Genomic DNA, 72,089 nt, shown 5'->3' with positions numbered 1-72,089 from the left:
CTTCAGCCGTTTTGAGCAGTTGTGATCAGCAAAGGAAATGAAGGAGACACAGCGCTCGTACGGGTGCTGCGGCCCCTTCAAAACAGCTGATTGGCAGGTGTGCCCGAGCGATAAATTTTTTTGAGACAGTTCAGCCCCTTTAATTTCAACTCAGCATTTTTATTTATTAGGCTTCGAGCATAAGTCAGCAAAAACTTTAGAGGTTTTTAGTTATTTTTTTTATTTTATACATATTCTTATTACATTTTCTAACTCCTCCCTCGTTTCACCCCCAGTTTCATTAATAAGTCCTAGTTCCCTGGCCACACTTTACAACATGCCACTGGTGTACACAGACAACTCGGGACCCCATGCCAGAAAATTATTTGGGCCCTTTGCTCTCCATTATCTTATCATAGATCACCTACCTTATATCGCTCAAACAATCCATCAGTAATTGTTGGCTATAAATTGTATTACCTCATGCATTTACTTTCAATCTAATAGACAGAAGAATGCTGCTTTAAGGTGACAGTGGGTCTTCTTAGCTACAGGTCCCCTGTGCAGCTGCACAGGTTGCACCATTTGTACCATTGTACCACGTTGTACTGTATCTGTAGTTACCTCCCCCACCGAGTTCCCTAGTGGGGGGGGGGGTAATGCTAGTCAACTATAAAAAAACAAAGCGATAGTAATGTAGTAAGAGTGAGGATATGGGGGGGTAGGATGACTTCTGCAAAAGTAGGAAGACGTCGGTAGCATTACTTGATGTGGAGTTGTGATGCAGTGTGTGTAATGACAATGAGGAATGATTTGTCATAAAATATATCTCCATAGTACATACTTTGTTAGTGGTAAGCGCATGGGAGGCAGTCTGCAATTGACTGCACTTTGCATAAAATACATTGTTTAACATTGTTTGTACATTTGCAAAATGATTCTGTAAATGAACAATTAGTGGAGAGAAAAACAAAAAAACATGTACTGATCAGTGATAAAGGAATTTTAGTAGAAAATAATGCAAATGGAAGAATTACAGAAAGAAACGGAGAGTGATACAAGGTATAGAAAACAGAACAAAAAAGTCATGTGAATGAATACTGTAAATGCATTAAATAGGAGAAAGGACACAAAAGTTTGTCACAATTGGAGAGTCAAAAAAGGTAGGTCACAAATAGGAAGTTATGGGAGATCCTAAAATCAATTCATAAACAATTTGATCAGCTGAAACAAAAGTTGAGCTTTTTAGTCCACAAGTTTGTATGATTGTCTTAAACTAAACACTGTATGCTGCCAAAACCATAAAAGACAACTACCCCAAACATAAAGCCAAAGCTACATATGAATGGTGTAAAGAAGTAGTCCCCAATTATTTGTACCTTGGGAGTTATGTTTAACTTAGATTGATGGTCGGGAAGCACATATAAAGGGTTATTTTCATCACAGAAATTAATGACATATCGCTAGACTATGCCAGCACTTTCTGATTGGTGCGGGCCTTACTTCTTTACTGCTGCCTCCACATTCACTTGAAATAAATTGTGTTGCAGCACCCTGCACAGCTGGTTACTGGGAGCATTGCTGTGCAAGGATAAACCGTAAATGTACTGCAGCACTTAACCAGCACTGCAGCCCCTTTATTCTCCGGATCAGTGGGAGTACCAGAGCTTGGACCGATACCTCCCAAAAAGTGATGGCATATCCTAGAGATATCACATCATGTTCTGTAATGGGAATTACCTTTACCTTTGAACCCCTGGGTAATGCGTGACGTAACTATACGCCACGGCCGTGAAGGAAGAGTTTGGAACAGGCTCACGGGCTGAACCTGGTCAATACTTAGCTATGTTACAGCCGACACGTCACTGTGATGGCTGGGATTGGAGATAACTCCATTCCCGGCCGTTTAACCACTTACCTGCCATGGTTAATAGAAACCCCTGCATCTAAGTTGTTAGAAAGAGGTGGCCCCCCCGTCACCCCGCAACATGATTGCGGGGTACTGATGCTTGTCATGGCAGCCTGAGGGCCAAATGAAGGTATCCAGGACGTTAATCTTTATGCTTTTATGAAGTGCTCCAGTAGTGACAGCAGCATCTAAGCCATAAGAAAGGCGATAGGCCCCTTTGTCATCCCATCCCCCCTCTTCCAATTGTTGCCCAATGAAGGCTGCCATCTTGGTCCTCCTATTAGGGCTTAATAGGAGCCAGTAAATATTACAATACACTGCACTACACTGCAATGCATAAATATAGAGCAAACAATCACTTGAAAAAGTCCTCTAGGAGGACTTAAAAAATTAACAATTAAAAAACTGTTAAATAAAGATTTTTTTAAATATACAAAAAATATTAAAAGTAAAAAAAACCCTATTCTAATTTTCTCTGTAAAGTAATGTAAAAAAAATAAAAGAATGCTAATAAGAAAAATTGCAGTTCTCAGTGCATTACATAATACACCAAATGGTTCCATTAAAAACTACAACCCGTCCCGCAAAAACAAGCCCGCAGACGGCTATGTCAACAGCAAAATAAAAAAGTAATGGGTTTTAAAATGCAGAGAAGAAAAAACAAAGAAAACACTAAAAATGCCTGCCGTGTCAAGGCGTTAACTAAAAATTGAAGTAGAAACATAGTAAATGTGAAGGAATATTTCGGTGTTATAATTATTTCAGTGTGACATTTGACACACCTGTATTTTACCATCCAAATTGGAGCTGTTCAGATGTAGGATATGATTTTAATATTTTCCATATAGATGTTGTATTGTAGTCAGTGCAAATGGTTATAACTCAGGGATCTTATTGCTAACCACACAGCCGGGGGTCACTGGCTTAATGACTACCTCTTAAATATGTGCCCGCACCAGGGATAATAAATGTCTGAAATACTTTTTGTTTCCTTTCCAGAGGTTCTCCCGATTCAGCAGAGGTTCTCCCGATTCAGCAGAGGTTCTCCCGATTCAGCAGCCTGGACTTCTCAATGTGCCTGCTCCAAGCCAATCATAGAACTCAAGAGATTGGACACAGACAGAGCACTGTCTACTAGCCTCCCATTGACTTTGCTCTTCTATTCATTCAATATTCATATGCTATGTATTAAAGCGAATCTGTCAGCTGAATATGGTGCCCTAGGTCCATCCTCCCATTGGCCAAAACGGCATAACAAATATTGTGTTGCTATAGTTGTAAGTCTGGTCTATTCATGAGGAGGGCACCCCGCTTCCCCCAGCTGTTCTCAAAGTGATTGGTGGGCTGGTGTATGTCCATACACATTTATACTTCACCGCTCAGACGCTCTCTGGACATGAGACTCAGCTGGGTCAGTGTGCACACGGGGAAACTGGACAAAATTTGCCTCTATGGAGTACACGCAGCAGATGGAAAACAGCTCTGTGTGTACACGCTCCTGCAGAAGTTATTCTGAGCCCAGTGGTTCTACCTCCAAACACATGGGCAGAGTGGAAAAAGGAACTATTTCATATAAAATTGGGATATTGCAGTATTGCTACACACTCTCTCCATTCAAGTTTATGAGAGTTATATAAGCAACAAGCTGGCAAAATGGTGACTAGGGTGGGTCGGAGTTTTGTGGACATGCCATACGTTTATGAAATGGGAAAACTAATTTTAGAAATCCTTGGCAGTGGTATTACACACTACAAGTGATATCAATTCTAATGCCACTAAAGCTGCACAAACAGTCATACATCTCATCTCCATTTTGCATCCCACTCATAATTTTTGCTCAGCCAATGACTTACAATTCTCATCTTCCCTTATTACATCATATTGTCCAATTGTAAAGTGCGGCAAATATACTATAGAAATAAAGATTATAATTATTATTATACTGTAACCACCTTGCAAGTACAATATTACATATTACATGAACCATGGAGTGGAATTTTAGACTCTGTAGGGGCCATGAAAGGATTCTTCTCAGAGCCCTATTCGTCGTATCGTAGTATTCCAGAGAAAGAAAACGAATATAGTGAACATCGGCATCAGTGAAATATGTTGTAAAACAAAAATATCCAAAATTGAGCATCAAAAGAAATAAAATGAAGCAAATGCTGAGCAGTTTCTTTTTAAGTAGAATGCATTATAACATTAATAATAAACATGTACCCTGAAAATGTTTTCCTATGCTACTGTAGTTATTTAATATGAACGCACTGAGGAATGCTCTATAAATATAACGTTATGTAACATCATGTTAATTACGGTGTAATGCAATCAATTAGAATTTCTCATAATATATATATTGTGCAGTTCTAAGTATTTTTTATTTTTTTTGCTGTCATAAAAACAAAGTGGATGCAGTAGAGAATTAGACAGGAACATTATTATCGGAAGTCTTACACCTGTTTAGATTGTGTGGGTATTGATTAGACTAGTGTTAATTACCTTATGCGTGGCCACTGCTATTAATTAAATATACATCTTTTTGCTTGGCCGTTGTCATTTTATAGTATATAACACATATCAATAAGGAGAAACTTTCAGCCATAATTTTCTCTGAAGTGCGACAGTTTTTCAATAGTTACACGTACACACATAAGAGATGTGAAGCGTTGGGATGTATGATTGTATTCAATTATTCATCCTTCCCCCATGCTCTGGTCTATAGCATGACATTGTACAGTTGGCACTATTGACATTATTAAGCTATATGATGGATATATGTTCACAAGTAGACTGCATATGGCACCAACTAAAACCAAGAACAAGAATGTGAAATCAGAAAATATGGCGAGAATGACTGGGCTAAAAGGTTGGACATTCAAAAAGCATCCCCCCCCCATGCAAATTAAATACATTTTTTAACTAGTTATGGTTTTATTTTTTTGGAGGTCTAGGGCAGGAGAGAGGTTACTACACGCTTCCCTCATGGTCTAGGGTACTGGAAGGGCCTTCCATGGTGGTGTAGGCTAGTGGAGAGGTTAATGTCAGTTTCTCTAGTGATCTAGGATAGTTGAGGGCAGGGGCGTAACTAGGAATGACTGGGCCCCACAGCAAACTTGTGACTGCCCCCCCAGGTGCCACACGCAACCCCCCTTATAGATAATGCCCCCGGTAGATTGTGCCATACAGCCCCCCTGTAAACAGTTCTAAACAGCACCCCCTGTAGACAGTGTCACACCCCGCTTGTATATAGTGTCACACATCCCCCCTCAGTAGATAGTGCCACACACAGCCCCCTGCAAATAGTGCCACAGCCCTCCCCCTTGTAAATAGTGCCATACAGCCCCCCTAGTAGATAGTGCCACACATCCCCCCTTAGTAGTGCCACACAGCCCCCCTTAGTAGTGCTACACAGCCCCCCATATATAGTGCCATGAAGCTCCCACTTGTGTATACTGCCACACAGCTTCCCCTTGTTTATAGTGCCACACAGCCCTAAGTATATATTTCTATCCTGTTCCCCCCTTGTATATAGTGACACCCTGCTCCCCCCTTTGTATAAAGTGCCATCCTACACCCCCCATGTATAAAATGTCACCCTGCTCCCCCTTATATATAGTGCCACCCTGCCGTTTCATGCGGCCCACTGCCATTAGGATGGAGGATTGAGTCTGCTGCCAGATCTTCAAAAAATCTCTAAACGTGGTGTCAGCTGCAGGTACCTCGGAAGTATCAGGCACCGGGAGAGGAATTTGTGGGTGCTGGCCGTAGACAATGCAGAACGGTGTATTCCTAGTAGACTCACTGGTGTGATTATTGTAGGAGAACTCCGTCCATGGGAGAAGCTGCACATAGTCATCATGCTGCTTGGAGATGTAGTTCTCCAAAATCTGGTTGATCCTCTCGACCTGACCATTAGACTGAGGATGGTAGGCAGAAGAAAAGTCCAACTTCACGCCAAGAAGTCCGCAGAGGGCTCTCCAGAACCTCGAGGTAAACTGAACCCCCCGATCAGACACAATATGCTGCGGAAAGCCGTGCAGGCGGAAGATGTGTTGGATAAATAACTTGGCCAACTGAGGAGCAGAAGGAAGACCGGTCAGAGGAACGAAGTAGGCCATCTTCGAAAATCGGTCCACCACCACCCAGACAGCACTGCATCCAGCAGAGAGAGGCAGGTTAGTGATAAAGTCTATCGCTATATGCTGCCAGGGGGCATTGGGCACAGGCAATGGCTGGAGCAGATCAGTAGGTCTGGAGTGGGTGGCCTTGTTGGCTACACATACAGCACAGGAAGAAGCGAAGTCCACAATATCCTTGGGCAGAGTGGGCCACCAGAAATGACGAGCAATCAAATCTCGGGTCTTAAGTAACCCTGCATGACCTGCCAGTCTAGAGGAGTGACCCCAGCGGAGGATTCTTCCATGATCAGCCAGGCGCACAAAAGTCCTCCCTGGAGGAATGTCCCCAATTTGCAGGGGATTGACCGATGCAAGATGGATCGATAATGTTCTGTGGACTCTCAATGGTGTCTTCTGTCTCGAAAGACCTAGACAAGGCATCGGCCCTCACATTCTTGTCGGCCGGACAATAATGAAGCTCAAATTGGAACCTTGCAAAGAACAGTGACCACCTGGCCTGACGAGGGTTCAGCTGTTGTGCTGTCTGGAGGTAGGTCAGATTCTTGTGGTCCGTAAAAATCAAGATCGGATGAGCTGCGCCCTCTAGTAGATGTCTCCACTCCTCCAGAGCCAATTTGATGGCCAGTAACTCCCGATCCCCAATCGAGTAGTTGCGTTCTGAGGAAGAGAAGAGCTTGGAAAAGTATCCACATACCCTTGACTTGCCCTTGGGACCTCTCTGGAACCAGGAGTGCACCAGAACCGACAGAGGATGCGTCCACCTCTAACGAGAACTGCAGAGAGACATCCGGATGAAGGAGGATAGAGGCTGATGTGAAGGCACTCTTCAGGCTATTGAATGCGGACTCTGCCTCGGATGCCACACCTTGGCGTTCATGCCCATCTTAGTAAGGTTAGAGATGGGGGAAGTCAGTGAGGAGAAGTTCGGAATAAATTCCCTGTAAAAATGAGCAAATCCCAAAAAGTGCTGTTTGGCCCTCAAGCCTTGAGGGCGTGGCCACTCCAGGACAGACTTTACCTTTTCAGGGTCCATCTCGAGACCACAATTCGAGACAATGTAGCCCAGGAAGGGTAGAGCATCCTTGTCAAATACGCACTTCTCCAACTTGGCGTACAGACGATTCTCCCTTAACCGTAGCAGAACCTGACGGACATGTCTCTGGTGCGTCAAAGGTTTTGGGGAGAAAATCAAGATGTCATCAATTTAGACTACAACACAAACATAGAGGAGGTCACGGAAAATGGCATTCACAAACTCCAGGAAGACCGCGGGGGCATTACACAGGCCGAAGGGCATTACTAGATACTCATAGTGGCCATCACGGGTGTTAAATGCAGTCTTCCATTCATCACCCTGGCGAATCTGCACTAGGTTGTAAGCCCCACGCAGGTTTAGTTTAGAAAAAAAATTTGCACCACGTATATGATCAAACAGTTTGGAGATCAGTGGCAACGGATATTTATTCTTCACCGTGATCTAGTTGAGACCACGGTAGTCGATGCAAGGACGAAGAGAGCCATCTTTCTTTTTGACCAAGAAGAACCCAGCTCCTGCCGGGGAGGAAGACTTTCGTATCAAGCCCCTTTCTAAGTTCTCTTTCACATAGGAGGACATGGACAGAGTCTCTGGCAAGGAGAGAGGATATACCCTACCACGGGGAAGGGATGCACCAGGGATCAGTTCAATAGGGCAGTCATACGCCCGATGTGGGGGCAATGTCTCCGCCTCCCTCTTGCTGAAGACGTCCGAAAAGGCAGCATAATGACCCGGCAATCCTGCCAATGTCCGAGGCAGAGAAGGCTGAGCCGAACAAATCCGCACCAGGCATCCACCTTGACACTCAGGGCCCCACTGGAGAACCTCTCCAGAATTCCAGTCCACCAGAACTGGGGCATGCAGTCGGAGCCAAGGCAGGCCCAGCAACACAGGGTTAACAGCTTTAGGCAGGACAAAGAATGACAGAAGTTCGGAGTGAAGGGCTCCCACTTGAAGCCTCAGCGGCTTTGTCACAGCTATAACAGGGTCTGGCAGAGGTAGTCCATTCACTGAAGCAACTGTCAACGGCCTCTCCAGAGGGGTGGTGGGCAATTGCAGAAGGTCCACCACATCTCTGCAAATTAAATTAGCAGCGGATCCAGGGTCAAGATACGCAGAGGCCTGATGTGTTTTCTCGCCGGACACTATGGTCACAGGTATGGACAATTTAGACGGAAGTCCATCTTTACCCAAGGTCTTCACTCCAAGCAACCCTAGGTTTTGGGATTTTTGGGGGCACAGGCGCACAAGATGACCATCGAGATGACCAATGAAGCCAGAGTCCAGATGTGCGTCTGCGTTGTCTCTCTTGAGTAGATAACTTACACTGGTCCGTAATTACCGACTTCTTAGGAGGATCGACATCGGGGACAGCAGGAGTTGCTGCAAAGTAGGAACCAGACTAGGAAGGGCTCTCTCCCGTTGAACCTCTTGGAGGCATTCACAGATCCATATATCAATCTGGGCAGACAGAAGGATGAGGTCATCCAGGGTAGACGGCAGATCCCGGGCGGCAAGTTCGTCTTTAATACTGGAAGATAATCCATGCCAGAATGCAGCCACCAGAACCTCATTGTTCCATAAGAGCTCTCCCGCCTTGGTGCGGAAGTGGATGGCGTACTCACTCATGGAGGTGTCTCCTTGGCGTAGGTTAATCAAAGAGGCCGCTGCAGATGAGACCCGTCCAGGCTCCTCAAACACCATGCGAAAAGTCCGGAGGAAGGCAGGGAAGTCACGGGTCTCTGGTCCTTGTCTCTCCCAGATAGGGTTCGCCCATGCAAGAGCCTTGCCGGTGAGGAGAGAAATTATGAAAGCGACCCTGGCACCATCAGACTAAAAAATCCTAGCATACAGGCTGAAATTGATGTGGCATTGATTAAGAAAACCACGATATGTACTTGCTTCTCCATCATAGCGGTCAGGAAGTGGCAAAGAAACACGTGGGTCAATACTGCCAAGAGGTGTAGACTGAGGATCCACATTGCCAGGAGGTGTAGTAGGAGGAACGGCAGCTTGTGCCTCCTGCCAGCGTGCAAGAATGTTCAACGCCTGGAGGAGTTGGTCCTGTCGAGACCGGAGGTCTAGCATATCCGCTGGCATCTCCTTTGACGTCGCCATAGTCTTGGATCGACCAGCGGGGTCCATGGCCTGAGTGTACTGTCACGAAGGGTCTGTTGACCAACTGCGCCATACCGCCTTGGCGGTAAGGCAGCCGGCCAACAGGGAGCAGGTGATTGTCTATAGTTCTATAGGTACCTGTGACAGCTTAGACAGCAGCAGGGCAGGCTCCGCTGGGATTTAGGTAGCAGGCGGACGTCAGACGAGGTGAAGCAGGTCAGACGTGGATGTAGCGCAGCACGACTTTGGCACAGCTCCGTGCTAGACCAGGAAGATATGGATTGCTAGGAACAGGAACTGGAAACAAGTATAGGTACAGGGACAGGGACTGGAACAGGAAACACACTAGGAGTCCATCACATAGACAAACTATGGGGAACACAACAATGATCAGGCATAGAACTAGGGGGCTGGACCCCTCTTATAGTCCAGGGTACTCACGGGTCAAAGTTCGTCCATGAGGTCCGGTGTGCGCGCTGCCCCTTCTACGGGATCCGGCAGAGGTGAGTGGACGCGAGCGCTGGTGTCTCCTGAGGAGGAGGCTGGGGCCAGCACTTGCCGACTCATGGCTGCGGCTGTCAGGGGGAGGTTGGAGCTGACAGCCCGCAGCCACGGACATTACAATTAGTACATGTATAGATCCCCAGAACCAAGCTCAGTACATATATACATCAGCAGAACAAAGCTCATTACATAAATACAGCCCCAGGACCAAGCGCAGTACATATATACAGCCCTAGAATAAAGCTCAGTACATATATATACAGCACCAGAACAAAGCTCAGTACATATATACCGCACCAGAACCAAGCTCAGTACATATATACAACACCAGAACAAATACAGCTCATTTTAGAGAAACCCCTGCCGTATAAGTTTGTACGGCGTACAACTACATCACCCGAACAATGGTAAGGATTTGCTGGGAGATCCTGTTTCACAAGAAAAATCATATCAAAATCATACCACCCATCATCTCGCTGCAGATCATACAGTGACTAGACTACTGATTAGAAGCAGAATAAATATTTACATTAAGTGACTCACCGGTGACGTCTCAGATTCTAATTCTTTCTCTCTTTTCTTCTCCATCCGGTCCAGACCTCTTTGATGACTTCTCCCGGCCACGACCCATTTCTGCAGTTTTCTGCTCAGATGTCTTCAGCTTCTCACTATTAAAACATTTCTGCACCTATAAACGAAGATAACAATCTAAAAATAAATATATAAATATAAATAAAAACCTCTAAATATAATAGCGCCATACACTGCACCTCTAACTATAGTAGCACCATACACTGTGTCCCCGATTATAATAGTACCATACACTGTAAACCACACACACCGTGCCCCCAGTAGATAGTGCCCCCATGGCCCCCTGTAAATAGTGACCCCCATAGAGCCTCTGTAGATAGTGCCCTACATAGAAGCCCCTGTAGATAGTGCCCCACATACAGCCCCCTGTAGATAGTGCCCACATATGGACTCCAGAGCTGCAAGGCAATAGTACTAACCACTGAGCCACCGTGCTGCCCTACATATAGCTTCCCCTATAGATAGTGGTCCACATATAGCCCACCTCTATAGATAGTGCCTCACATATAGCTCCCCCTGTATATAGTGCCCTACATATAGCCCACCCCTGTAGACACTGCCCTACATATAGCCCCCCTGTATATAGTGTCCCACAGGTAACCCACCCCTATATATTGTGTCCCACATATAGCCCACCCCTATAGATAGTTCTCCACATATAGCCCACCCCTGTAGCTAGTGCCCTACATATAGCTCCCTCTGTATATAGTGCTCCACATACCCACATATAGACCCCCCTGTAGATAGAGCCCCTCCTGTAGATAATGCCACTCACAGGTCTTATTAGAAAAAAAAACAACTTTACATACTCACATGATCTTGTTCCCACGCTGTCGAGTGCAGGTACCATAGAGAGCTATAATGATTGGGACATGGAGTATAATTTAATACAGAAGAATAGAAAAAAAAAGGTCAATGGGTCAGTGTGCATAACACATTTGTGTAGCATTAGGAAATCTAATTGGTATTATTATGTCATTTCTAGGGTTTTAATTATTATTTTTTATAAATAAAGACTAATCTCAGAGATCAATAATTTCCTTTCCCTATTAAAGGCCATTCAAATAACCTTGCTGAATGACCAAATACAAGACTGTATGAGTTCACTCTATACAGATGTAGCTGTCATTATCTTTACTTTTAACACAATAAATACAGCGTCAAGATCCTGTGTCTTGACTTATTCAATGACTTTTCAATGGCTTTCGTTGTGTGATATCACGCTGCATCTAGTTATCAGAGTCAAGATAAAGATGGCTGCATCCGTATATATATATTTGTACACATTTGAAGGGTTTGCTCCATGATTAAATATAAAATAAGTACAAACATGTTACGGCGCCCCCTGGTGTTATTTTGATTCACTCTCAGAAAATTTACCGAATGTATGCAGTGATGGTTAGAAGCCACTTTTAGTGTGTTGGCTCTTGTTGGCCGGCTTGCTCAATAGCAGGAACTAGTCTGCCATAAGTGCACAAGAGGATCCGGACAGTAGAACTGAGCTATTGAGTATGTGTGACCACCAACACATGAAACATTAGGTGGACATCAAAACAATACCTGGGGGGGGGGGGGGGGGGGGGGCGTAACAAGCATGTGCAATAAAAGCAATGTTTTGACACAGGGGCATTTTTAAAGAAATAAATTTAAAAAAAAGAAGCATTCCAATTGAGGAATTGTTGTTTTTTGCATAATCAAACAGGTAAATGTAATACTGATTTCTGGGACAACCACTTTAAAGAGGCTCTGTCACCAGATTTTCAAACCCCTATCTCGTATTGCAGCAGATCGGCGCTGCAATGTAGATTACAGTAACGTGTTTTTTTTTTTCAAAAACGAGCATTTTTGGCCAAGTTATGAGCATTTTTATATTTATGCAACTGAGCCTTTCTTAAGTACAACTGGGCGTCATACACTTCTATTCACAACGCCCAGCTAGTAAAACAAGTAAAAACGCCCAGATGTACACACACAATACACGCCCACTTGTACATAACTTTAAACACGCCCAGTTGTACTTAAGAAAGGCTCATTAGCATAAATATAAAAATGCTCATAACTTGGCCAAAAATTCTCGTTTTTGAAAAAAACTAAACGTTACTGTTATCTACATTGCAGCGCCGATCTGCTGCAATACGAGATAGGGATTTGAAAATCTGGTGACAGAGCCTCTTTAAAGCGTATCTGTATTCAGACTAGTCTGTCCTAGATAAGGACAGGATAGTGTGGAAAGACAGATCTGCTCTCATATTGGAAAAATTAGCGCAAAAACATAGTGTGCCGCTTGGCTAATAGGAACGATAAAATAATACACTGAATGCTTAGTTATGATTGCAGTGTATTGATGAGGAGAGAGGATGTCACTGCTGTAGCCAGCGATTCCCAGTGATGTGGTACTTGTTGGCACGTCATCACACTACTATTAAGGGCAGCATGTCTGTTTCTGCAAGCTCATCATCTCCTCGCTAATAATCAGCAGGTGGGACAGTAGCTAGTCAACTGCTGCACAGCTTATTCATCAATGCAGGTCAGATGACCACACTGATGAGAGTCACTGAGGCGTGTTTGGAGTTAGCAAACTGATTGGCCGGTCTGCCCTTAAGAATCCCTGGCTACATTATTATAATGCCGGTGATTAATATGCTACGTGCGTTTGCTTTGTGCTTCTCTGTGCAGATTGTGTGTTCCCAGTCTAGTCTTGTGTTTTTCAGACTTGACTTGTATTTCCTTGTATTATTTACTTCAGTGTTTGTTCTTGTTTAATTGACAGTTTTATTCTGTCTCAATTGTTCTCTGTTCTGCATGCCTTGTTTTACTGGGTTTTAGATCTGTTTAGTTTTGTTTTGATCAGCTCTGGTCCCTAATGTTTTCATGGTATTGTGTTAGGAACAGTGTTTGCAGATTAGGGACTATATTATTGACAGTTTTTCGGACAGTCAGGATTGGTAATTTCTTGTGTTAGGGTCAGTGTTGAGGGATAGATCCAGGGATAGATATAGGGCAAGCTAGAGTCAGGGTCAGCTTGTTACAGTGACCCATCATCTATTTGTTACCATCATTCAACTGTTATCATTACTCATAATCTGTTTGTTCCCATCATCTGTCTGACATCATCATTTTGTTACCATCCCTGTCTTCAATCCGTGAGTTCCTGTTTCTTGTATTTATGTTGAAAGCTAGCATCGTGATACGTGCTTCATATTTGACTTTTCTTCAAAAGTCAAGTTGTCTCAAAAATTGGTAATATTGTAAGTCCTGGCGATAACTGAGTACCCGGAGACACTGTTAGTCCCCGGGTAAGGGGATTGCTATAGGTGAAGCCTATTTCTGCTGTCTTGTGGCTTGTTGCAACTATGATGATAACTGTAGTGTCTGTGTGTTAATGGCTTCACATTTAAAGGAATGTAACAGTAAAAGGTAAGTTTTTGTTTTACCATTTTTAGTCATTTGAACTTGAATTGTAGGTGTCCCCTATTAGTGCAGACAACCATTTTAACATGGGAGCCTTTGCAATGGTCAGTTCATAGGTTTAGGTCCAGCTCAGCTCCTGAGACCCCAACAAACAGCTGTCTTTTCCAGGCGAATATAAAGAAGAGGCTGGACGCAGCCCGCAGGGCTTCAGGGGAAGCCGACATGACTGGACATAGGAGGGAAAGGGTTAACTAGATAGGAGAGGTAGGGGGAGGTAGATGAGAGGTAGGGAGGAGTTAGGGGACGTTACTAGGTTTCCCGCTGTTTTCGGCAGTGAGCCGGAAGCAGCGGGAGAAGGAGCAAGTGAAATTTAGAGCTCCTGCTGTTGCCCCGCTCTGTGCTGACCTGCCATGTCGGAGGTCGGCATTCTTGCACAGCTGCGTGCGGCAGCTGCATTCCACTGTCCCGGCTGGTTAGAGGAGACCGTGGCTGCACTGACTAGACTCCCGGGGGCCGACTCATCGCCACGTCAGGCCCGGCGCCCGAGGTCAGTTGCGCAGGGGGACAGGGTCCCCTCCACCGGCCCCCTCCCTAGTGATAGTCCTGTGGCGGCGGGGGGGGCGACTTGGTAACACCCGCTCCTGCTCGGATGAGGCAGAGAGCGGCGTTGGGGGCGACGGTGGCTCGGGCCAGGTCTCCCCGTCGCTCCCGGCGGTCCCGCCCTCCAGAACGCCTCAGCCCGGAGGTGGTCCCGCGGACACGGCGTCGCAGGGGGAGCCCTACAAAGGACGCTGCAGGCCAGGCAGCTGGGAGGGCCGCCTCTTCCCAGGCCCTGCGTCCTGGCAGGAATCCCCAGCCACGACGAGGTCCAGTGGTAACCAGGGAGTCGCAGGCCGGGCTCCCTGTCACCCCTCCCCCATCGGATGCAAGAATTGGGGAACAAGCTACGGCTGCCCCGCATGGTGATGTTCCGGCCAGGGGGCAGGCTTCATCGAGACCGTCGAGGAGGACGCCTAGAGCTGCAGCGGCGACGAGACAACAGGTCCGGTCGGAAGTCTGGGTCCCCGCGGTCGGGCGGCAGGTTGCCGGCCCATCTGTCAGCGCGTCGTTGTCCCCGTGTCGGAGATGTCGGTGGGATGGCCAGTCGTCTGCGAGAGAGGAACTGGAGGAAGGCGAACTGGACGATTTTCGGCGAGTTCAGGATGGTCCGGCTGACGGGATTACAGCGCCTGTGCAGCTCGGTGAGTGCATAACTCCGTCTTTGCCATATCCAGCGATTTTTATGTCAGGTGGCGGCGGGGGGGCGGCAAGCGTAGCATCGGCTGCCGGGAGCGGCGCGGTCAGGGGCGCGACGGCGCGGGTCTTGCAGATTTGGTGGGTTGTTTGCGGGAGCTGGTCGGGCGTCTTGATAAGGCGGCGGCGCCGGTAGTTACGGCCGTTTCCCCGGCGGTAGTTTGGGAAGGCCCCCGGGAGGTGGGATCGTTACAGTCGCGTCCCGGGTTGGTGGTGGCGGCTACGGAGGCGGTCGCGGTATCAGTACAGACCGAGGCCCAGAAGGATGGCGATAGGGTGCGGATTGATGATCGTGCTCGCGGGGAGGTGTATGTTTGCTTCGAAGGTCCGTTGGGGGCGCATTTAAAGCAGGAGGTGCGTGAGCGAATCTGGAAGGACGAATATGTTGAGATTTTTTCTCTCCTGCCGCTTGCTAAGTTCAACTTGGATAAAAGCAAGCGGGACGAGAGTAAGAAGGAGGAGGAGGAACGTCGGCGGTATAGGCTTATACCGCAGACGTTCGTCAATTGGTCGCAGGCGTTTGCCATTTTATCCAGCGTGATCGGAGAGAAGGCGCCGGAAAATTGTTCGGCGCTGTTTTGCTATTTTGATGCTATTGGGGAGGCTCATAGGGCATACGGGGGGCAGGCGTGGTTAAGATACGATGAGCAATTCCGTCAGCGAAAAGCGGTGCGGCCGGCGATTCGGGGGGACCAGAAGGATATTGCGCTCTGGTTGAGGGTTACGGCGCCGGTTAAGCAGCCCTTTCCCGGGAGCGCCGGCCAAGGAGGTCAGTACAGCCAGGCCGGTCAAGTTTCAGGGGCAAAAGTGGGATTCTGCTGGCAATTTAACGATGGCCAGTGTAAGTTTGGGGCCACGTGTAAGTTCAAGCATGTGTGTTCAGAATGTAATGGTGCATCCCACGTGGCTGCAAAATGTATGCGGAAGAAGCGATCAGGGAACCAGTCCTCCTTGGCTAGTCAAGGGGGTGTCGCCGGTGAGGGTGGAAAGGATGGCCCCGTATTTAAATGAGTATCCGGATAGGGCGGGGGCCAAGCTCCTTTACGAAGGGTTTTGTGTCGGTTTTATTATTCCTCCGCCTCCCTATGAGGTCCCGGTTACGCGGCGGAATCTTAAGTCGGCTTACTTGAACGCCGAGGTCGTGTCGGAAAAACTGTTTAAAGAGGTTTCGTTGGGTCGCATGGCGGGGCCTTTTGTTGATCCGCCCATAGAAGGTTTAGTGGTGTCCCCGTTGGGCATCGTTCCAAAGCGCGAGCCCCGGAAATTTTGTTTAATCCAGCATTTATCGTTTCCCAAGGGCGCGTCGGTAAATTATGGGATTGATCATGAGTTATGCTCCGTAGTGTATACATCATTCGACAAGGCGGTGGGGCTAGTTCGTGCTGCGGGTCCCGGCGCGCTGTTAGCAAAAACCGACATTGAGGCGGCGTTCCGGTTGTTGCCGGTCCATCCAGACAGCCAACGGTTGTTGGGTTGTTTTTGGAATGGGGCTTTTTACGTGGATAGGTGTCTTCCGATGGGGTGTTCCCTTTCTTGCGCGTATTTCGAGGCGTTTAGTAGCTTCGTGGAATGGGTGACAAAGGGAGTAGCCGGGGTCGACTCGTTGATACATTACTTGGATGATTTTTTGTGCGTCGACCCGGGGGGTTCGCCGGTTTGCGGTAACTTGCTTCATTCATTGCAGAAGGTGTCGAGGGATTTTGGAATCCCTTTGGCGCCTGAAAAAACGGAGGGCCCGGTATCGACCATTTGTTTTTTAGGGATCGAAATTGATTCGATGGCAATGGAGTGTCGTCTTCCGGCGGATAAGCTAGGGTCTTTGAGGCAGGATGTACGTCGGGTTTGGAGGTTAAAGAAAATTACGTTGCGTGATCTTCAGTCGTTGCTGGGGAAGTTGAATTTTGCTTGCCGGATTATGCCGATGGGGAGGGTCTTTAGTAGGCGGTTGGCTGCGGCGATGGCGGGGGTTCGTGCGCCACATCACTTTGTGCGGCTCAAGGAGGAGCATCGGGCTGATTGGCAAGTTTGGGATGAGTTTTTGGGCCGGTATAACGGCCGCTCGCTATGATGGCTCCAGCGCAGGATACGAGTGATTTACAGATTTTTACGGATGCGGCTGGTGCAGGTGGGTTTGGAGCCTATGGGGGTGGTCCTTGGTGTGCAGGAAACTGGCCGGCTAGCTGGGTGTCCAGTGGACTCACGCGGAATCTGGCCCTGCTCGAGCTGTTCCCTATCGTGGTTGCGGCGACCATTTGGGGGGACAGGCTCAGGGATAAAAAGGTTTGTTTTTACTGCGACAACATGGGGGTGGTGCTGGCCATTAATAACATTACTGCATCCTCTCCTCCGGTAGTTCAGTTGTTGCGACATTTAGTCTTGGTGTGCTTGTCTTTGAACGCGTGGGTGGTGGCGGTGCATGTGCCGGGGGTACAGAATTTTATTGCTGATGCTCTTTCTCGCTCGCAGTGGGACCGATTTTGGGAATTGGCACCGGGAGCGGACCGTCTCGGTTTGGCTTGTCCGGAACATCTCTGGGATCTGGTCTCGGTCCCGTAGGGCACTTGGTGGAAAGGTCGTTGGCGCACACAACGTGGAGTGCTTATTCTGCCTGTTGGATGCAGTGGGAGGAGTGTGTAAGAGTGTTGGGTAACGTCAGCACGGATCGAGACAGGTTGGTGGCACTTTTGTACTGGTTGGGGGACGCCTGGGAGGCGGGGTTTTCGTTGGCAAAGGTTTATTTCTGCGTTGGCTTTTGGTTTTAAGTTACAGGGCTTTCGGGATGTATCCAAAGAATTCTTAGTGGTACAGGCTTTAAAGGGTATGCGCCGAGGTAGGGTCGAAGCGGATTGTAGAAGGCCCGTGTCGTTTTCTCTTCTCATGTCTTTGGGCGTATCGCTAGTATCTGTCTGTCGTTCTTCATCCGAGGTGGAGCTGTTTCGGTTAGCATTTTCATTAGCGTTCTTTGGGGCTCTTAGAATTGGCAAGCTGGTGTCACCTAGTACCAAGCGGGCAGGGGGGTTGAGACGGGGGGAGGTGAGCCTATATGGGGACCGGCTTGAGGTATGGTTGCGGCGGTCAAAAACTGATCAACTGGGTAAAGGCAAGCGGATAGTTTTGTTTTCCCTCCCGGGGTCAGCGATGTGTCCGGTCGCTTGCATGCATGTTTTTAAACCACAGGCGGGGTCTCCCGAGTTGCCGTTGCTTTGTCACGAGGATGGGTCATTCTTATCCAGATTTCAGTTTGGCGCGGTGTTTAAAAAATGCCTGGCGGTGGTCGGCGTCGCGGCGGGTCCTTACTCATCTCATTCCTTTAGGATTGGCGCAGCAACTGAGGCGGGCGCTGGGGGTTGGATGACGATGGGGTACGGCGCATTGGCCGTTGGGAGTCCAACAGGTTTAAGTCCTACGTGCGCCCCCATTTGTTATGAGTCATGTTGCTGGTAACAACGTTTATGTGCTGGTATTTAATTTTCTTTTCCTTTTCAGATCAGCTTCCTTGTCTTGTATGGTTGTTGGGCCACTCTTACGTGCATTGGGGGGCTTTGAGGGCGGATGTCTGCCCTGATGGTCGCCAGTTGCGCATTCCGCGGCAGGACGCGGTTTTGCATTGGCTAGGATTTAGAGTTATGTTGTGGAGCAGGGTGTTAACGGAATTCCAGACATACTCTCGGCTGGATAGGGTTCCAGAAGTCTTGGTGTTGCACGTGGGTGGGAATGATTTGGGGGTCCGCCCTTTTCGGGAGTTGGTGCGGGATATTAAACACGATATGTTGTGTTTGTGGGTTTCCTATCCCAGTTTAGTGATAGTTTGGTCGGACATTGTTCCTAGGAAGCATTGGCGGCTGGCTAGGTCAGTGGAGAGGGTCAATAAGGCTTGTATTAAAGTTAATCGGGCAGTGTCCCGTTTTGTGGCCAAGAACGGGGGCGTTTGTGTGCGGCACAGGGATTTGGAGTCAGGAGTGGGGAACTACTGGAGGAGTGATGGGGTTCATTTGACCGAGGTTGGGATTGATCTGTGGAGTCTGGCTATAGCAGAAGGAATTGAAAGGGCGGTGGTGGAGTGGCGGAACTCACAGGCTTAAGGTGGTCTAGGCCTGTTTCGCTGTGGCGGGGGGAGTCCTTGAGGTCGGTCAGTATGAAATGGTGGGGGGGTCGCATCGGGGGTATGCGTCCCCCAAAAAAGGTACATGGTGGAAGGCTTCATAGGGTGTTATCCCTTTGAGGTGGACTTCTGGTGGTTGGGGCCATCTGCAGAGGTGAGCGGTGCTTCCGAGCTGGTTTACGGCTGGAGGTAATGTCTTGGTGGTGGTGCAGATGGCTTCAAGGTGGGGGAGGAGGTAAAATAAGGGATAAGTAAAGGCTCATTAACGCACGACTCTACTTAGGCAAGTCAAGAAGAGGCTGGACGCAGCCCGCAGGGCTTCAGGGGAAGCCGACATGACTGGACATAGGAGGGAAAGGGTTAACTAGATAGGAGAGGTAGGGGGAGGTAGATGAGAGGTAGGGAGGAGTTACTAGGTTTCCCGCTGTTTTCGGCAGTGAGCCGGAAGCAGCGGGAGAAGGAGCAAGTGAAATTTAGAGCTCCCACCCTCCCGCCCTTTGTTTGGTTATCCCTTGTGGTTCATGTGAGTTTGTCTATAATCATCGTTTACTGTATTTTCTTATCTAACATGTTGTTTTATTTTCTTTCGGAGTAGGTCCAGGTGTCATAGCAGCTGACGGGGGGAGTCCTTGAGGTCGGTCAGTACGAAATGGTGGGGGGGTCGCATCGGGGGTATGCGTCCCCCAAAAAAGGTACATGGTGGAAGGCTTCATAGGGTGTTATCTCTTTGAGGTGGACTTCTGGTGGTTGGGGCCATCTGCAGAGGTGAGCGGTGCTTCCGAGCTGGTTTACGGCTGGAGGTAATGTCTTGGTGGTGGTGCAGATGGCTAACTCGAGGTATAAAAGGAATATCTAAAAATGGCTTCAAGGATTTCCCCTGCTCGGATTATTGTTAACGTTAAATGTTATTTATGATTATGACCCATGTTGGGTCATGTGAATTATTAGGAGGAATTCTCTGGTTGGATTCCTAATTAGTTATCCGAATGTTTCGGATTTTAAATTGCATTTTACAAATTTGTGAAATGAATAAACGGCTGCTGTGGCCATTTCACATCCAACCTCGGTGTCGCGTGTCTTTTTCTCAAGGTGGGGGAGGAGGTAAAAGAAGGGATAAGTAAAGGCTCATTAACGCACGACTCTACTTAGGCAAGTCATGTCAGTTGATCCTTTCCCTGGCAACTACAGGGAAAATGTAGTATAACATACAGCCATTCAAATGAATGGACGGACTCGGTCTTCCAAGTGAGATACGCTACTTGTTAACGGCCCTCTGCACAGGCTCTTAGAGGGAGGACCCAAGTTAGGGACCCCTTCTATGATGGCCATATGCTTTTAAGAGAGGTATGGAATGGGGTTGTTGAGATGAGACAATTTATTTTAAAGCAAATGTTCTTTGTTTATGGAAAAATTCCCTTTGACTTTTAATAAAATGATCAATAGCATACACGACCACATAGTCATTAGTAAATTCTTTCATATACTTTTCAGTTCACATCTAGTAACTGAATCAAATGGTATTTAAAATGTGTTAAAATGTGATTTGAATGATTCATTAGTCAGCATTTCAGAGCTTCCCCGGCTACTGTTTCTTCCCTTTCAAACTCAATCAATAGCTCATCTGATATTAACTCCGCCGTTAAAACAATAAAGTCATTTAACTGGCAAAGAGGAAAGAAGAGAGACTCAAGCTGTGGAAGATGAATCAATAAAACGCAAATTCTTCAGAAAATCAATCTTGTCCATTTTTCCCTCTTTTATTATGTTTTAAGGTTTATTATAATGCTTTGCGCTATATCACTGTAGAATGAATTTTATTGTATATTTTATTTGGAAAGAATATCTTGATGGATCATTGCATTTTTGATGTCTCTCTTCATTCTTTAAAGGCAAAGAGTGTGGATATTTAATGCTCAAGAAAGCAAGAGTGTAAACTCCTTTCATTCCGGGCATTTGCACCTATAACCTTTGCACCACAGTGCATTTTGATCTTTTAATTTCTGCCAATGACCTTTTAAATCAATAATGGTAATCCAGTAGTGAGTGTGAGGATATGTTCACATGGCCTATTTTCAGACGGAATTTGGGCGTTTTACGCCTCGAATTACGCCTGAAAAACGGCTCTAATACGCCTACAAACATCTGCCCATTGCTTTCAATGGGTTTTACGATGTTCTGTTCCCACGAGGTGTAATTTTACGCGTCGCTGTCAAAGACGGCGCGTAAAAAGATGCTGGCGTCAAAGAAGTGCATGTCACTTCTTGGTATGTTTTTGGAGCCGTTTTTCATTGACTCCATTGAAAAACAGCTCCAATAACATCCGTAAAATACGCCGCGAAAAACGAGAGTTGTTAAAAAACGTCTGAAAATCAGGAGCTGTTTTCAGGCGAAAACAGCTTCGTAATTTCAGACGTATTTTGCTACTGCGTGTGAACATACCCTAAGGGTATGTTCACATGCAGTGTTTTCAGACGTAATTCGGGCATTTTATTACGATGTACTGTTCCCACGAGCCTTTATTTTACGCGTCGCTTTCAAAATACGGCGCCTAAAATGACGGCTCGTCAAAAGAAGTGCAGGACACGTTTTTTGGGGCGTTTTTCATTGACTCCATTGAAAAACAGCTCCAAAAACTGCCGTGAAAAATGCAGGAAAAACGCTAGTTGTTAAAAAAACTTCTGAAAATCAGGTGCCGTATTCACCGGAAAACAGCTCCGTATTTTCAGACGTTTTTTGTTAAGCGTGTGAACATACCCTGAGGGTATGTTCACACGCAGTGAGCAAAAACATCTGAAAATACGGAGCTGATTTCAGGCGAAAACACCCTCTGATTTTCATGCGTTTTTGAAGCCTCAAGAAGTGACATGGCGTTTTTTCAGGCGTAATTCAAGGCATAAAAATGCCCTAAGGGCTCATGGACATGGAGCCATATAGGCTACATTGGACTCTGTGTACGGAGATATTCTCCCCATAGAAGCATTTCTTCTATATACCTGCTTACATACAGTCCAATGGAGCTGTCCATGATTTTATTTATGTCAAATTTGTACGGGATCCCAGAGAAACCTCCATATTCTTTTATTGTAAATCAGAGGCATACTGAGGCACTTTAGAAGCCACATGGACCTCTACGACACAGCCTTATTATGGTTACATATGAAACAGAGCAGTAATGCGGCCAAGTGCATGAGCCCCAAATTAGATTTTACATGTCAACAAAACAGTATACAAACCGCAAAAAAAACCTTCTCCTAATAAAATAATCAATCGCATGAACCCTACACCTACAAGTAAAATAAATGCTAATTATTATCAAATTGTAAATTAAGTATTTTACAAAAATATTTGTTTGTATAAATATTTGTCGTAATATACAGATATAGCAGAGCTCATTTTGTAATTTAACATAACTCATCAGTCATCAATATATGATCATGTATTATCTGTGATTTTGCACAGGACTGCAGGTAAATTTACTGGGACACTAAAGGTAACATTTATAAAATAATATCCACATTTTTCATGCTGTCTCCTTCTCAATTAATCCTGCCTTGTCCAATACCAAAGTGGAAAGGGTAGAAAAAACGTTTCTACATACAGTATGTTAATACGTTTGGGAAAATGGCTTTGACTTGCGTAGCATTGGTTGGGAGACAGCTTTCTCCACTGCTTTATCAGTAACTGTCCTTTTATTTAAATCCTATCGCCTCATCCATTCTCCAGCCAAATACAGATAGAAACAAGACAAAGAGGATCTCAATTTTCCTTTCCAGGATGTTTTGGCTTATTATTGGCGATTCCAAGCAAGGACCCCCCCCCCCCCCCCTCAATGACACTCATATGCCCGTATAGGACATATGGAAATGTATTGCCCACACTTAAAGACAACCCCTTAAAGTCAAAGCTGCTAGAATTTACTAACAATATTGCGCCAGAGAGTTAAACAGTAATTTCAGCACTGCTACTTCTGTATTTTCTTTATACTAGAATCATAATCCACAAGTCCTAGTCATTTCTGTTATCTGTGAGAACAAAACCATCTGAATGTTCCAACCTTAAATCTATTAAAGTTAATTCGCAAGTCAACAGACGCAGCTATGCTATTTCTGTTATTATAGTGATATCTCATTAGAAAGACTAGGTGCGTTAATAAAATGTCAATTACTGTTGTAATCTTCAGGCTAAACGGCCTGTAGCCTATTAAATGGCAGAGCAGAGAGATACCTCCCTGATCTACCATACTGTTTAATATTATCTGCGTCCTAAGGAGGTGTCTAACCACTAATGTGGTGTCACTACCACTGGTTTCAGCCATAGACGCAGCTAGCGGCGCCACTGGGCAGCATGCTCCCCCACATGCCGCGAGCCGCATAGCAGCCGCTATAGCTGCTACACCAGTAGTTACGCCACTGTATACATCCATCTTCTCTACACCAGGGTGGTACCTGGATTGGTACAACCTGACCAGGTGAGAGACTCCAATACTGTATTCTACTACCCAATTCATCCTGATTGATTTGCACGATGTGGCGCCGTGTGTCATCTTTTCTCTTTTGTATTGACTTGACACATTTTACAACATTTGAATTTTTGTAAGACAGTACCCAAATGTAGGAGCTTATACAGTGAAGGAAATAAGTATTTGATCCCTTGCTGATTTTGTAAGTTTGCCCACTGTCAAAGACATGAACAGTCTAGAATTTTTAGGCTAGGTTGATTTTACCAGTGAGAGATAGATTATATATAGAAAAAAAAAACAGAAAATCACATTGTCAAAATTATATATATTTATTTGCATTGTGCACAGAGAAATAAGTATTTGATACCTTTGGCAAACAAGACTTAATACTTGGTGGCAAAACCCTTGTTGGCAAGCACAGCAGTCAGACGCTTTTAGTAGTTGATGATGAGGCTTGCACACATGTTAGATGGAATTTTGGCCCACTGCTCTTTGCAGATCATCTGTAAATCATTAAGATTTCGAGGCTGTCGCTTGGCAACTCGGATCTTCAGCTCCCTCCATAAATTTTCGATGGGATAAAGGTCTGGAGACTGGCTAGGCCACTCCATGACCTTAATGTGCTTCTTTTTGAGCCACTCCTTTGTTGCCTTGACTGTATGTTTCGGGTCATTTGAGCCATTTTTAATGTCCTGGTGGAGGGAAGGAGGTTGTCACTCAGGATTTTATGGTACATGGCTCCATCCATTCTCCCATTGATGCGGTGAAGTAGTCCTGTGCCCTTAGCAGAGAAACACCCCCAAAACATAATGTTTCCACCTCCATGCTTGACAGTGGGGACGGTGTTCTTTGTGTCATAGGCAGCATTGCTCTTCCTCCAAACACGGCGAGTTGAGTTAATTCCAAAGAGCTCAATTTTAGTCTCATCTGACCACAGCACCTTCTCCCAATCACTCTCAGAATCATCCAGATGTTCATTTGCAAACTTCAGACGGGCCTGTACATGTGCCTTCTTGAGCAGGGGGACCTTGCGGGCACTGCAGGATTTTAATCCATTATGGCGTAATGTGTTACCAATGTTTTTTTTGGTGACTGTGGTTCCAGCTGCCTTGAGATCATTTAGAAGTTCCCCCTGTGTAGTTTTCGGCTGAGCTCTCACCTTCCTCAGGATCAAGGATACCCCACAAGGTGAGATTTTGCATGGAGCCCCAGATCGATGTCGATTGACAGTCATTTTGTATGTCTTCCATTTTCTTACTATTGCACCAACAGTTGTCTCCTTCTCACCCAGCGTCTTACTTATGGTTTTGTAGCCCATTCCAGCCTTGTGCAGGTCTATGATCTTGTCCCTGACATCCTTAGAAAGCTCTTTGGTCTTGCCCATGTTGTAGAGGTTAGAGTCAAACTGATTAATTGAATCTGTGGACAGGAGTCTTTTATACAGGTGACCATGTAAGACAGCTGTCTTTAATGCAGGCACCAAGTTGATTTGGAGCGTGTAACTGGTCTGGAGGAGGCTGAACTCTTAATGGTTGGTAGGGGATCAAATACTTATTTCTCACAATGCAAATAAATATATATAATTTTGACTATGTGATTTTCTTTTTTTATATAATCTATCTCTCACTGGTAAAATTAACCTAGCCTAAAAATTCTAGACTGTTCATGACTTTGACAGTGGGCAAACTTACAAAATCAGCAAGGGATCAAATACTTATTTCCTCCACTGTACCATAAGGCTGGGTTTACACAATGCAGATTTGCTGCAGATTTTGCATGCATTTTGTAAGCCAAACCAGAATTGCATCCAGGAAAGGAACGCTATTAGGCCTTTCTTTATAGATGTCTTCTGTTTAGGTTCAATTTCTGGTTTTGGCTTAAAAAATACATGCAAAATCTGCAGAAAATCAGCACTCTGGAAACCCAGCATAAGGGCATGACCACACGTGGCGGATTTCCTCCGCAACTGTCCGCATCAATGCCGCACAGAATCTGCGTTGCAGATTCTGCTGCGGATCTGCACAAAATGTGCAGTAAATTGATGCGGACTAGCTGCTGCGGACTGCGGTAAAAGTACTTCCCTTCTCCCTATCAGTGCAGGATAGAGAGAAGGGACAGCACTTTCCCTTGTGAAAGTCAAAGAAATTCATACTTACCGGCCGTTGTCTTGGTGATGCGTCCCTCCTTCGGCATCCAGCCCGATCTCCCTGGATGACGCGGCAGTCCATGTGACCGCTGCAGCCTGTTATTAGCCTGTGATTGGCTGCAGCCGTCACTTAGACTGAAACGTCATCCTGGGAGGCCGGACTGGAGACAGAAGCAGGGAGTTCTCGGTAAGTATGAACTTCATTTTTTTTTACAGATACATGTATATTGGGATCGGTAGTCACTGTCCCGGGTGCAGAAACAGTTACTGCCGATCGCTTAACTCTTTCAGCACCCTGGACAGTGACTATTTACAGACGTCTCCTAGCAACGCTCCCGTCATTACGGGAGCCCCATTGACTTCCTCAGTCTGGCTGTAGACCTAGAAATACATAGGTCCAGCCAGAATGAAGAAATGTCAAGTTAAAAAAGCAAGACGGATCCGCAGCACACATAACATGTGCATGACAGCTGCGGACTTCATTGCGGAAATTAGAATCTCCATTGAAGTCAATGGAGAAATTCCGCCATGAGTCCGCCACTGCTCCGCAACAGACAGAGCATGCTGCGGACACCAAATTCCGCTCCGCAGCCTATGCTCCGCAGCGGAATTTTACGCCTCGTCTAAACGAACACTGCTAAATTAAAGTGTAAGTCAATGGACAAACGGCTCCGCTGCGGATTAACGCTGCGGAGTGTCCGCAGCGGAATTTAAGTGAAATTCCGCCACGTGTGAACCCAGCCTAAGGGTATGTGCACACGACCTCTTTTCAGACGTAATGGAGGCGTTTTACGCCTCGAATTACGCCTGAAAAGATGGCTCCAATACGTCGGCAAACATCTGCCCATTGATTGCAATGGGTCTTACGATGTTCTGTGCAGACGAGCTGTCATTTTTCGCTTGAAAACAGCTCCGTATTTTCAGACGTTTTTTGCTAAGCGTGTGAACATACACTTAGGTTACATGCACATGTACTAGAATTAAAACTACAGGTAAATCCGCAGGTAAAATCTGCACCTAATAGTGCATTTTTTTTTATACGTTTTATGTGTGGTTTTTACATTTAGATGTGGAAATAGGGGTGTTTTTTTGCTGTGTATTTTGGTGTGTTTTTATTAAAAATAGGCAGATACAATTTGCAAGCTGCCACATGTAGATGAGATCTTTAAATCTCATTTACTTTGCTGGTACTTTATTACGCTGTAGATATGATATGAAAATGTGCGCGGCAAATCCGCATGTAATACGCATAGTGTGCATTTGGCCTAAGGGTTGTAGACAAGCAATCCCACACTCACGGTTGTGATTTGGGGGGATATGTAGCAGTGCAGCTACTAACAGGCAGGATATGATCAGAGTGTGGTAATCAGCAGGTATTTTGCTAGAGTAATGCTGGGTTCACACGACCTATTTTCAGACGTAAACGAGGCATATTATGCCTCGTTTTACGTCTGAAAATAGGGCTACAATACGTCGGCAAACATCTGCCCATTCATTTGAATGGGTTTGCCGACGTACTGTGCAGACGACCTGTTATTTACGCGTCGTCGTTTGACAGCTGTCAAACGACGACGCGTAAAAATACAGCCTCGTCAAAAGAAGTGCAGGACACTTCTTTGGACGTTTTTGGAGCTGTTTTCTCATAGACTCCAATGAAAACAGCTCCAAAAACGGACGTAAAAAACGGCACGAAAACGGCGCGAAAAACGCTGCGAAAAATGCGAGTTGGTCAAAAAATGTCTGAAAAGCAGGGTCTGTTTTCCCTTGAAAACAGCTCTGGATTTTCAGACGTTTTTGGTCACTACGTGTGCACATACCCTAAGGGTACTACTTACGGACGTATTTCAGGCATTTTTTTTAAACTCGGTTTATTGTAATTATACATACAGAAACCATTGATAGGAACAAAAACAATAACATTAACATTCCTGCATAAAACGAATTCACATGGTAAGCAATAATGTCACATAGAATACATAGAAAGTAGTCATATTAAACCCATAATGACACCGCACGTAGGCGGGGCAGAGACACACGGATAAGTTGGCAAATAAAAAAAAACATATTCCATTCAAGTAACATTACCCAGGTCAAAGAAGAAAGAGTGTGTTAGAAATTAGCCAGGCGGAGGTCAATCAATCCCCAATAACGCTGTGCGGCAAGGAAGCTCTAAGGTCGCCCACGCTGAAAGAGGTACGAGGTGAAGAACACCACCCCCCGCCAAACCCTCATGAACTTATGTTGACATCCTCTGTGTTTATACACCACATTTAATTCAGGCATTTTACGCCTGGAATTATGGCCGAAAATACTGCTAGAAAGTGTCGGCAAACATCTGCCCATTCATTTGAATGGGTTTTACGATGTATTGTCGGTAAAATGTACTGTCGGTAATTTTTTTTACGCGCCGCTGTCAAAAGACGGCAAAAAAGATGCCCGCGTCAAAGAAGTGCATGTCACTTCTTGGGACGTAACTGGAGCCGTTTTCCATTGACTCCATAGAAAAACAGCTCCAATTACGGACGCTGCGATAAACGCCTGCACATGCCATTACGTCTGAAATTCAGGAGCTGTTTTCGCCTGAAAACAGCCCCGGAATTTCAGCCGTAATGGACGTGCACGTGTGAACATACCCTTAGGCTGGGTTCACACAACCTATTTTCAGACTTAATGGAGGCGTTTTACGCCTCGAATTACGCCTGAAAAGACGTCCCTAATACGCCTACAAACATCTGCCCATTGCTTTCAATGGGAATTACGATGTTCTGTTCCCACGAGTCTTTATTTTACGCTTCGCTGTCAAAAAATGGAGCGTAAAAAGACGCTCCGTAAAAAGAAATAGCATGTCACTTCTTGAGGCGTTTTTTTGGAGCTGATTTTCCATTGGGGTATGTGCACACGGTATCAGGTTTTTACGTCTGAAATGACAGACTGTTTTCAGGAGAAAACAGCTGCCTCGTTTCAGGCGTAATTGCTCCTCCTCGCATTTTGCGAGGCTTCTCTGACAGCCGTAAATTTTGAGCTGTGCTTCATTGAGTTCAATGAAGAACGGCTGAAATTACGTCTGAAAGAAGTGTCCTGCACTTCTTTGACGAGGCTGTATTTTTACGCGTCGTCGTTTGACAGCTGTCAAACGACGACGCATAAATGACAGGTCGTCTGCACAGTACGTCGGCAAACCGATTCAAATGAATGGGCAGATGTTTTCCGACGTACTGTAGCCCTATTTTCAGACGTAAAACGAGGCATAATACGCCTCGTTTACGTCTGAAAATAGGTTGTGTGAACCCAGCCTAAGGGTATGTGCACACGATGAGAGGCTTTTACGTCTGAAAAGACAGACTGTTTTCAGGAGAAAACAGCTGCGTCGTTTCAGACGTAAATGCTGCTCCTCGTATTATGCGAGGCGTCTTCGACGCCTGTAATCTTGAGCTGCTCTTCATTGACTTCAATGAAGAACGGCTCAAATTACGTTGCAAAGAAGTGCCCTGCACTTCTTTTCCGAGGCAGTCAATTTACGCGTCGTCGTTTGACAGCTGTCAAACGACGACGCGTAAATGACAGGTCGTCTGCACAGTACGTCGGCAAACCGATTCAAATGAATGGGCAGATGTTTGCCGACGTATTGTAGCCCTATTTTCAGACGTAAAATGAGGCATTATACGCCTCGTTTACGTCTGAAAATAGGTCGTGTGAACCCAACCTAAGGGTATGTGCACACGCTAGCTTGCTTTTACGTCTGAAAAGACAGACTGTTTTCAGGAGAAAACAGCTGCGTCGTTTCAGACGTAAAAGCTCCTCCTCGCATTATGCGAGGCGTCTGTGACGCTCGTAAATCTTGAGCTGCTCTTCATTGACTTCAATGAAGAACGGCTCAAATTACGTTGCAAAGAAGTGTCCTGCACTTCTTTGCCGAGGCAGTCAATTTACGCGTCGTCGTTTGACAGCTGTCAAACGACGACGCGTAAATTACTGGTCGTCGGCACAGTACGTCGGCAAACCCATTCAAATGAATGGGCAGATGTTTGCCGACGTATTGGAGCCCTATTTTCAGACGTAAAATGAGGCATAATACGCCTTGTTTACGTCTGAAAATAGGTCGTGTGAACCCAGCCTTACTCAAAAACTCCTGAAAATAAGGAGCAGTTTTCAAGGGAAAATAGCTTCTGATTTTCAGACGTTTTTTAAGCCACTCGCGTTTTTCGCTGCATTTTTTACGGCCTTTTTTGGAACTGTTTTCAATAGAGTCTATGAAAAACGGCTCCAAAAACGCTAACCTGCACTTCTTTTGCACGGCCGTTTTTCAAAACACATTTCCCAGACCGAACACAGTTCAGGGACCAGGCTCCTAGCATCATAGTTATGTAATATGCTGTGAGTCACTGCCTCCCCGCGGGACTACGGTCATGTTTCAGTACGGGACAGAAATCCCGCCGGCAGGCAGGGACACCTAGCGTCATACATAACTATGATGCAAGGAGCCCGGCTCCCTGAACTGTGTTGAGTCCGGGAAATGCGGCTGACATGCAGTCGATATGCATGAGGCCTTAGAGAGAGATTTTCTAGTGTGCCAACCATCCCGGAGATGGCAATCCTGTGAGCTAACTTGCCCCCAAGTTGTCACAAGGGGCAGTATTCTGAGAATTTGAATGCACACTAAATGGTTAATATATTACAATACTTTGTGTGTAGGATTTGAATGAGTGGATTATTCCCATACCAGAGTGTGTCATTTGTTTGTAATATACCTATGACTAAGAACTGTTATTATTCTGAAACACATCAGCCATGAATAAATTTGGATTTTTCAGTTGTCATATGTATCTAACATCACATTATCCTGAATCTTGGTAGCCAGATTTGCTGGTATGACCCCATCATTAGCCTGCATAGTTCAAGAAATCCATGCCACTGCTTGTTTAACTTCCCCTTCCCAAACAAGAAATTAGTCAGGATGACACTTAAATGTTGACTTTCTCCCATTTAACAGAAATCATGACATAAAATAAAAAGTAAAAAAAAAAACACGATACATTGTCATCAAGACAGGGAGGTTAAATCAGGATGGGACTTAAAGATCATTATTATAAAAATCCAATAAAAAAGTTGTTTCTTCTGTCAAGTTATAAATTCTTTTCAGCATTTACAGGCAATAGATACAATTAAAGTATCCAATTGTGATGGTCACCGAGCTTTTTGGGGATGTTATCAACTTGATAGACACCCCAAGGACTTGTCTACTTCTGATATTTATTTTTATGTAGAAATGCCCTATAAGCCCCAGGGTTGTTGGTAAGATATAAAACGATCGGACCGGAGCCCAAAGGCACATGTCCCCCCCCCCCCCCCATATAACCTAATAAACCAAAATAACCAATAATATCACCATATAGTGGTCACATACTAGTCGTACAAAGGCGCTCTGCAGAGTATAATCATGCTGCAGCCATATATATATATATATATATATATATATATATATATATATATATATACAGTACTGTTAAACCCAGTGACTCACAGGTGATATCTTCTCTGATTGAACTCGTTCACATTCCTTCTCTACTCCATTTGCTCAAAACGGCCATGACTACTCCTCTCGCCTACCAGTTGTTTCTGCAAATTTGCTGCCCCTTTTAGTGAACCACATGACAATAGTACCGCACTTAATGCCCCATAGAAAAGTGCCTATTTATTGCCCCCTCAGTAGCAGTGCTTCGACACAGTAATAATGCCTCCTCGGTGCCTGCAATCAGTAATGCTGACCCATGGTGCCCCCACTTATTAATCCCACTTCCATAGTGCCCCTAATGCTTCCCCCATAGTGTCCTCACAGCAACTGTCTGGGAAAAAGGAGATTTTCACGGCACCGGAGGAAAATTTGATATAGTACAGTGGGTGCAAGCCTTACAGGAACCTGATCCAAGTTTCCACGAATGGAGATAGCAAAATTCAGGAGACAAGGCAGCACATCCTAAAATAACAGGAATTTATTTACCCACAAATGCAACGTTTCAGTCCAGCGGGACATGCTTGAGAAAGGTCCTGCTGGACTGAAAGGTCGCATTTGTGGGTAAATAAATTTCTGTTATTTTTGGATGTACTGCCTTGTCTCCTGAATTTTGCTGTCCCATAGCAACTGTGTCCCACTAAAGCCTGACTCAGTAATGGCGCCCCCTTGGTGTCCCGACTCAGTAAGGCTACCCCCTTAGTGTCCTCACTCAGTATTGCTACCCCAATAGTGCCCCCACTCAGTAATGCTGCCCTCATAGTGATCCCCTTAGTAATGCTGCCCCATAGTGCCCCCACTCAGTAATGCTGCCACCCACAGTGCCCCCACTCAGTAATGGTGCCCCCTTAAATACTCCACTCAATAATGCTGCCCCCATAGTGCCACACTCAGTAATGGTGCCCCCTTAAAGACCCAATCAGTAATACTGCCTTCACTCAGTAATGGTGTCCACTTAGAGCCCACATTTACTGCCTGCATTTAGTAATGATGCCCCCATAGTGCCCCACTCAATAATGGTGCCATGTTAGTTCTCACATTTAATAATGCTGCTACCATAGTACCCCCACTCAGTAATGTTGCCCCCTTAGTGCCTGCATTTAGTAATTCTGCTCCCATAGTGCCTCCACTCAGTAATGGTGCCCCCTTAGTGCTCACACTCAATAATGTATCTGCCTCCAGAGGACGCTGATGCAGTTAAAACTGGTGGTCGTCAGGAGATCCGGAACTCAGGATTAGATAGCTAGATAGATAAATAGATAAATAGATAGATAGATAGATAGATAGATAGATAGATAGATAGATAGATAGATAGATAGATAGATAGATAGATAGATAGATAGATAGATAGATAGAGAGAAAGAGATAGATAGATAGATGATAGATAGATAGATGATAGATAGATAGATAGATAGATAGATAGATAGATAGATAGATAGATAGATAGATAGATAGATAGATAGATAGATAGATAGATAGATAGATAGATAGATAGATAGATAGATAGTATATGACTGTGTGTCTCTGTAGATATACCAAATTTAGAATCTATAGATATTTTTGGTAGCAAGGTACGGTATGTGCTATAATTATTAATTTGCATCCTACTTTCCTGTAACTGCTTGTCCTGTTTCCCAGATCAGTTGTACTCAGGTCCTGCCTGCATTGACAGAGCCGGCTGCAGAGCTGTCACTGGGACATCAAATCAGGGTGCAAAAAGTCCCACAATAGTTACAGCCGAAGCAGCCAAATTGTATTACTTTCTGTTTGGTGTATCTCAGACAGATGGGAAGGTAATTCATTTCTGAGATGGGCTGCAGAGAGAAGTGAAGCACACAAACGTCTTCAAAACTTAGCAAGATATTTTAAAAGTGGATGCCTACTACTCACATTTTTGGGTTAAAATATTTTTTTTACTTTTAGTAATGAGAGTAAAGTACATTTTTTATGCTGTTTCACCCCTTAGTGACCAGGCTATTTTAGGCCCTAATGACCAAGCTATTTTTTTTTTAGTTTTTCCATAGTCACATTCAAAGAGCTATAACTTTTTTACTCTTCCGTCGACATAGCTGTATGAGGACTTGAAATTCCGCCATAGTTCTATGAATTTTAAATTGACACCGTTCACTGTGCGATGTAAATAACACATTACCTTTATTCTATGGGTCGGTACGATTACAACGATACCAATTATGTAGAGTTTTTTTTATGTTTTACCGCTTTTGCATAATAAAAACACTTTTGAACTAAAATGATTTATTTTTGCATCGTTGCTTTCCAAGAGTCGTAATTTTTTTATTTTTCCATCAATGTAGTTATATGAGGGCTTGTTTTTTGCGGGACGAGATGTAGTTTTGATTGGTACTGTTTTGGGGTACGTTGGACATATTGATTAACTTTAATTATTACTTTATGGGGGGCAATGGAAAAAAATAGCAATTTTGCCATTGTTTTTTGCGTTTTTTTTTACAGTGTTCACCTTGCGGTTTAAATTACATATTAACTTTATTGTTTGCGTCATTATGGTTGCGGCGATACCAAATATGTGTCGTTTTTATTTGTTTTTTATACTTTTACAAAATAAAACCACTTTTTATGGAAAAAAATAGTTTTATTTATTTTTTTACTGTAATTTTTATTAATAATCTTTCACATTTATTACCTATTCTTTTAGTCCCACTAGGGGCCATCACTGTATGATCTTTAAAATGTTAGATCGCAGATATAATGCTTTGGTATACTTAGTATACCAAAGCATTATTGCCTGTCAGTGTAAACCTGACAGGCAATCTATTAGGACGTGCCTCTGGCGCGTTCTAATATGCATATGCCCAGGGCAGACTTGGGGGCCTTTATCAGGCCCCCGGCTGCAATGACACTTCATCAAAGGCCCGCGATTTCATTTGCGGGTCACCGATGGATGACAGAGGGAGCTCACTCCCTCTGCAAATAATTTAAATGCTGCGGTTAGTCATGACTGCGGCATTTAACTGGTTAAACGGCCGCAATCTAAGTAAACTTTGATCGTGGCCGGTGGGACACTGGGCCGCTGTGAAAGATGTATTGGTGGTCACTAAGTGGTTAAAGGTGTTTTGAATTTTTTTGTAAATAAAACGTAATCACCGTATAAATGAAAAGCTCTACAACATTGTAATATACTTTATGTTTCAATTTCCCACCATTTGAAGAGGCTGCATGACAGTACATAGTTAGTCCCGCTCTCAGCCAGGGCTGGACTGGCCATCTGGCAGTTCTGGCAAATGCCATATGGGCCGGTGAACAGTGGGCTGCCTGCTGGCCGCCCAAACAATTAGTGCCGGTGGCCTGCTGCCTCTCTGAGGGGGCGGCAGGGGGTCTACTGCCAGTGGCGTAACTACCGCTATAGCAGCCGTAGCGGCTGCTACGGGGCCCACGGCATGAGGGGGCAGTGTCGCCCGCCGGCACGGGCCCCCACCATGGCCGGAGGCTCCGCTAGCAGCCGCTATGGCTGCTACAGCGGGACGCCACTGAACACTACGGCAGAGCAGGGAGGTATATCCCCGCTCTGCCATTAAACAAAAGACATGTATCCCCCTATCCACAGGACAGGGGACACATGTGTGATTGCTGGCATTGATAGGGAGAACGGGGGACTGAAAGTCCCCTGAAGTTCTCCATCACAAACCTCGGTCTTCCGGGGTCTGAGTCGGCAGCTCCGTAGAAATGAATGGAGCGCCGGTTGTGCTTCTGCGCATGCGTGACCAGTGCTACTTTCATTTTTAGTGAGCTGCGCAGACGCCGGAAGTCAGAGGTTAGTCATGGAGAACTTCAGGGGACTTTCAGTCCCCCGTTCTCCCTATCGCTGCCAGCGATCACACATGTATCCCCTATCCTGTGGATAGGGGATACATGCCTTTTGTCTTTTCACACTGTAGGTTGCATTTTTTTGGGGGGTTGGGGATGCTGTATGGTGTTCCCTACAGGGGGGGGGCTGTATGGCGTTCCCTACAGGGGGGGGCTGTATGGCGTTTCCTACAGGGGGGGGGGCTGTATGGTGTTCCCTACAGGGGGGGCTGTATGGCATTCCCTACAGGGGGGGGGGCTGTATAGCGTTCCCTACAGGGGGGGCTGTATGGCGTTCCCTACAGGGTGGGGCAGTATGGCGTTCCCTACAGGGGGGGCTGTATGGCGTTCCCTACAGGGGGGGCTGTATGGCGTTCCCTACAGGGGGGGCTGTAAGGCGTTCCCTACAGCGGGGGCTGTATGGCGTTCCCTACAGACCCCCCCTGTAGGGAACGCCATACAGACCCCCTGTAGATAACACCATACAGATCCCCTGTAGATAACGCCATACAGACCCCCTGTAGATAACGCCATACAGTCCCCCTGTAGATAATGCCATACAGCCCCCCTATAGATAGCGCCATACAGCCCCCTCTATAGATAACGCCATACAGCCCCCTCTGTAGATAACGCCATACAGCCCCCTTTGTAGATATCTACAGAGGGGGCTGTATGGCGTTATCTACAGGGGGGACTGTATGGCGCTATCTACAGAGGGGGCTGTATGGCGTTATCTACAGGGGGGGCTGTAAAAAAGGCACAATCTACAAGGGGGGGGGTTGTGTGACACCCAGGGGAGGAGGGGGCCCCAGTCAAAAGTTTGCTATTGGGCCCAGTCTTTCCTAGTTACTCCCCTGCCTACTGCACAAATTTTACCTGCCTTACAATGACGCTGACTGGCAGGGCAGAATGACTTGCCCCACCAATCAGCACCTTTCAATGATGCTAGCGGCGCGATGACGTCATCACACCGCTTCAGTTGTTGAAAGGAGCTGATTGACGGAGCAAGTCATTTTGCCATGCCAATCAGCGCTGTCATTAGCCACAGCAGACCTGCTCAGAAGAGAACAGGCCTGCATTGACACAGGATGGCGGGGGGGAACGGGATCATGGTGAGTATGTAAAGTTTGCTTTTTTCCACTTAAAAGTGTCAGTGGCATGATCTACAGCGGGGAGCTATATATGGGACACTATGTACAGGAGAGGCTATGTGTGGTGCAGAATCTATAGGGGAGGCTATATGTGGGACACTAAGGGGGGGCTATATGTGGGGCACTATATACAGGGTGGTGTGCATGCGCATGTGTCCTAGATGTGAGTGGTGTGCGTGCGCATGTGTCCTTAGGTGTGCATGTGTCCTAGGTGTGAGTGGTGTGCGTATGAATGTGTCCTAGCTGTGAGTGGTGTGCATGTGTCCTAGGTGTGAGTGGTGTGCGTTCGCATGTGTCCTAGATGTGAGTGGCTGGAATGCAGCATGTGTCCAGCTTCTGGGTTGCATCTGTGCGTCATGTGTCCAGCATGTGAGTGTGTGTCTATATGGCTGAATATAAAATATAAATCATACTATTTAGTTACAGTATGGTGATATTTTACCATTGAATAATGGTATAATTTGCAATCTTTATACATCAGTATTAGGCCATGATCACACAATAAGGATTTGATAATGACCAAGTCCCTGATTCCACAACTAAATCCCTTTCAAATCCACTAACATTCTGCATCCATTACAAGTGAATGGACTATTTTATACCCCATTCACATGCAGCGGAAAGAAGTCTGCTTCAATTTTTTTCCACTCTGCAAAAAAAAATATTCCTCTAGAATAATGAGCATGTTCATTATTCCCGTGGAAGAGCAGTGGATTAGTTGGAGCCATCAGGACTATTCCTCTTTTCATTTACACCTGTTTTAATAAATCTCCCCATGTCTTGTATAGCTGAAAGGTGGTCCCATGTACTCCAGCCCAAAGCTGGCGGCTGTGTATGGCCTGCGGTGGGCCTGTGTGCTTAAAAATGCCAGGGTTGATTTTAAGTCCCAGTCCGGCCCTGCTCTCAGCTGAGAAGTGAATACAATTGTATTCAGTCTAGTCAATGCTCTGTGAGCTAAAAAGCCTGGACTCACATCTGACTGCAAACAGATATCTTGAAAATGGTCAGGGATAGAAACAGTGGGCAGATTCACTAATGTGTCTACGCCTAGAATGTGTCAAAAAATGTCTCAAAGTAGGCCAAATCAAAGGTGGTATAAGGAGGAGAAAAGTGCCTAGCAAGTCATGCTATATGCATCAAATTTATCATACAGCGTGCATCTTCTGACTGCCTAATCTAAGTGACACACATCCGTAAATATACGGAAAGGTGTCCGGAGCCAATAGAAATTAATGGGTCCGCATTTATCCGTAATTACGGATGAAAACTACAGTCGTGTGCATGGTGCCTTAGACTTTATCCGTAAGTACGGTCCCATTAATTTCTATGGCCAACGGACAACTTCCCGTGTGTGTGTATATATATATATATATATATATACTATATAATGGGAGAACGACCTGCAAATGCCGATGAGCGTCCGAGGCCGGCTGTAGCTGTAATCAGGCCAGGGTTATGGCTACGGTCGTGTGCAGGGTGCCTTAGTGTTAGGTTCTCTTGTGAATAGGGAATAAGAGGAATGGATGAAGAGCATTAAAGAGTTTTCATTTGGCTCTGTACGTAAGTACGTAAGTATTATGGGTACACTGCAGAGCATTAATATTTGGTTACTATACAGTTTATTTTGACATTATATGACAGTACTTTGTGAGTACTGTAAGGCACTGGGAAGTATATGTCAACATATGGCTCTGTAATTTCTGCACTTTATGGCAATATATTGGATCGTGCACATTTTATATTTATTTTGAGGATCTTCAGTAATAATTTAATGAGGTGTGGTTACTTGATACCTAATTTGTGTCTAACCTTTTTAAGAATAAATGGTTAATTTGGAGTATGACATATATTTAATATTATCTGTATCTCAAGATTTGTAACAAGGAGTGTTGAAGATGGAGGTAAATTATATGGGGCTGGGGCGATTTTCTGCCATGGTGTCCCTGGAATATTGGGATCCTACCAACACCCTTGCTGCAATGCAGTTCTATAAATTGCTTGAATTGACAAGCACACACATGCTTCCTATGTAAATGTCAATTGCAATTCAGATTTTGTTCTACTTTTGCCTCAGCAACAAATGCATATGGAAAGTAGCTGTGTGCCAAATACAGGAGGAAACAGTAAACAACTCAGATTATGTAACGCCATGATCTATAAAAGAGTAACAGACAGAAAAAAAGCAAATACAAATAAAGTTTCCATGATTTTAATAACTAATGCACTGTAAATGGAATATTAGGTAATTGCATAAATGTCAATTTCTTCATATATTGTTTTTGAAACAGTCAATTATAAGTTGAAGTGATCTGAAAATAGACCAGGGCAGCAGGGAGAACCTCCCAGTCGCGTAGTCTGAAGCTCCTGAGTCTCTGACAAAGCTAAATTTGTGATCACCGACTAACAATCATATGCTGTTGTATGCAATGACTTTACACTGTGTATAATCTATAGACATTGTAAAAGGGAAGTGTTCCTTATATAATAACTATATAGCTCTATCTGCAATTCTTACATTATTGTGCAATTATCATGATTTGCCTAGGCACTTCTACATCATCATTTTATAATTTAGCAGAAGGACCTTTGAGCCCCCTCCATATCAGAGTTCAAATGCATTTCATCTTCTGTATGCCACTGTCTGCATCCCATTTGATAATATTGCTATACTGGTAGAAGGGCTTTTGAGCCCCCTCGGTATCCGAATTTAGATGCATCTCAACTTCATTATGCCCTAATGCCTACTCCCTATGCCAATGTCTGCATCCCATTTTCACACTGCAGACTACTAAATAATAATAATAATAATAGTGGTCTATAGCATATTGACTGGCTTAAATCACAGACATGATGGATTGGAATTTGTTCTCTACTTTCAGGACCTCTCAATGGTCTGAATCTTGATCATAGGTTGGCTGAAATTCTTGTAAATTTGCAATTCCCCTGGGAGACCTATTGGTCTCCTCACATGAGACACAGGTTCCTTTTGGGTCCCCTCAAACCTCCTATAGCTACGCTCCTGACAAATTCCAAAACTAATGTGCCAAAGATATTTAGCACTGCTCAGAGATTTTCAGCACTGAATGTATCTTAATTGACATTCTAAAAGTATGGTCAAGTCAATTTGTAGAGCTTTGTTAGAATATTGTGTCTGGGTTTTTCTAGTAACTGAAATCGGAGAGCAGGATCATAAAGGTTTGGGCACTCTTTAGAAAGCTTCACCATCTTCCTTCTGGAAATCACTTTTGGTCTGAGCCCAGAAAATCCGCTAATGTGATCTTGTAACACGTATCTTTGACATGTCAGTAGCTCTTTTTGGATGAATTTTCCCTATTAGCAAGTCTGAGATGTATGAAAAATATCTGGAAATTCAAGATAGTCTTTAAAGTCATCTCATGGTTGTAAGTATCTTAATTCTTGCAATGCCCATTGTACTGCCCGAATTAAGAAGATTAGCATAAATTTGATTACTTCCATACCACATTACTTCCCTGCTTTGTTCAGCATGTGAGTAGTTAAGATAGATTTGCAAGACAACATCTAATATCTGTCCAGGTTTCCAATGATTAATATTTCCCAGGAGACCAGGCGGTCTGCCCATCAGAGGTATTAATTTGTCTTTAAAGGGAAATGTGTAATGCATGATTTTTCTGTAGCTCACCACATAAGCTCTGCTAAATTCTACAAAAGTAGCTGCCCATTAGCATCTAAATCAATGAAATCAAACTCTTTTAATTAAATTTTCCTCCCCTCGTGTCCCCCTTGCTGCCTGCCTCCTCCTCTGTGTTGCTAACATTACACATTTATTTAACAAAATGGGTTCTCATTAGAAATGCATTTACACTTGGAAAATCTTAAAAAGATTAATCAGCTGCATCTCTAATTTCCATATGGCTGATTAATATGCATTGTGAACGGGTCCTGATCATTGCACAGGTTGGTAAAACATGCCATATTTGCAGATAGATGCGGACTGAGGCATGAAGGATAAGCACTCGACCGTAATATCAGTATCTGTATTGCAAGTAATGGCCAGGTGATCTAAAAGTAACTACTACTGTAATGATGGGGGTAGGGAAACAGACAAGTGAGCCCTAATCTACCCGCCACTCAGTCCCTGCCTACTTGCAACGACCCGCCCTAGGCGACGGGGTACAACTGGGCGACGGTCCCTACGCTCAATAAGTGCACGACAGACAAACAGACAAGGGTACACAGAAGCTAAGGGAAATGGGGCAGTTGCCCACGGCAACACCGTGAGCAACAAGAGTGGTGAACGAGCCGAGTCAAACCAGGAGTGTACGAGGTACCAAACGCAGAGTAGGAGAGTAGTGAACAAGCCGAGTCAAACCAGGAGTGTACGAGGTACCAAACGCAGAGCAGGAGAGTAGTAAGTAAGCCAGGGTCAGTATGAAGCAGGGACAAATAGTTCAAGAAGCTGCAGCAGGGCCAGAAAACCAAACGAGAAGAATCACAAGCAAGGAGGAACAGGAAAGGCAGGTATAAATAGACAGAGGGCGGGAGCTAGCTCCGTCTGGCCAGGCTGTGATAGGCTCTCCCACTCCTAAGCCTGCCACCCTGAGTGGTGGAAGATGGAGTCAGTCTCACAGACATAGAAGCAGGTGCAGACTGATTACCTATGGGCGTTGACACAGAAGCTGTGCCTGGCAGATCCTTTACAACTACTGGTCTAATGTAGAAATGTATTATGATCTGTATTTATTCTTTTCAAGAAATATGATGTTCAAATATGGACCAAAAATATGGCTACTTGAGCCCATCCTCCATGAGCTAGAGACATTGTGCATCAGTTAGAATACAAATATACAGCATATGACTTACAGTAGTTGCATGTATTAAAGGCCTGTTCATATCTCTTTTATTCCTTCGATCAGAGTCATACGTCGAGATGAGTCCCGATCTATACCTCCGACAGGAGGTAGCGATGTATCCCACTGTATTGGCATACTTTAAGTGCTGTACTCGGGGAAGCCCCTGACGTCACTCTCCATATATTGGAAAGAGAGTGTGAGCAGCACAGCAGAACTGTAGCGTCCATGGCCGCGGGCCGTCGGGTTTACTCACCTCCCGACGCCCGCAGCCATGGATCTGTGAGCGCTGGCCTCCGTCTCCCTCCTAGGAGATGCCAGCGCTCACTTCCGCTCCGTTCGGCTGGGTCCCGTAGGGTGCGCGCGCACGCTCGCGCCCGGCCTTAAAGGGCCAGCGTGCGCAATTAGGAAATCGTCATCACCATTAACTGCCACGATTTCCTGGTCTATAAGAAGGGCCCTGGCCTTCTAATCCTTGCCTGAGCGTTGTTAGTCTTTCCCAGTCTGTCTCGCAAATAGTCCCTTAGTGTCTCCCGTTCCAGCTGTTACCCGTGCCCTGTTACCGTTCCTGTATTCCGTATTGTTCCTGTGCCTACCTGCGTTCAAGTGTCTTCTGCCACGTCAAGTGCCATCTGCCACGTCAAGTGCCATCTGCCACGTCAAGTGTCTTCTGCCACGTCAAGTGCCATCTGCCACGTCAAGTGTCTTCTGCCACGCCAAGTGCCATCTGCCACGTCAAGGGCCATCTGCCACGTCAAGTGCCATCTGCCACGTCAAGTGTCTACCGCTTCATCGGATACTGCCCGCCACGTCTGGCGCCACTTGCCGCACCTGCCTCCATCCGTGCTGAAGCCACAGCCACCGCCCGGACTATTTCAGGTACCCAAGCATTACTGTCTGCCATTTACTTCCGCTTAGACTGTGACCTGGTCAGCTGCCTCCCCGCTATGGTGGAGCGGCCTAGTGGGTCCACAAACCCTGTGTCCGTGACAGTACGCTCAGGCCATGGAACCCGCTGGGCAGCCCAAGACCCAAGTACAGAAGATTCAGACAGAAATGCACGACCTACGCACACGTCAGGATCAACTCCTTGAGGCGGTGAATTCTATCCTGGTCCGCCTGCATCTACTCGCTGTTCCACCTCCGGTTCTTCCTCCTGAAGCTGTTGTTGTGACACTGCCTGTTGCTCCCCCTGTTTGTTCCGGATCCACAGTTCCTCTGCCTCTTCCTCCTCGCTACGACGGTGACCCCAGAGCATGTAGAGGATTTCTTAATCAATGCACGGTGCATTTTAGGCTACGTCCTCATCTCTTCCCCTCTGAGGAGGCCAAAGTGGCGTTTATTATCTCCCTCCTCGCTGGCAAGGCCCTCGCATGGGCGAACCCAATATGGGGGGCAACAAGGACCTGTATCCTCGGACCTATACTTGTTTCTTCAGTCCTTTCGTGCCGTGTTCGAGGAGACGGGTCGAACATCCTCTGCCGCAGCCACTCTGTTGACCCTCAAGCAAGAAGGCTCCACAGTAGGGGAGTATGCTATCTCCTTCCGTACCCTAGCAGCTGAGCTGGCATGGAACAATGAGGAACTGGTGGCGACCTTCTGACAGGGACTGTCCTTTCACATCAATGACAAACTGGCAGCCCGCGACCTTCCTTCTACCTTGGATGCCCTCATCCTGTTAGCCACCTAGGTTAATATGAGAATCCGGGAGCGCTCTCTAGAGGTTCGTCAGGAGAGCCGGGTCCACAGACCAGCACCATCAGTCCAGAGACCACTATTGTCCACTCCTAGTGCGCTACCTGAAGAACCCATGCAGGTAGACAGAGTCCGGTTATCTGAACAGGAGAAGCAGCGCAGACGCTCCTCTGGACTTTGTATGTATTGTGGCCTCAAGGGTCATTTTGTGCGCCAATGCCCACAGAAACCGGCAAACTCCAGTACCTAGGGTTGATTGGAGAGGCAACTCTAGGTGGAACGCAGTATTTCAGGAGTTCGTTAATGATATCTTCCGAGATCTCCTCTATATGTGTGTTGTAGATTATCTCGATGATATTCTTATTTTCTCCCCAGATCTGATGACCCATCGAGGGCATGTTCGTCAAGTTCTCCTGCGACTAAGAGAGAATCGCTTGTATGCCAAGTTAGAAAAATGCACCTTTGAAAAGAGGTCTTTGCCCTTCCTGGGCTATGTCATCTCGGATCAAGGCCTTAAGATGGACCCTGAGAAGTTAAAGTCTGTCCTGGAATGGCCACGTCCTCAAGGCCTAAGGGCCATACAGCGGTTCCTGGGTTTCGCCAATTTCTACCGGCAGTTTATTCTGAACTTTTCTTCTCTGACGGCCCCCATCTCTACCCTTACCAAGAAGGGTGTGAACGCCAAGGTGTGGACTCCAGAGGCAGAGTCTGCATTCATTTGCCTCAAGAAAGCCTTCACTTCAGCTTCGATCCTCCATCATCCTGACGTATCTCGGCAGTTCTCACTGGAAGTGGACGCTTCCTCTGTTGGTGCAGGTGCACTTCTGTTCCAGAGGAGCTACAAAGGAAAGTCAGTTGTATGTGGCTACTACTCAAGACTGTTTACCTCTGCTGAGCGCAATTACTCCATTGGAGATCGGGAGCTACTGGCTATCAAATTGGCTCTGGAGAAGTGGAGACATCTTCTAGAAGGCGCAGCTCACCCCATCCTGATCTTTACCGACCACAAGAACCTCACTTACCTTCAGTCCGCTCAAAGACTGAACCCTCGTCAAGCCAGGTGGTCACTGTTCTTCACCCGTTTCCAATTTCTGCTCCACTACCGTCCCGCTGACAAGAATGTGAGGGCCGATGCCCTGTCCAGATCATTTGAGACGGAATACACGGTGGAGTCCCTTCAGACGATCATAGACCCATCCTGCGTTGTCACCGCCAATCCTCTGCAGATTAGAGACATCCCTCCAGGGAGAACTTTTGTTCGGTTGGCAGACAGGAGAAGATTTCTCCGCTGGGGACACAGTTCTAAACTAGCTGGGCACACCGTTGTTCGTAAAACCCAGGACCTGATTGCTCGTCACTTCTGGTGGCCCACGCTGCCTAAGGATGTTCTGGACTTTGTCTCTGCTTGCACGGTCTGTGCCTCTAATAAAGTGACTCACTCGAAAGCCTGCCGGCCTGCTTCAACCTCTGCCTGTACCCAGTGCCCCCTGGCAGCACATCGCAATGGACTTCGTCACAGACCTTCCTCCCTCAGCAGGATGCAACACCATCTGGGTGGTGGTGGACCGGTTCTCTAAGATGGCACATTTTATTCCGCTGACTGGTGAGTCTCTTCATTCAGCACATATTTTGCTTGCATGGCTTGCCTCTTCACATTGTGTCCGACCGGGGGGTTCAGTTTACCTTTAAGTTCTGGAGAGCCCTCTGTAAACTCCTGGATGTGAGATTGGACTTTTCCTCTGCCTATCACCCCCAGTCCAATGGGCAAGTTGAGAGGATCAACCAGATCATGGAAAATTATCTCCGCCACTTCATCTCTTCTCAACACGATAACTGGGTACAGCTTCTTCCATGGGCTGAGTTTTCATATAATAACCACACAAGTGAGTCCACCACTTCCACTCCGTTTCACATCGTGTACAGTCAACATCCCAGAGTCCCTCTTCCTGTATCAACTTCATCTCAGGTACCCGCTGCTGACTCTGCATATGGGGACTTCCTGCAAATCTGTCAACAGACCCGGTCCTCTATTTTGCTGGCGGTAGATCGCATGAAGCGTAAGGCGGATACTAGGAGAAGAGTGCCGCCTCAGTATCTTATGGGGACTAAAGTCTGGCTGTCCTCTCGGAACATTCGCTTGAGGGTGCCTTCATACAAGTTCGCTCCCAGGTTCCTTGGTCCTTTCGAGATCCTGCAACAAATTAACCCTGTCTCCTATAAGCTGCGGCTGCCTCCTACCCTCAGAATCCCTAACTCCTTCCATGTGTCCCTCCTGAAACCAGTGGTCCTGAACTACTACAGCAAGACTTCTAGTTCCACAGTTGCTCCCAGCGGTCCTTCTGATGTATTCGAGGTAAAGGAGATCCTGGACCGCAAGAGGGTAGGAGGAAGGACTTTCTATTTCGTGGACTGGAGAGGGTTTGGTCCTGAGGAGAGGTCCTGGGAGCCAGAAGAGAACCTCAGCGCCCCTACTCTTATTAAAAAGTTCCTCTCTCACTCTGGCCCCAAGAAGAAGGGGTGTAAGAGGGGGGATAATGTAGCGTCCATGGCCGCGGGCCGTCGAGTTTACTCACCTCCCGACGCCGCAGCCATGGATCTGTGAGCGCTGGCCTCCGTCTCTCTCCTAGGAGATGCGAGCGCTCACTTCCGCTCCGTTCGGCTGGGTCCCGTAGGGTGCGCGCGCACGCTCGCGCCCGGCCTTAAAGGGCCAGCGCGCGCAATTAGGAAATCGTCATCACCATCAACTGCCACGATTTCCTGGTCTATAAGAAGGCCCCTGGCCTTCTAATCCTTGCCTGAGCATTGTTAGTCTTTCCCAGTCTGTCTCGCAAATGGTCCCTTAGTGTCTCCTGTTCCAGCTGTTACCCTTGCCCTGTTACCGTTCCTGTATTCCGTATTGTTCCTGTGCCTACCTGCGTTCAAGTGTCTTCTGCCACGTCAAGTGCCATCTGCCACATCAAGTGCCATCTGTCACATCAAGTGCCATCTGCCATGTCAAGTGTCTTCTGCCACGTCAAGTGCCATCTGCCACGTCAAGTGTCTTCTGCCACGCCAAGTGCCATCTGCCACGTCAAGGGCCATCTGCCACGTCAAGTGCCATCTGCCACGTCAAGTGTCTACCGCTTCATCGGATACTGCCCGCCACGTCTGGCGCCACTTGCCGCACCTGCCTCCATCCGTGCTGAAGCCACAGCCACCGCCCGGAATATTTCAGGTACCCAAGCATTACTGTCTGCCATTTACTTCCGCTTAGATTGTGACCTGGTCAGCTGCCTCCCCGCTACGGCGGAGCGGCCTAGTGGGTCCACAAACCCTGTGTCCGTGACAAGAACAAAAGAAGCCTCCAGGTCGCAGATGGGTGCCGACCTCCAGGGATCTGACTTTTAAATCCCACAATGTCCAAACATGAAGTAGAAAAGAGAGGCAGCAAAGTGGATTTATTCTCCCATCAGTGCAGTAAACAGTGCAATGTTTCAGCTGCTTAATGCAGCCTTTGTCAAGCATTGTATTGTCATACTTTAAGTGCTGTACCTGGGGAAGCCCCTGACGTCACTCTCCATATATTGACAGTGACCTTAGTAATTTCAAGATGCCGGAATCCCCAGCCAGAGCGTCGATAGCTCTCTGCCTGGGGATTCTGTTTCTGGGGAAGCCCCCGACGTCACTGTCCATATATGGACAGTTATGTCAGGAGCTTTATGATGCCAGAATCTATGGCCAGAGCATCAATACTGCTCTGGCCGGCGCAGGGGCGTAGCAGGGCATGTGTCCCAGGCGCAGCTAAGAGGGAAGGTGGGGGGTGCCAGGGCCGCAACATCCATGATGACGGCCTGCTGCCTCTCTAAGGGGGCGACGACGCCACTGAAACCAGCCGCTGCCACCCCCTCCTGCACTATAGGTAATGAATGGCCAGGTACATTCGGTACCCTGTCAATCAGCGCCTTTCAACAACGCAAGAGGCACGATGATGTCATCGCGCTGCTTGCATCGTTCAACCCAAGCAGACCTGCTCAGAAGAGAGCAGGTCTGCAATGCCGGCGCTGGAAACGGATTAAGGCATTATCTACAGGGGGGGACTCTATACAGGGGTGGGCTATATGTATAGCAATATAGTGGGAGCTATATGTGAGGCACTATATACAGGGGTGAGCTATATGTGGAGCACTAGTTATAGGGGGAGATATATACAGGGCACTATCTACAGAGGTGGGCTATATGTTGGACACTATATACAGGGGTGGGCTATATCTACAGGGGGAGCAAAAAGCAGAGGATTGGAGCAGCACTGTGAACAAATGCCTGACTAGGCTGGTGCAAAGCTTCAAAAATAAAGGAGTGACCTCTCCTTATGTGTTAGATATCCAAAAAAGAGAACGTGAAGCAGCACTCAAATGCCTTCATAGAGGAGGTGAAACGTTGTGGTTCCATGTTGGATGAATAAATTCACTTTATTTGAGTGCTGCTTCACGTTCTACAGGGGGAGCTATATACAGGGTGGGCTATATTTGGAGCACTATAGGGGGAGCTGTATGTGAGGCACTATATACAGGGGTGGGCTATATGTGGAGCACTATTTATAGGGGGAGATATATGTAGGGCACTATCTACAGGGGTCGGTTATATGTTGGACACTATATACAGGAGTGGGCTATATGTGTAGCACTATCTACAGGGGGGCTATATGTGGGGCACTATCTACAGGGGGCAACATGTGGGGCACTATTTTCGGGGGGGCTATATGTGGGGCACTATATACAGGATGAGCTATATGTGGGACACTAGCTACAGGGGGCTGTATGTGGGGCACTATCTAGAGGGGCTCTATGGGGGTCACTATCTACAGAGGGAACTATGTAGGGCACTATCTGCAGGGGGCTCTATGGGGGGCACTTTCTACAGGGGGCACTGTGTGTGTTTATGTGCGTGTGGGACACAGTGTATGGTGCCATTATAATTTGAGGTGCAGTGTATGGTGCTATCATATTTAGGGGCACAGTGTCTGGCACCATAAGAACGTTATCTTTGTTTATATGTGCAGAAATGTTTGAAAAGTAAGAAGCTGAAGACATCTGAATTGCAAATTGCAGAAATGGGCTGTGGCCTAGAGAAGTCGTTATAGAGGTCTTGACCGGATGGAGAAGACAAGAGAAAAATAACTAGAATCTGACATCACCTGTGAGTCACTTAACCCCTACCCGCACGAGGAAGTAACTGTACGTCGTCGTGGGAGGTTACTTCCCGCACGAGGACGTACAGTTACTGAGTTTTTCCCGGTGCACACTGTCGGCGACAGTGTGCACCGGGAACCGGGAGGTCAGCTGTAGCCGACAGCTGACACTCCACTCTTGCCGACCAGCGGTCCTTTGCCGCTGATTTAGGCGAATTAACCCCTTAAATTCGGCGATCGGTTGCAATTGCCGAATTTTGGGGGTTTCTAACATATCGGCAAACCCCGGTCCGAAATCGCGGGGTTTGCCGATAGTTAGTATGGCAAACGAAAGTCAAACAATGGATTCCGTGTCTGCCATGGACGGAAGCCCATCAGGACCAACCTTCGGCTGGTCCTGATAGGCTTCCTGTCAGAGTGACAGGAAGTCACTGTGTCGTTCCCGATGCACACTGTCGGCGACAAGGTGTGCAACGGGAACTTGGAGATCAGCTGTCCCCGACAGCTGACACTCCAGTATTGCCGTTCAGCGGCTCATCGCCGCTGATTTTGGCAATTAACCCGTTACATGCGTGGCTCGATTGCGATCTCCGCATGTGGTGAGTTTGTAGCGCATCAGCAGCCCCCACGGAATCGCGGGGGCTTCTGATGCTTGTGATGGCACCCGGGGGCCCCCGGGTCTGCCATGTATGTCAGCCTATGAGGATCAGCCTCTGCTGATCCTCGTAGACCAAATGTCAGAGTGACTGTGACGTAACACTGACAGTTGTAATACATTACACTACCTAGGTAGTGGAATGTATTCTAGCAGCGATCAGAGCTGCAGGTCAAAAAAATAAAGTGTAAAAAGTAAAAGAAAAGTTAATAAACAAAAAAATAAAGTGTAAAAAGTAAAAAAAGTTAATAAAAATGTTTTATAACAGTGTAAAAATAAGTTTTTGTTTTCCTATAATAAGTCATTTATTATAGGTAAAAAAATGAAACCGTTAAAAAAAAAAAGCACACATATTTGGTATCACCGTGTTCGTAACGACCCAAACTATGAAACTATAATGTTAATTTTTCCGCACGGTGAACGCCGCAAACAAAATAAACGGAAAACTATGTCAGCATCGCTATTTTTGGGTCACCACCCCTCCCAAGATATAGAATAAAAAGTGATCAAAAAGTCGCATTTACCCTAAAATAGTACCAATAAAAACTACAACCCGTACCGCAAAAAACAAGACTTCCACAGCTTTTTGGATGGAAAAATAAAAAAGTTACGGCTCAGAATAGCGTGTCTCAGAAAATATATTATTTTATAGAAACGTAATTTTATTGTGCAAACGCTGCAAAACGTAAAAAAAAAAACTATACACATATGGAATCGGCGCAATCGTACCGACCCGCAGAATAAAGTAAAACATAATTTATTGCGCACGGTGAACGCTGTAAGAAATAAAGAATTTAAAGCGCCAAAATCATTGTTTTTTTGTCACCTTCGCTCTAAAAAAGATCCTGTGGGGTCAAAATGCTCTTTATATATATATAGAAAAATTCCTTGAGGGGTGTAGCTTCCAAAATAGGGTCACTTTTGGGGGGTTTCCACTGTTTTGGTCCCTCCGGGGCGTTGCAAACCCGACATGGCACTGAAAACCAATCCAGCAAAATCTGCGCTCCAATATACAAAAGGCGCTCCTTCCCTCCTGAACCTTGCTGTGGGTCCAAACATCAGTTTACGACCACATATGGGGTATTTCCGTAATCGGGAGAAATTGCTTTACAAATGTTGGGGTGCTTTTTCTCCTTTATTCTTTGTAAAAATGAAAAAATTCTATGTTTCCACAGAAAAATAGGTGATTTTCTTCTTCACAGACTAATTCCACTAAATTCTGCAAAAAACTGTGGGGTCAAAATGCTAACTATACCCCTAGAAAAATGCCTTGAGGGGTGAAGTTTCCAAAATGGGGTCACTTTTGGGGGGTTTCGACTGTTTAGGTACCACAAGACCTCCTCAAACCTGACATGGTGCCTAAAATATATTCCTAAAAAAAGGAGGCCCCAAAATCCACTGGGTGCTCCTTTGCTTCTGAGACATGTGCTTCAGTCCATTAGTAAACTAGGGCCGCAGGTTGGATATTTCTAAAATCTGCAGAACCTGGGCAATAAATATTGAGTTGCGTTTCTCTGGTAAAATCTTATGTGTTACAGATTTTTTTTTATTACAAATGAATTTTGGCCCAAAAAATTAAAATTTATAAATTTCACCTCTACTTTGCCTTAATTCCTGTGAAACGTCTAAAGGGTTAAAATACTTTCTGAATGTGGTTTTGAATACCTTGAGGGGTGCAGTTTTCAAAATGGGGTGAATATTGGGGACTTTCTAATATAGAAGGCCCTCAAAACCACTTCAGAACTGAACTGGTCCATGAAAAAAATGGCCTATTGAAATTTTCTTGAAAATATGAGAAATTGCTGCTAAAGTTCTAAGCCTTGTAACGTCCTAGAAAAATAAAAGTACGTGAAAAAAAATGATGCAAAGATAAAGTAGACATATGGAGGATGTTAACTAGTAACTATTTTGTGTGGTATTACTATCTGTTTTACAAGCAAACACATTCAAATTTAGAAAAATTTTAATTTTTGCAAATTTTTGCTAAAATTTGACGTTTTTCACAAATAAATATTGAATGTATCGACCAAATTTTTTCACTAACATAAAGTACAATATGTCTCGAGAAAACAATCTCAGAATCGCTTGGATAGGTAAAAGCGTTCCGGAGTTATTACCACATAAAGTGACACATGTCAGATTTGAAAAAATCATCTGTGTCCACAAGGCCAAAACAGGCTGTGTCTTAAAGGGGTTAATATAAATGTTTATTCTGTCTCTAATCAGCACTGTTGTCACTGTATGCTTTTTGTGAAACAGCATCTCCCAGCATATCCGTACCATTGTTTGGGCCATGCTGGGAGCTGTAGATAATTTAGTGCAAACCTACACGGCAGGAGTTGCACTTTATTTGTGCTGGTGTTGTATTTATGTACTGAGCTTTGTTCTGGTGCTGTCTATATGTACTGAGCTTTGTTCTGGTACTGTATATATGTATTGAGCTTTGTTCTGGCACTGTATATATGTATTGAGCTTTGTTCTGGCACTGTATATACGAACTGAGCTTTGTTCTGGTGCTGTACACATGTAATGAGCTTGGTTTTGGTGTTGTATATATGTACTGAGCTTTGTTCTGGTGCTGTATATATGTAATGAACTTTGTTCTGGTGCTGTATATATGTATTCAGCTTTGTTCTGGTGCTGTATATGTAATGAGGTTTGTCCTGGTGCTATATATACACTGCCGTTCAAAAGTTTAGGGTCACTTAGAAATTTCCTTATTTTTGAAAGAAAAGCACAGTTTTTTTCAATGAAGATAACATTAAATTAATCAGAAATACACTCTATACATTGTTAATGTGCTGCAAACGTCTGGTTTTTAATGCAATATCTACATAGGTGTATAGAGGCCCATTTCCAGCAACCATCACTCCAGTGTTCTAATGGCACATTGTGTTTGCTAACTGTGTTAGAAGGCTAATGGATGGTTAGGAAACACTTGAAAACCCTTGTGCAATTATGTTAGCACCGCTGTAAACAGTTTTGCTGTTTAGAGGAGCTATAAAACTGACCTTCCTTTGAGCTAGTTGAGAATCTGGAGCATTACATTTGTGGGTTCGATTAAACTCTCAAAATGGCTAGAAAAAGAGAGCTTTCATGTGAAACTCGACAGTCTATTCTTGTTCTTAGAAATGAAGGCTATTCCATGCGAGAAATTGCCAAGAAACTGAAGATTTCCTACAACGGTGTGTACTACTCCCTTCAGAGGACAGCACACACAGGCTCTAACCAGAGTAGAAAGAGAAGTGGGAGGCCCCGCTGCACAACTGAGCAACAAGACAAGTACATTACAGTCTCTAGTTTGAGAAATAGACGCCTCACAGGTCCTCAACTGGCAGCTTCATTAAATAGTACCCGCAAAACGCCAGTGTCAACGTCTACAGTGAAGAGGCGACTCCGGGATGCTGGCCTTCAGGGCAGAGTGGCAAAGAAAAAGCTATATCTGAGACTAGCTAATAAAAGGAAAAGATTAATATGGGCAAAAGCACACAGACATTGGACAGAGGAAGATTGGAAAAAAGTGTTATGGACAGACGAATCGAAGTTTGAGGAGTTTGGATCACACAGAAGAACATTTGTGAGACGCAGAACAACTGAAAAGATGCTGGAAGAGTGCCTGACGCCATCTGTCAAGCATGGTGGAGGTAATGTGATGGTCTGGGGTTGCTTTGGTGCTGGTAAAGTGGGAGATTTGTACAAGGTAAAAGGGATTTTGAATAAGGAAGGCTATCACTCCATTTTGCAATGCCATGCCATACCCTGTGGACAGCGTTTGATTGGAGCCAATTTCATCCTACAACAGGACAATGACCCAAAGCACACCTCCAAATTATGCAAGAACTAGTTAGGGAAGAAGCAGGCAGCTGGTATTCTATCTGTAATGGAGTGGCCAGCGCAGTCACCAGATCTCAAACCCATAGAGCTGTCGTGGGAGCAGATTGACCGTATGGTACGCAAGAAGTGCCCATCAAGCCAGTACAGCACATATAGTACAGGTAGAGAGCAGTAAAGCACATGTTGTACAGGTAGTGAGCAGTATAGTACATGTAGTACAGGTAGAGAGCAGTACAGTACATGTAGTACAGGCAGAGAGCAGTACAGTACATGTAGTACAGGTAGAGAGCAGTACAGTACATGTAGTACAGATAGAGAGCAGTACAGTACATCTAGTACAGATAGAGAGCAGTAAAGCACATGTAGTACAAGTAGTGAGCAGTATAGTACATGTAGTACAGGTAGAGAGCAGTACAGTACATGTAGTACAGGTAGAGAGCAGTACAGTACATGTAGTACAGGCAGAGAGCAGTACAGTACATCTAGTACAGATAGAGAGCAGTACTGTAATGAGGGGGGTAGGGAAACGGACAAGTGAGCCCTAATCTACCCGCCACTCTGTCCCTGCCTACTTGCAATGACCCGCCCTAGGCGACGGGGTACAACTGGGCCGCGGTCCCTACGCTCAGTAAGTGCACGAGACAAACAGACAAGGGTACACAAAGCAAGGGAAATGGGGCAGTTGCAAACGGCAACACTGTGAGCAAAAGAGTGGTGAACGAGCCGAGTCAAACCAGGAGTGCACGAGGTACCAAACGCAGAGCAGGAGAGTAGCCAGAGAGCCAGGTTCAGTATGGAGCAGGATAAAATAGTTAGAGCTGTAGCTGGGCCAGGAAACCACACGAAAAGAATCACAAGCAAAGGAGGAACAGGAAAGGCAGGTATAAATAGACAGAGGGCAGGAGTTAGCTCCGTCTGGTCAGGCTGCGATAGGCTCTCCCACTCCTAAGCGGTGGAAGATGGAGTCAGTCTCAGAGACATAGACTTAGGTGCAGACTAATTACATATGGGCGTATACATAGAAGTTGTGCCTGGCAGATCCTTTAAAGTACCCCCCCTTTTATGAGGGGCCACCGGACCCTTTCTAAGTGGACCTGGTTTATTGGGGAAACAAAGGTGGAACTTCCTGACCAATACCCCAGCGTGAACATCAGTTCAGGATGGAAGGCAGAGGAGAAGAACAGATCAATCTCCAACTTTTTACAGAAGGCTCTCCAAAACAATGACAGAGATTGTACCCCTCTGTCTGAAACAATATTGACAGGGACCCCATGGAGACGCAGGATGTGTTTGACAAACAAGGTAGCTAACGTCTTGGCATTGGGTAGTTTCTTGAGGGGCACAAAGTGGCACATCTTACTGAAGCGGTCTACTACAACCCACACCACCGACTTGCCTTGAGATGGAGGCAAATCGGTGATAAAATCCATGGAGATATGGGTCCAAGGTCTCTGGGGAATGGGCAAAGAACGTAGTAAGCCCGCTGGTCGGGACCTGGGAGTCTTGGACCTAGCACAAACCTCACAAGCGGCGACGTAGGCCTTAACGTCTTTAGGCAACCCAGGCCACCAATAGTTTCTGGCAATGAGGTGTTTGGTACCCAGGACGCCTGGATGACCAGATAGTGCGGAGTCATGATTTTCCCTAAGTACCCTTAGCCGGAATTGCAGGGGAACAAACAGCTTGTCCTCAGGAAGGTTCCCGGGAGCTGAACCTTGATCAGCCGCAATTTCAGAGACTAAATCAGAATCAATAGAAGAAATGATTATACCGATGGTCACTTAGGCGCGGAAGTTTTCCGGCTGCTTATTCTTACGCCTAGGACAGGTGTTCACTTGATGCTTGTCATCCCCACAATAGAAGCAGAGACCATTCTTCCTGCGGAACTCTCTACGTTGTCAGGGGGACACGGAGGCCCCGAGTTGCATAGGTACCTCCGAGTCTTCCATGGAAGAGCAAAGCAACGGGACCTCGGGAGGCATCATGGGGGAGTCAGAGGGGAAAACACAAAAATGTTCAAGTTGTCGTTCCCTGAGACGTCGGTCAAGTCGTACCGCCAAAGCCATAACTTGGTCTAGGGAGTCAGAAGAGGGATAGCTAACTAGCAGGTCTTTCAGGGCGTTCGACAGACCCAAACTAAACTGGCAACTTAAGGCAGGGTCATTCCACCAAGAAGCTACGCACCACTTCCTAAAGTCAGAACAATACTCCTCAAAAGGTCTCTTACCCTGACGTAAGGTCACCAGCTGACTCTCAGCAAAGGCAGTCCTGTCAGTCTCGTCATAAATGAGTCCGAGAGCAGAAAAGAAACGATCAACGGAGGAAAGTTCAGGGGCGTCAGGAGCCAAGGAGAAGGCCCACTCTTGGGGCCCTTCCTGGAGCCGGGACATAATTATACCCACCCGCTGGCTCTCAGAACCTGAGGAGTGAGGCTTTAAGCGAAAGTAGAGCCTACAACTCTCCCGAAAGGAGAGAAACGTCCTCCGGTCCCTTGAGAACCGGTCAGGCAACTTGAGGTGGGGTTCAAGAGGTGAGGTGAGGGGCACTACCATGGTAGCGTCAGGCTGGTTGACCCTCTGAGCCAGGGCCTGGACCTGTAGGGAGAGACCCTGCATTTGCTGGGCCAGGGTCTCAAGGGGGTCCATAGTAGTGTCAGGGACCAGGGTAGACTAGGTATATGGGCTTGTGATTATGTAATGAGGGGGGTAGGGAAACGGACAAGTGAGCCCTAATCTACCCGCCACTCTGTCCCTGCCTACTTGCAACGGCCCGCCCTAGGCGACGGGGTACAACTGGGCGGCGGTCCCTACGCTCAGTAAGTGCACGAGACAAACAGACAAGGGTACACAAAGCAAGGGAAATGGGGCAGTTGCCCACGGCAACACCGTGAGCAACAAGAGTGGTGAACGAGCCGAGTCAAACCAGGAGTGCACGAGGTACCAAACACAGAGCAGGAGAGTAGTCAGAGAGCCAGGGTCAGTATGGAGCAGGATCAAATAGTTAGAGCTGTAGCTGGGCCAGGAAACCACACGAGAAGAATCACAAGCAAAGGAGGAACAGGAAAGGCAGGTATAAATAGACAGAGGGCGGGAGCTAGCTCCGTCTGGCCAGGCTGCGATAGGCTCTCCCACTCCTGAGCCTGCCTTCCTGAGTGGTGGAAGATGGAGTCAGTCTCAGAGACATAGACTCAAGTGCAGACTGATTACCTATGGGCGTATACACAGAAGTTGTGCCTGGCAGATCCTTTACAAGTACAGTACATGTATTACAAGTAGAAAGCATTATAGTACATGTAGTACAAGTAGATAGCAGTGCAGTACATGTAGTACAGGTAGAGAACAATACAGTACATGTAGTACAGGTAGGGAGCAATACGGTACAGATAGACAGCAGTACAGTACGGATGTAGCCATCTTTAACTTGACTCTGATAAATAGCTGCAGTGTGATATCACACAACAAAAGCCATTGAAAAGTAATTGAAAAAGTTAAGATAAGGGATCTAGTCACCGTTCATTTAATGCATTAAAAGTCAAGGTAAAGACGGCTACATCTGTAGATGTAGTACAAGTAGAGAGCAGTACTGGACAGTAGCAGTGATAATGACCTGTCAGCTTTCAGCTACTTGCCAATATGAAGTGTTCCCCCCCTCTTTTTTCACATTAATATAAAAAGGTATATTTCCCCGGGCTTTCTCTTCTCCCTGCGCTGGTACCTGGAGGTGTCACTTGTCACACCACGGCTCCCTTCAGCTGTTTTGTGTTATTAAAAAATAAAAAGGGGGAAAATATTTCAGAATAAATTTTTCTAGATCAATTGTCTTAGTGTTATGTTATGTGTTTTGATTTCTTTGTTTGTTTATTCTTTATTATTGCATATGAATGTTGTATTTTTCAAGTCACAGTGGCGGTCATTTAAGAAAATGTAGACTGGTTGGATCGAAGGCGGATTTGCTCCCCGAGAGCCTGGCAGTCAGCATACCGCTTCGAGACCCGGTTATGTTAAGATAAGCACTTTCAAAGAGATAGCTGATAATAAAGCTGTGACCGACCCCTATCCACAAGAAAGTTGTGCCATCCTTGTATTTTATTTAACATAGGACAGTTAGGTGGTGCGTACGTGTCTGTGGTCCCACCAGTCTGATAAGATGGATCTTCTATCAATTCAAATGGTTGACACTGTCTGTGGCATTATACTGTAAATTAAATATTGCTTTACGTTAGGCTATGTTCACATCTGCATTCGTTATTCCGGCAGACAGAACCCATTGACCCAATAAGTTCCGTTGCTTTTCTGTCGGGGTGTCTGTGGTTTTACAGGAAACAATAACATTCCTTTGGAATCTGCGATGAAGGTCCCAAACAAAATTTCCAACACAGATGTGAATTAAACCTTATGATGGGCCAGCTAAGATTGTCAGTTGAAAATATTGTAGCCTGAGGGACCACTGTAGCCCATTCTTATAAAACACAACTGTTGTGGTTGTAAATATTGTGCCTGAGTACTACGAATCTCATACTACATTGCATTGGTAGATTGACCAAATAAGCTTATGGTGATGTTAGAACTAGATCAGAGTGAGGAGTATTATCAATCTATGTGGATAGTTAGTTGACTGAATAAAGCAATAAATTAAATTATTCCTTCCGTGTAATCTAAAAACAGAAAAAAGATAAGAAGAAGAAGAACAAAAGTGATCAGGAGCCAGATATGTGCTACAAGACAATAGCCTATGCATGTGCTCTGCGCTCCCAATCTTTCATAAGAATTGAGCCCAGTGCCGTATGCTACGATACATTGCCTGCAAAGGGGCTCCTCTTCCTTTTACCAGCCTGTCAAGGAAACAGGATCCTTAATTGCAATTTAGCTGTAGGTTAGAACTAAATCTTAATTTCCTTTATTGCAGCTCAATGTAATTGCATAAATGCTCCCCATGGCAAAAAAGCAATATACTTTATATCAAGCAGAAATGAAAAGGCCCCTCTCCATTATAGGTAGTCAATTAGATTGCGATCTGCGCCAATATGACAGATGAAAAGTCATCCTTTGGTGAAACAGCCACAAAGCAATATTGACCAATTCATTCCTGGTCATTTATTCAGAACAATAATTATCATATAATAAATTGTCGTCCTTTATAGCAACAGCCTTTTCTGTAATCTTTAGTGTTAATACTTCTTAAAGGTATATTACCATCATATAATGCTATAGCATACTGCTAGGGTATGACAAAAAAATATATAATCAGTGGGGTTCTGACATTCGCCACCCCTGTAATACCGCAGAATGGAGGGTCCAAGTTCCCTTCAACTTTTTCCTACACAGCAGTGCTGCCGGCCACCCGCTATTTAGGGAACCGCAATACAGCTCTTATTCAAGTGAATGGGACAGGGAAAAACTGTGAAGGAGCCCCTTATGGAATTGGCCAAAGTGTTTATATGTGTTTTCGAGATGCGGAAATTAGATTAAGAGCCACAATGGGACTAAAGACTGGTGACAGTGCCGCAGAAAATATAAGCAACTGGAAATGGTGGGTTGTCGTTGAACTTCCAGAACAAATTTTAATGGGCATTATTGTCTATCTGCTGAATTTGTCATAATAGACAACCCCTCTCCATATGCTCTATTAGGGCATATGGACAAGTTGAAACTTGTTTCACCTATAGAAGCCATGCAGACAAAAAACTCAAAGCAAAATTGCGGCAAATTCAGGTAAAGTAGACACTGTTCTGCCGAGTGGTATTAAGCACCCTCAGGATCTGAAAGTAAAAATATTTGAATCTTACGTAGAAAAAGAAGGAAATTAAAGATATGTTAATGCTTCCTGTTTTCAATGTTTACTTCCGAAATGTCATTAGGAACAAGACTGAATAGAGGTTTTCAGTATAATAAATAAACCAAAACTGTAAGATCTCTCACTGTTACCACTGTCGCAACATTTAAGCGTCCTCTCTGTATTGCTCAAAAACGATTGCAGCGCTTTTGTAGTAATTGTGGACCAGAAACTAATGTGAATAAATGGTATAAAATTTTGTAATAGTATATTTGTAAATAATAAATTAGCAGCTAGAAACATTTTGGGCCAGCCACTGAATAATTCATCATAGATTTCAGGAAACAAACGGTTTTTACATAATAAACAATGTAGTACTGAATTAAAAACAATGTAAAAGTGTACATATTCATTAAAATGTGATTTAACCGGTTCAGGACCGGGCTATTTTGAGCCTTCAGGACCAAACACCATTTAGCCATTTTTAGCACGCATTAGTTAAATGTCTATGACTTTTTTATTTTTTGGGCTAGCGACATGATTTTTGCAAAGTTGTTTTCATAGACAATGCAAGTTTCTTTTTTTTATCATTTTTATATACATCTTTATTGCAATTTTAGAATTTTTAGGCTTATAGTTAAAAATCCATATATTTTTTATATTTTTCACTTTTCAGCTATTTTTTTCAGGTAATAATATAGTTTTACCTTAAAATAGACCTTTTCTTTAGGACTGTCATAGTCGACTGTAAATCTTTATATATTACATGTCTATTTTAGGGTAATTGGGTCAGGGTTAGCGTTACGACAATGACTGGCCTCGGGTACATTTTTGTTTGGGGTGTATTTTACGGGTATTTCTTATTTAATTTATTTGCACTTTATTTTTATTATTATGGTCTGTCCCTCAAAGTCAGAAAAGACCTTTGGCTGAAATTATTAAAAAAATATATATTTTACACGTTGTTTTTCCACTGTAACTGGGGCTGCACAGCAGCCCCAGTTACAGGGGCAATAAGCCCTCAGACCCAGCAGCAGCATTACACCAACGACAACCCAGCGATCATGTGACCAGTCACATGATCACCGTGTCCAATGGAGGCAGCAGCGCTGCCACTGCCTCTATTCTATACACAGCACTCATTGGGCGCAGTATACAATCGATCACAGAAGACAGAAGCAGTGAAAACTGCTTCTGGCTTCTCTTCAGGGTCCCCGGCAGTCACTAACTGCCCGGCACCCAACATTTAGCTGCCAAATCGCTCGGGCAGCCAGGTAAAACCCGCGCTGTAGATACACTATGGTGCGAGTTTTAGGTACTTCGTCCGCCGACCATTTATATACAGTCGGCGGTCGGGAACCAGTTAAAGAAAAAAACAAGAGCATAATAAGTGAGAGAACCTGAGAATATAACCCACATTTTTAGTCTTCTATAGCAAAAAAAAAAAAATTCTTCTTGTTTTTATGCTATTGCCTTGAAACATCTTATGAACACTATAAGGGCTTATGCTAGTATTTGTACAAAGTCGTAATAAGGCATTTATAGACTTTTATGGGACTCTACTCTACCTCCATATGCATTTGAATTCATGTACATGCGTACAGAGATTTTTTTTCTGCTGGAATCCGTATAAAAAAAAATTACAAAGTGGAATGCTATATTGTACCCCATGTTATGGAGCTTTTGCTTCTAGAGATAAACCCTACAAAGCAACAGACAATGACACATTGAGTGTCTATAGCTCCATAGTACAGAGTCGCAGGGACTCTCTGTACCTAAATACAGCATTCTTCACATGGCTACCAATGTGCATTGCGACTTCGTATACTTTCAAATAGGGTGGTAACGGTGCGGAACAGACTAATTTGCTGCAGTGTAGTAATGGTGCAGTTCTCTGGCACACCATAACCACCACGTATCAATGTACCCAATACTCTATCTGTATCTGCACTATCTGGATACATTTCGCTTTGACAATATACTAAATGGTACTTTGAATTATGGTGCACCTCCACTCTCGTCCTTGGTTTCACCTTAAATTTTCAATTTTTTTGACCTGAAAAATAGATTTGCATTATTAGGGTATGTTCACACGGCTTATTTTCAGCCATCTTTCGGGGCGCTAAACGCCCCGAAAAATGGCTGAAAAAAAGGAAGTAGAATGCCTCCAAACATCTGTCCATTGATTTCAATGGGAAAAACTGCATTTTATTCCGACGGGGCATTTTTTACGCGGCCGTTTGTATTAAGAAGTGCATGTAACTTATTGAGCCATTTTCTTTGTCTCAATAGAAAAACAGCACCAAAAACGTCCGTAAAAAACGCATCAAAAAACATTTGATGCTTAAAAAACGGCTGAAAACAGCTCCATATTTTACAGTCGTTTTTCCTTTTGCGTGTGGACATATATTAAGACACTTATATTATTATTCTACAAACTATCTGTCTGGTTCCTAACAGTATATAAGACTCCCGCTTGTATATTATTTCATTATTTGGTGTAATTTGGACTTTAACATTTCTATATTCAGATGATTTTTGTCCTAATATTTAAATGAAAAACTATTTAAAAGGGTTGTCCCAAAATCTCTTTCTAACAAAGCTAGAACCAGCCCTGTATCTTACATGGATACAAAGATTTCCCTATTTATTGCTCCAATGGCTCTGCTAGATTTGCTGTAGGCTGGGAGCTCATGGGCGTGTCCTTTCTGTTGCAGCTCCTCCCCCTCCCTGTCATAGCTTATTTAGGCAGATCTTTCAGTTTCACTGCCTCTGCCTCCTCTGTAGGAGAAGCTTTACAAATGTTCCCCATCTCATGTCTATTAAGAGGGAGATCCCAGCCCTATATAACTCAAGAAGAGGGAGTGCCTTCAGCTTACCTACAGTGAGAGGATGAGCAGGAGAGGGTAGAGCTCCACGCAGTATGTAAGCAGTGCTGTATACTCTTCATGTAAACAAACTGCTGGCTCTCCTGTGTGTTTCTTAGGCCCTGTTCGCAGAATTTTTGGCTGGCAGAAAAAATCTGCCTCAGAATTCCTTCAGGCACTTTTTTGCCGCATTTTTTACAACCTTTTTCGCAGCGTTTTTCCAGCCATTGAAGCTAATGCAAGGACCGCGGGCAAAAGACTCTGTGAAAAATGCTTAGAAATGAGGGAAGACTCTGCTAAAAGCTGCCTGGGGAAAAAACGCCTCTGCCTCCCATTGAATGGGGGGCGATTTGTGGCGATGATTCCGACGCGAGTTAAGCTCCAAAATCAGCGCCAAAAAAATTCAGTGTGAACAAGGCCTAACTGTGTGAGTCTCCATCCACACTACCAGCTGTGTTTCTGAACAAAATATTCTTCTCTACTTCTTTGATGACAAGCAGAGATGACATTTTCTATTGGCTGGTGGCAGTTGGAGAGTGAAACTGAGCATGTGCAGCTCAGTAGGAGGGCATGCAGATTACTATACACATTGAACACTGGTGGGGGCGCCATTATAATGAAGCACAGGGAATATCTCGCAACTGGGAAATTTTTGTAACAAAGTAAATTACAAAACGAATTAACAAATTATTTGAATGCTGAATTATATTGCAATAAAATGTAATTCAGGGCCAAGCCACTTGAGAAAATAGACCTTTCACACAATGTACATTAAAGTGTTTTTCCAGGTGTTTTCAAATTTTGCAGGAGCGCAGTGGAGGATATAAAATAACAAAATAACAGATGCTTACCATTTGAAATGCCCCCACTCCAACATTGATGCCCCGTTCACTGCTGCTTCAGTCCCAGAAGCTCTGCAGGGTTCATAGTCAATTTATTGGTCTTGTGCTGCGGCTTCCAACCACTGGCCTCAGCGGTCATTTGATGTTCATGGCAGTATCACCGCTGAGGCCAGCGATTGGCTGCAGCGACACTTGACCGATGAATGGCATGTGACCGCTGGAGAAGTTTCCGGGACTGGAATGGTGGCAAACGGGGTGTCAGTGCTGGAGTGAGGGGTGTTTCAAAGGGTGAGTAAACGTGAGTTTATTACTTTATATCCTCCCCTGCCCTCCTGTAAAATTTGAAATCCCCCTGATAACCCCTTTATCTTTCTCCTTGACCGTTACTCAGTTAAGAGGAATTTTCTCCGTACCTCCTGACACTGTAGGATCCCACACAAAACCCCTTTGCAGATAGTGCCCGCCTGTAGATTGTGCCATACAGCCCCCCCTGTAGATTGTGCCATACAGCCTCCCTGTAGATATTGTCACAACCCCCTTGTTGATAATTGTCACCCTTCCACCCTGTAGATATTGACCCCCTCCCCCTTTTAGACAGTGCCATACAGTCCCATTTGTAGATAATGCCATACAGCCCCCTGTAGATAGTGCCCCCCTTGTAGATAGTGCCATACAGCTCCCCCTTGTATATATTGATCCCATCTCCCCCCTTGTATATAGCGCCCCCACCTCCTCCTTGTAGATAGTGCCATACAGCCCCCCCTGTAAATAGTGCCATACAGCCCCCCTGTAGATAGTACCCATACAGCCCCCTGTAGATAGTGCCCCCATCTCCCCCTTGTAGATAGTGCCATACTGTCCCCTGTAGATAGTGCCCCCCATCTCCCCCTTGTAGATAGCACCATACAGCCCCCCTAGTAGATAGTGGCATACAGCCACTACCTTGTAGATAGTGCCATACAGCCCTATAGATAGCACCCCCCAAACAAATAAAACAAAAAACTTATACTCACATAGGCTCTGTTCCAGCGACAAACGGAGCTGCTCCAAAGCATCAATGTCGACGAGATCCTTGCGTAGGCCGGCGTGATCCACTGACGTTATCACGCCGGCCTGTAAAAGAAATGATGGACTGCACTCCTTGCTAAAATATTCAGGTGCTATAGGGGTTCGGGTCTGGTCAACCCACAATTTGTACAAAGAAGATAACCCAAGCACTCAGGTATGAAAATAAATTATGAGAAGGATTCGTTCTTCTTTTCAAAATTTCCAAAGATTTTAATTTTCAAGGTATGTATTCTCTTGGTAAGAGTAGTACAGTTGTAACAGTCAATATTTTAAAGACGTTTGGGCCTATCCCAGGCCTTTGTCACAATCGCTTAACTGATTTGAAGGGGTGTCATGTACGGTGGATTCGGCGTCTGCCAGACGCTCTGTGTAGGCTCACGCCGGCCTGCACAGGGATCCTGACACAGCGCCCGATAGGTGCGAATGTGGCCTGCAGCCTAGTATCCTTTAGGTTTTTTTGTTTTTTTAAAACTCTATTTCACTTTTTTTACACCTTCTATTAGTTCTCCTACGGGACTTGAACCAGCGATCGTTAGATCGCTGGTACAATACACAGCAATACTAATGTATTGCAGTGTATAGTCATTTTGACAGCGCGATCGCTGTTCCTGGCAGTTAGTCCCGGGTGTCAGCTGTAAAACACAGCTGACACCCGCAGCGTATGGAGCGTACTCCATACTTCCCCCGCATCAGGACGTAATAGCATGTCCTTTTGCAAGAAGGGGTTAATAGATATTATGTTACACAGTATGAGAATAGCCCCCTATAATGAATATATATATAAACTACATAGCGGCAGTGAGCTACTTTAGCCTGTCTAAAGGGGTTCAACTGCCATGTGCTGATCTTCCAGCAGAACTGGTCACTACTCGCTCCAACTGTCAACTGGATTCAACTACTACTCTGAGAGGGCAAGGCCCACTATATATAAACTAAACTCCTCCCACCTTCTGGAAATTTCCAGGAACAAACCATCTTGCATAACATAACATCATAAAACACATTTACAACATATTGTCTCGCAAGTAGTGTCTTGAGGGACACTACACTTACGTAGTACAGTGTATTGTGACTATTATTATTCAACTGACAGGCAGCCTATTAGACCCTACCTCTGGAAGGGCCTAATAGGCTTCTGTACAATTGTTAGGCTTCCTTGTTGCCATAGCAACCATCGGCACCCTGCAATTACTCCCTCCCACTGTAAACCACTTAGATGCTGTAATGGCCAAGGTCCCGGACCGCCGGCATCGATTACTCTCCAGGGGCCGCGACCGCAGACCTATGAACTCCAGCCGGAATCTACCTCGTCGGAGACGCCAGCAAACGCGGCCGCTCTGCTCCACTTTCTTTCTTAGGGTGAGCACGCACGCTCGTTCCCGGCCTTAAAGGGCCAGCGCGCACCTGTAAAATGCTCCCTATCCAATCAGAATGCACCCTGGATTATAAAAAGGACTGTGCCCTCTTCCTCCTTGCCTGAACATTGTTGTGTCTGCCCATGTTCATTATTGCAAATGGTCCCTTAGTTGTATCGTGTTTTCCCGTATCCTGTATCCCATATATAGTAATTGGGTTTGTTCCATTGCGAATTCTAGTGTCGGAGTCAAGTTCATCATCTGTGTCAAGTGTCATCTGTGCCAAGTGTCTACTACGCAAAGTGTCTGCTACGCCAAGTGTCAAATCTTCTATCCAGGTACTCTTGTCCTAAAGACTATCATAGACTGTTGTTTGGCCAAATGCTACTCCGGTACAGCGGAGTGGCCTAGTGGGTCCACATACCCCATAGCTGTGACAGATGCCACAATTGCTATTGACCGCAGCATTTAAGGGGTAAACGTCCGGAATCAGAATCCTGGCCATTGCCATGGGAGCTTGGCTGTAAATAACAGACTGTTTCCGCTGTGATCAATGCGGGCTCAACTGCTAAGCATGCAACATGCCCGTGCCGTATCAATACAGACAACCGCACTAACCCCTTCCCAGCTATGACTTATACATGAGTCCTGGGGCGGGAAGGGGTTAAAAAACTTTTGCAATTTACTTGTTTAATTATGAGAGCATATTGTTACTATTAGAACATTATCGTACTGGGTCAATACTGTAGCAGTCATAGGCAACTGCATAGGCCTACAGTTGCATCCATCTAGGGTATACATTCAGCAGAAAGGTCCAAACGTTCCTGCTAAACATAATGCGTGAACGCTAGCCTAATCCATATTCCATGGGTGAGCAAACTACAGATGTAGCAATTGTTCACTTGACTCACTCTTAACGGGTTAAGTACACAGAGGCAAGAAACTTTAACTTTACTTTTTCAATGGCTTTTGTTATATGATATCAAGTTATCAGTCAAGTAAAACTTTGCTACATCTGTGTATTAAAAAAACTTTTGATCAAAGGGCAAAAAAAAATAGTTTCCAAAGAACTATGTAAAAAAAAAAACACAGAAATGTCCATATTTATTCAGTGACCTATGATTGTCTCTTATAATGGCCAATCTAATATATCGACATTGGGCGACAGACTGCTTGGTATACCTAGTTTGAGGAACAGATATAAAAATGTTTGTTTTCTTAAGAAGGTACAGAAAACAAAGGGCCTTACTACATTATAAATAAATAGGCTATGAAGACTTTCCCTCAAGACATTTTTAGAACATTTTCAGATCCCTCTGCTGTTATACTGTAGAATACTCTGCTCCATGCTAATAATTCTTTTCCTAAAGAACTTGAGGAAGATTTATTACCTTATTGTCTTACTTTGTTTAAAAAACCGGAAACAATCTCAGTACACACACACTTTTCCCAATGCAAGAAAGGTTAAAAAACATTGCATCTGCCAAGAAATGTAAAACTGATGTGTTGGGTACAAGACTTCTTTTTCCAGTGGCCAGTTTTTAGTATTTGTTGTCTCTGACGGATGGCGATTCAGAAAACCATAATCCATCTGATGACAGTCGAGCGGAGGACAAGTTGTGTGTCACGCGACCTTGGGGTTTAGCAGAGTGTTCATTTCTTTTATGTGTCCTGTTAAATCGAAATACTGAACTTTTGGTCATAAAATATAGGAAGTGAAGATGCAAGTACAGCACGCACTCTGCACTTGGGAAATATAATAAACCTATCTCTATATAATTCTTTTAAATCAAAGTGAGACTATCGCTCCATCCAGATTCAGAAGTTAGTAGACATAAAATTCTGCACGGTCAACCTTAGCAATTTCAAAATCTTTTCAGAGTTAAAAGAAAAAAATATGCTTCTTTTATAAGCAAGTATTTTAAAGGTGTATTCCATAGGAGCTGCTTAGTTTAATTCAGTGTTCCTCAATTGGTGGCCTGGGAGCCAAGTGTGACTCTAAGGTCTCCTGCATGTGGCTTTCCAGCTTTTGACAGCTCTATAAACTATTGTGCACCGAGTGGCACCAGGGATGCCATAGCTTTACTCGAACTTGGTATTAGGGTTAAAACCATATCACTGGCAGTTAACACGAGAGTGAAAGCGATATTAGTAGGTCATACTGTATATTTCATCAGATGCTAAACTTTTTTAGTGGGGGAGAGTTATGATTACTGTTTTAAAGAAAGACATTATAAAACTAGACCAGACAGGCAGAAACGACACCAAATTTATCACAGTAGAATACCATATATAATTAATTTGGCGCATCTTGCTAGACATGTTAAAGGGATCCTGTCATCAACATCTTACCTGTTAAACTCGCCTGACCCTTCAATGGCCACAGCTGTCCAGAGTTCGTTCCTGTTCTCTTCTTTCCTGAAGTCTTCCTCTGTCTGTAAATATAGTCGTTTAAACTCTTCCCGCCTTTTATGGTAATTATTTTTCCCTCTGGGACGCAGCTTCTTAACCCTGCCCACCGCCGCCACCTGTCCGGCCCTGACTGGCTAAGGAGCTGTCAATCAAAAAGAAGGAGGTGGAGTCCACTCTGAGACGCTGGAGGAATGAAAATCTGACTCTTTTCGGATGAAGATTTGACTCTTTTCTGCTCATTTGCATACGGCGTGGGACCACTGAAAAACGGAATACTAAAGGTACAGAGCTTACTTAGAACATATTTATAGCTTAGATGACAATGATTTTTCAGCCACTTTCACCAGGTATTGCTGGCTTTATAGCTAAAATGCTGGTGACAGGTTCCCTTTAAACAGTTTTCTCCTTTTTATGGCACCTATTGGCTAGCATACTTTAATAATACTTTTGGTGCACGCTGTTAATAAATCTGGTGCATTTTAGCTGTGCCATCTTTTTTTTGACATGTTTAGGAAGGTGCAAAAAAGTGTATAGAAGACATTTCAAATTGGCGTACACCATTTTTTTTAACACAGTTTGTGCTATTATTCTGGCTCATATTGCATAATAAATTGGCTGCATTGGGACTCAACACCATCTATCATTTTTGTAAGTGGCTCGACACCTACAAAAAGTTGGGGACCAATGGTTTATCTGTCATAGATGTCAGATAGATGCGGGTTCCACCTCTGGGACCCGCACATATCTCTAGCACGTGGCGCTCTAAACCCTGTTCTACCTTTGTCTGTTCTCGCTGCCCCCTGGCCACTTTCTGGTTTTATGGGGATCGAAAAAAATGGTGGTTATAAAATGATTAAATGAAAAAAAAGTTTAATAATGTTTATAATAATTAAATAAAAATCCAAAGAAAAAAAATGAAAAACCCATTTTTTCCCCCTTACAAAAGACTTTATTATAAAAAAAACAAGAAAAAGCAAAAAAGTTACACATATTTGATATTATCGCGTCCGTAACTACCACAACTATAAAACGATTACATTATTTACTCACACAGTGAACGCTATAAAATGTAAATAAAAAACAATGCCAGAATTGCTGTTTTCTGTACATACGGCCTTAAAAAAAAAGTGATCAAAAAGTCGTATGTACCCCAAAATGCTTACAAATAAAAATTGCAAGTCTTACCGCAAAAAAAAAGCCCTCATACAGCTACATATGTCAGCAGAAAAATAAAAACTTTATGGCTCTTGAATTATGGCGACACAGAAAAAAATATCGATACACAAAAAAAATAATTTTGAAAAAAATGGTTTTTACTGTGTGAAGGTCATAAAACTATATAAATTTGGTATTGTAACGACCCGCTGAATAAAGTTATTATGTTATTTGTGGCACACGGTAAACGGCGTAAATTTAAGATGCAAAAAAGTATTGCGAAATTGCTTTTTCTTTCATATTCCCCCTAAAAATAGTTAATCAAAGTTAATCAATAAATCATATGTACCCCAAAATGGTGCTATTAAAAAATACAACTTGTCCCTCAAAAAAACAATACCTTATACAGATAGGTAGACGGAAAAATAAAAAAGTTATAGCTCTTTAAATGCGAAGATGGAAAAACTTAAAAAATTGCATGGTCATTAAGGCCTAAAATAAGCTGGTCACTAAGGATTTAACCCCTTCCCGACATTTGCCGTACATGTACGTCATGGAAAGTACTGACTTCCCGCATCTTGCCGTACATGTACGCCAAATGTTTGGGACCGGCTCAGAAGCTGAGCCGGTGCCATCATCACCGGATCTCAGCTGTATCTTACAGCTGACATCCGGCTGTAACGGCGGGGACCGAAATTAGCTTCGATCCCCGCCATTAACCCCTTAAGTGCAGCGCTCAAACGCGATCGCTGCACTTAAGGTGTTTGCAGCTCATCGGAACCCCAGTAATGAAATTGCCGGGGTTCCGGTGGCTGCAATGGCAACCGGAGGCCTAATACTGGCCTCCCGGTCTGCCTAGCACCGAAGCCGGTCAAGATCCGCCCGGCGGCGGAGCCTGATCGGCTTCCGTAGCTGCCGGCAAGATGGCGCCGGGTCAGGAGCTGATCCGGCGTCATCAGCGGTGGAAGTCAGCTGTACTGTACAGCTGACATCCACCTGTAACGGCAGGAACCGGAGCTAGCTCCGATCCCTGCCATTAACCCCTTCGATGCAGCAATCGAAAGCGATTGCTGCATCGAAGCGGTTACTAGCATATCGCCAGCCCTGACAGGCAATCGGGACTGGCGACTGCTGTTATGGCAACAGGAGACACAATGGTCTCCTGCTCTGCCATTACGGAAGCCGATTTAGGCCCCGCCGGGAGGCGAAGCCTAATCGGCTTGCTGTCAGTGAATGACTGACAGATCTAATACATTGCACTACATAGGTAGTGCAATGTATTAGAAAAAAAAAAATCTGACCGTTGGAACTTCAAGTCCCCTAGTGGGACTTGAGAAAAAGTGTAAAAAAAGTATAAAAAAGTGTAAAAAAAAGTGCAAAAAATAAAAGTTTGAAAACAATAAAAGTTTCAAGTAATCAAATAAAACACAATCCCCCTTTTACTCTTATCAAGTCCTTTATTATTGAAAAATAATAATAAACCATATGTATTTGGTATCGACACGACCGTAACGACCGGAGGTATCAAAATATTATATTATTTATTGCACGCGGTGAACAGCGTAAAAAAAACCGTAAAAAACGTTACCAGAGTTTCTGTTTTTTGGTCACTTTGCCCTACAAATATTAGAATAAAAAGTGATCAAAAAGTCGCACGTATCCAAAAATGGTACCTATAAAAACTATAGCTCGTCCCGCAAAAACAAAGCCCTCATACACCTCCGTCGACAAAAAAATTAAAAAGTTATGGTTCTCACAACTTGGCGACAGAAAAAATACATTCTTTTTACAAAAGTAATTTTATTGTGCAAAAAGTTGTAAAACATAAAAAAGTTCTATAAATTCGGTATCGCCGGAATCGTACTGACCCACAGAATAAAGTTAACATGTAATTTATAACGCATGGTGAACGCTGTATAAAAAAAAAACGAAAAAAGCTGTGCCAGAATTGCGTTTTTTTGTTTACCTGGCATCCCAAAAAATAGGATAAAAGGTGATCAAAAAGTCGCATGTACCCCAAAATGGTACCAATAATAACTACAGCTCATCCCGCAACAAACCAGCCCTCATACCGCTACGTCTATGAAAAATAAAATGAGTTATGGCTCCAATAAGTCAGGAAATAAAAAAATATGCAGTTGTGCCCGAGGGGAACATTTCTTCTGTTTGAAGAGGCGATTTTTCAAGGACCTAAAATTAGGGAACCAGGAAAGGGAGGGCCCAAACATATCCGCTGGAAGCGACGGTGCCCGTATTATACCAGGACAACACTTTCCCAGCAAAATTCCCCAAACTACAAAGGCGTGGAGTGTGGACCAAAAGGGGGATAAGAAATGACACCATTTATCAGTGCGACACCGGCCTGTGCAGAAAGGATTGCTTCACAGCGTAACACACATCTATGGATCATTTTATTGTTTTTTTTTACCCCATTATTATACCACCTGACTATGCCCCTTATATACTCCGCCCGGCTTACATATGCCCTACATTATAAACGGAAACACCAGTAAGACTCCAAACAAAACTACTACCAAGCAAAATCCACGCTCCAAAAGCCAAATGGCATTTCCTCCCCTCTGAACCCTACAGCGTGCCCAAACAGCAGTTTCCTTCCACATATATGGCATCGTCATACCCGGGAGAACCCTTTTAGCAATTTTTGGGGTGTGTGTCTCCAGTGGCATAAGCTGGGCACGACATATTTGCCACTGAATGGCATATCTAGGGAAAAATATAAATTTTTAATTTGCACCATCCACAGCGCATTTATTAATGGAAAAGACCTGTGGGGTGAAAATGCTCTCTACACCCCTTAATAAATGCCTTGAGGGGTGCAGTTTCCATAGTGGGGTCACTTCCCAGGGGTTTATTTTTATTATTTCACATCTGAGCCTCTGCAGTTGTGAACCAATACTTTGTAAATCGCCAAATTAGGCCTCAATTTTACATGGTACCCTTTCACTCCTGAGCCTGGTCGACTGTCCAGGCAAGAGATTAGGGCCACATGTAGGGTGTTTCTAAAACCAGGAAACCCAGCATAATAATTAGAGAGCTGTCTCGTTATGGTGGCACAAGCCGGGCACCACATATTGTCCACATATCTGTGGAAAAAATCCCATTTTCACTCTGCAACATCGAGTTCACACTAATTTCTACAAAACACCTGCAGGGTTAACATGCTCACTACACCCGTAGGTAAATGCATTGAGGGGTGTAGTTTCCAAAATGGGGTCACTTCTGGGGGGTTTCCACTGTTTTGGGCCCACAGGCGCCCAGAAACCAATCCAGAAACATCTGCACTCCAAATGGCGGTCCTTCCCTTCTGAGCCCTGCCGTGTGCCCAAACAGCAGTTTATGACCACATATGGGGTATTGCCGTACTCGGTAGAAATTGCTTTACAAATGTTGGGTTCTTTTTTTCCTTTATTTGTTGCGAAAATGAAAAAATTTGCGCTAAAGCTACGTCTTATTGAAGAAAAAGGATTGTTTTTATTTTCACTGCCCAATTCTAATAAATTCTATGAAACATCTGTGGGGTCAAAATGCTCACTACGCCCCTAGATGAATTCCTCAAGAGGTGTAGTTTCCTAAATGGTGTCACTTTTTGGGCGTTTTCATTGTTTTTCCCCCCCAGGGGCTTTGCAAATGTGACATGGCCGCCGCAAACCATTCCTGCTCAATGTTATCTCCAAAAGCCAAATAGCGCTCTTTCCCTTCTAAGCCAAGCCGTGTCTCCAAACAGCCGTTTATTACCACATGTGGGGCATTGTTTTACTCGGGAGAAATTGCTTTACAAATTTTGTGGTGCTTTTTCTCCTTCAGTCCTTGTGGAAATGAGTAAAAATAAGCTAAACCTACATTTTCTTTGAAAAAATGTTGATTTTTATTTTCAGGGCCTACTTCCAATAATTTCTGCAAAAAACCTGTGGGGTCAAAGAGCTCACTATACCCCTAGATAATTTCCTCAATGGGTGTAGTCTCCAAAATGGGGTCACTTGTGGGGGGTTTCCACTGTTTTGTCTCCTCAGGGACTTCGTAAATGTGACATGGCCTCCGCAAACCATTCCTGCTAAACTTGAGCTCCAAAAGCCAAATAGCGCTCTTTCCCTTCTCAGCCCTGCCGTGTCTCCAAACAACCGTTTATTACCACATGTGGGGCATTGTTTTACTCGGGAGAGATTGGTTTACAAATTTTACGGTGCTTTTTCTCCTTCAGTCCTTGTGGAAATGAGAAAAAATTAGCTAAACCTACATTTTCTTTGAAAA

The sequence above is a fragment of the Rhinoderma darwinii genome, chromosome 3, assembly GCF_050947455.1.
Source record: "Rhinoderma darwinii isolate aRhiDar2 chromosome 3, aRhiDar2.hap1, whole genome shotgun sequence".
In the NCBI taxonomy this organism is placed as follows: domain Eukaryota; kingdom Metazoa; phylum Chordata; class Amphibia; order Anura; family Rhinodermatidae; genus Rhinoderma; species Rhinoderma darwinii.
This window is presented reverse-complemented; position numbering follows the sequence as displayed.